The sequence below is a fragment of the Schistocerca piceifrons genome, chromosome 4 (genome assembly GCF_021461385.2).
Source record: "Schistocerca piceifrons isolate TAMUIC-IGC-003096 chromosome 4, iqSchPice1.1, whole genome shotgun sequence".
NCBI lineage: Eukaryota > Metazoa > Arthropoda > Insecta > Orthoptera > Acrididae > Schistocerca > Schistocerca piceifrons.
The window spans coordinates 600,690,275-600,762,363 of NC_060141.1; the positions used below are offsets into that span (position 1 = coordinate 600,690,275).

A 72,089-nucleotide genomic window follows, 5' to 3' on the forward strand; every position below is an offset into this window, starting at 1 on the left:
GTCCTGGGTTCGATTCCCGTCGGTGTCAGCCTCGAGATGACTAGGTGTTTGTGTTGTCCTCATCACTTCATCACCATTCCTGAAAGTGGCGAGTTTGGACTGAGCAAAGGTTGGGAATTTGTACGGGCGCTGATAACCGCGCAGTTGAGCGCCCCACAAACCAAACACATCATCGTCATCATCTATTGAGAGGAAACCACCAACGCTTCAGACTACAATGGGCTGAGTGGTTAAGTGTAGTGTTTTTGACGGGTCCCGCTGCACCTTGTCTTAAAGCGATAGCCATGTACTTCTTAGTATTTACCGAGGTGAATGCAATGGGGTAGATTACAATGTTGAACGGTAGAGAGTACAAATGTAAACTGTGGGGATTTGGGAGCCGTGGGCTATAAAATGCTATCTCAGCTGCTACAACTTGAGGGAAAATCTCAAAATCATCTTGAGAGATCTTAGAGTGCGAGCTACTGCCCGTCCTGCAGGCAACTCAATATGCCCGACCCCACGTAGCGAGGAATATGTAAACCTCCTTCGACGAACAACGCACTCACAACTATTTCCCTACCCTGCACGACCGCTTAACATATCACCCTTCGAACGTATTTGGGATGTGGTCGGTCGACAACTTATTCATTCTGGTCGTCTTGTATGCGATATTGATGCTTTGTGGACACAACCACAAGCCGCGAATCAGCACGTACCCCCCCCCCCCCTCCCCCTGAATATTAAAGTCCTTCTAAGAAACCTTTTCACGACTCCTAGGGTTCTCATTGTAGTATATGACGGCTTCTGAACTCTCTCGGTCAAATTCCATGTTCAGTTGAGTAATTGTAACAGCCTGGGTCCATAATCCTCGGAATAAATTTCATTGTGTGAAAAAAAGTTGTCTAAACTGGGCTGTACAATTATATCCCTTATTCCTTCTACAGACGCACAATTATGACACTAAGTCATTCTGTAGGAGCTGCAAGAGAATACATCAACAGGGACGGTTTGCTTTGGTAATTACAGCACCTTATTAAATATGTAATTGGACTTCTACCTTCAGTATTTTTAAATAGTGTTTTATAATGTATATTGTCAAACTACTTTGATGTTGTAACACATGTCTCATTAATCTATTTTGACCTTGTAACATTTTATGTAATCTGTTTTATATGTTAAGTTAGATTTACACTTGCTGGCATGCCAACAAAGCATTTAATACACAAAAATGTACCTTATCTTTATGTATGATTTCTAGAAATTAAAATATCTGGTATCAGCCTCAGTCTGAAAGTGGAAGTGTTATGGTTCACTCATGATAAGACGTGGTTATATGGTTCCTTGAAAACTTTTTCGTTGTTAGATTGCAATGTAGTTGGATTATTCCACGTGTGGCATCACATGTGGAATGACTTCTCGATTTCATGCCAGTTCACGCACGACAGACTGCATTGTACTTATGTACAAGTAAATAAGATCTCTTCTATATAATTCAAACAAAGTTTTTGTTATGTTTAATGGCTTTCCACGGTGTATAAGTGTTTATCATAATTAATGGCGTAAACGCACAAAGTTGAATGCACACGATACCAGGAGCAAAGAAGTCTCAGTAAACGGTTTGTAAGTAAATAGCTACAGCCAATAAGGACGTGAATAAGTATAAATGTCATTCCAGTTAGGAATGACAGATAGTTCGGTAAAAGTGCAGGTGTTTTGAGTGAACACATCATGTACATGACTGTACTCGTGGTTAAAGGCGTTCGACGTGTCGACCTTGTATCCGGATGCAGTCCTGCACAAGTTGCCGTAGTGAGTTTCGAATCCTTTCAGACACTATGGGGACGTTTTGAAATTTTGAGCAGCATTGATATGTGTCTGCTCCAATCCTTCAGCCGTGCTAACTAGAGTGGTGTCCAATATACTTTACGGTGGCCCCAAACACAGTTATTCCTGGAGTTCAGATCAACTGATCTTGGAGGCTACGGTACAAGTCCTCCTCCCCAATCCATATTTGATCCTGCCGGTGAAAAAAATGGTTCAAATGGCTCTGAGCACTATGGGACTTAACATCTGAGGTCATCAGTCCATTATAACTTAGAACTACTTAAACCTAACTAACCTATGGACATCACACACATCCATGCCCTAGGCAGGATTCGAACCTGCGACCGTAGCAGATCCTGCCGGTGAGTTAGAGATCAAAATGCACCAGCGCTCCATCATGCATGTTCCATGTCCCCTGTCGTTGCTCTAAGGAAACATCCTCAAGCAGCCCTGCAACATGATGCCGTAGAAACTGAAGCTACTTCGGTCCACTGAGTTTGTTTGGTGACTTGTACAGTCCAACAAGTCGATCACCTGATACCGCCAACTATTTAGGGAGAAATGTAGCTATGTGGAGACTCATGCACAGCGTGTGAACTGAGGTCCAGGTGTCTCCAAATGTCAAGCCTCTGTCCGTCTGTAAATAAAATCTTATTGTCAAAAGTAGTATTGTCTACAGCTTGTTGTTGTCTTCACTGACAGAAAGTTAGTCTAGGACGAAAGTATGCCTTACTGAACTTCTTGGAGGTAGTATGGGTGCATCGCATTGTGGTGCATTATTCTCCAAACGTCATTCTGGCTCATTCCAGGAATTTGTTGCGAGTCGGCTTATCGAGATTCTTTCAGAGTGTTCAACTGTTTCCAGTACCACGTCTTTAAGCACAGTTACAATTTATACAGCGCTACCTCCTCCCGCAGCATCTGCAAAGCTCCCAGTATCCCGGTGCGGTTGAAGCACTCTCAGGATGCCCATTTGCAGGGTATGTATCTTGACCTCCCACGCTTTGCCGCTATCCCGTATTTCCGCACACTTCTCATTACTGTAATGTTTCTGGTTACCACCAACACCCGTATACCGCAACTGACGCTCCGCGAACAACTGACGCGAGTGGCACCTCGACTGTGTTCTGTACTATCGTATCCCTTATGATTACGACTCCACGCTTCGAAAACATAATCAAAGACAACACCACGGACTGGCGTTGCGGTGTTTACACAGAATGACGTCAGTAGTGTCTGGCAACCATAAAGTCACTATTATCTTGCAAGCGGTCTCCTTGCGGACTTGCTTTTGCTGAGACTTTCTACTAGTATTGTGTCCTTTTACTTGCACGTGTTTACGCCATTAATCATGATAGATCCTATATGCAGGGTGTATCAAAAATAATGATACAGTTTTAAAAAATCGTAACTATTATGTTGTTTGAGGTAAGGTCTATTTTTCTTTGCCGACAACATTATTACTGGAAGCATATATGTCGATATGCTTAAGAACTTTTTTACCGTGTTTGTAAATGTTGTGACTTGGCAAGACAGCCAAGTCACTATGAGAGGAAGCCGAAAGGCACGCGCTTAAGCTCACGCAGGCTGGCGCGAGGTCTGGAACAGTTAAGGGAATTAATAGTAGCAAATAAAGTACGTAGTTGATGCAATACTTAACTTTAATCCATAAGTGGTGTACATCGGTCTGACGGTACAGGCATCACAAGTTAAATATCTATTGATAATGGCGCCTTGCTAGGTCGTAGCAAATGACGTAGCTGAAGGCTATGCTAGCTATCGTCTCGGCAAAGGAGAGCGTATTTGTCAGTGTAGCATCGCTAGCAAAGTCGGCTGTACAACTGGGACGAGTGCTAGGACGTCTCTCTAGACCTGCCGTGTGGTGGCGCTCGGTCTGCAATCACTGACAGTGGCGACACGCGGGTCCGACGTATACTAACGGACCGCGGCCGATTTAAAGGCTACCACCTAGCAAGTGTGGTGTCTGGCGGTGACAACACAGTAAATTCATTCGAAAGACTTCATTTACTAACATGATGGGGCACCGCCACACTGGCATCTGGAAGTGAGGGAGTTTTTAAATCAAAAAATTACTCAACGATAGATCGGTCGTACTGGACCAAATGATCCAGTCTTACTTTACTGGCCTTCAAGGTTACCGAACTTCCGGTGTGTGATTATTTGTTTTGGGGGTTTATAAAAGATTCTGTTTATGTGCCTCTGTTACCCTCAACAATGAATGAACTGAGACATCGCATAACAGCAGCTCCGGAAGCTGTAACTCAAGACATGCTCGCTGCAGTGTAAGAGCAATTCGAATACCGTTTTGATATATGCCGTGCATACCCATCAAAAAGGTATGAAAAACCCCTCTTGAGTTTTCCGTTCATAAATAAACAAAAAGTCACTGTATATGTTTATTAGTTTCAGATATATAGACGTGCTAAATTGGATGTTTCTTTTGATACGCCCTGTATTTAATGTAATACACTTCCATAGTGATTCATTTGTAGGTGTATGAAAATGATTTACTGCCTAAATTGGTCAATCACACAACGAATAAACGGTGAAACAGTACCTCCTGCTGCTACAGTGTAGTCCCATGTGATCTTCTTGTTGCTGCGGTTAACTTAGATTTCCGATGCAGTATTCTAACTACTATAAAAGCACAGAGAGAGATTATGTATGGAAAAGCCGAGAGGGGGGGGGGCGGGGTGGATCGTTCTGGGACAGAGGAAGAGAGAGAGAGAGAGAGAGAGAGAGAGAGAGAGAGAGAGAAATTATCATACTAAGTTTACAATTTACCCACGCATTCGGGAGGACGACGGTTCAGACCCGCTTCCTGGCGTCCTGCTTAAGATTTTCCGTAACTTCCCTAAATAATTTCAGGCAAATGCCAGGATGGTTCCTTTGAAAGGACACGGCCAAATACCCCTCCCCCCCCCCCCCCCCGACCCATCTTTCCCTAATCCAATAGGACCGATGACCTCGCTCTTTGGTCCCCTCTCCCCAATCGACCAACCGACAAACTACAATTTATGTCATGACCATTATCCCAATCCAAGGATTAGGTGTTGTATTCACCTGTTCCGGCGCATCTCTTACGAGGTCTTCCTTGTTCTCTCTTTCCAGTAGGACGATAATTCCTTATTGGTTTCGACAACCTCTTTTCTGTCACTTTTTCAACATGATCCATTTCAATCTGTTTTCTTCTATCTCGTCATTAATTCAAATGGCTCTGAGCACTATGGGACTAACATCTAAGGTCATCAGTCCCCTAGAACTTAGAACTACTCAAACCTAACTAACTTAAGGACATCACACACATCCATGCCCGAGGCAGGATTCGAACCTGCGACCGTAGCGGTCTTGCGGTTCCAGACTGAAGCGCCTAGGACCGCTCGGCCACACCAGCCGGCTCGTCACTAATTGCAAAGATTTTTAAATCTGATCTTATTATTTCATTCCTTACTTTAACCATTTTAATACAGTCTCTTACATATTTCATGAACTTCTTCTCTGCTGCTTATATACTTGATTCGGAACCACGTGCAAAAGTAGGTAGAGCCATGACTTTATAGACTTTCGTTTGTGTTTCTATCCTTGTTTTTCTTCACAAAGTTCTTTCAGGTGTTCAGCAGGTAGTTTGATATTTATTAACCTTCTTTTCAATGTCTTTGTCATAGTTAAAACTAATATCACATCCTAGATAGCGTAAGTTGGATACTCCTCTAAAATTTTCTCATTCATTATTATTTTGGATCTAACTGTATTCTTTTATTTGAAAGCCATTGTCTTATTTGCAGATATAGTAGTTGAGTTTAGACTGTATTCAAAATTTGGCTCAATCTGTATACTGGACTTGTTCCTTGAACAAGTATCTGGTCATCAGCGTGTAACAGAGTATTTAGTTGTACTCTAGATCCTGTTTTGACTCAAACCAGCTGTGTTTCATCTTTCCACTTCATAACTGGGCCGACAATATACAAATTAAGTGGCAGAAGGCACCTTCGCCGAAAGCCTTGATTTATTAAAACTTCATCTAACATTTCCGAATCTGAATTTATAACAATTTTTGTATTTACGTATAAAGTCTTTATGGTATTAACGACGTTCTTAGGAAAACATTTTATGTGCGTAATGGAAAGGTATGAGAGGTGATGTAAAAAGATGAAACAGGTTCCTTTGCCCAGTAAGAAGAGCTTTCTGTCTTGATGAAAACAAACTCCAGCACTGTTCCTAACCACAGATTGAGCACCAGCGGTGCGGAACGACAGCATAAGGAAGAGGTGGAGAACTGCAGGCCATGTAGCGGGACAGCAATAAAACAGAGCGCTACCGGGAGACCAGGCCGGCAGCCTCGCCCCCGGCCTAGCCGTCGCCCTCTGCGGGGTCGGAGGAGGCGGAGACGGGGGCGGTGGCAGCGGCAGCTTCTTAGAGAGGGCGGAGGGCCGGGCGTGCGCCGGGGGTGTGCTGATATATGTGCGGAGTTTAATTAAATCCAGGCCGGCCCCATGGCGGCCGCATCAGCAGCAGGCGTACTTACTCGCACGCAGCGCAGCGCAGCGCCGGGCCACGCGTCTCCAGGAGCTCCGGGCGACGCGACGCCACGACGGCAAAACACCGCGGCCGACGCCAGCCGGCAAGTCGCCGCCAGCCCAGCACTCCACTGCCGCCAGCACTCTGCTCCTATCTGCAGAGAACAGACGGAGCGCAGCGGCGGTAGAACAACACGTACAGGCCCCTATCTCTATTAGTGGAAGTCGTAGGGATAATATTTCTTGCCAATGTCGAACGGAATGCACAGTGTCACAAAAGGAGGCTTTTACGGTAAAATGAACCGTCCAGTAGCTGGAGGAGTAGATTATACAGAGTGTTACAATAAGGTACGCCCAAACTTTCAGGAAACATTCCTCACACACAAATAAAGAAAAGATGTTATGTGGACATGTGTCCGGAAACGCTTAATTTCCATGTTAGAGCTCATTTTAGTTTCGTCAGTATATTCTTCCACCTACGCTCAATGGAGCACGTTATCATGATTTCATACGGGATACTCTACCTGTGCTGCTAGAACATGTGCCTTTACAAGTACGACACAACATGTAGTTCATGCACGATGGAGATCCTGCACATTTCAGTCGAAGTGTTCGTACGCTTCTCAACAACAGATTCGGTGACCGATGGATTCGTAGAGGCGGACCAATTTCATGGCCTCAACGCTCTCCTGACCTCAACCCTCTTGACTTTCATTTATGGGGGCATTTGAAAGCTCTTGTCTACGCAACCCCGGTACCAAATGCAGAGACTTGGCTCTGAGCACTATGGGAAAATGTAGAGACTCTTCGTGCTCGCCTTGTGGATGGCTGTGATACAATACGCCATTCTCCAGGGCTGCATCAGCGCATCAGGGATTCCATGCGACGAAGAATGGATCCATGCATCCTCGCTAACGGTGGACATTTTGAACATTTCCTGTAACAAAGTGTTTGAAGTCACGCTAGTAAGTTCCGTTGCTGTGTGTTTCCATTCCATGATTAATGTGATTTGAAGAGAAGTAATAAAATGAGTTCTAACATGGAAAGTAAGCGTTTCCGGACACATGTCCACATAACATATTTTCTTTCTTTGTGTGTGAGGAATGTTTCCTGAAAGTTTGGCCGTATCTTTTTGTAACACCCTGTATACAGCAGGCATCCAACGTGCCTGCGGTTCTTAGTGGTTGGGAGTGGAGGGACCAACAGCTTAGGAGGCGATTTCGGGCATCGTCACTCTGCCAATTATGGCCACAGTCACCTCCATGTAACTGAGATTGCTATAGGAACCGCGGTCCAATCACAGAGTCAGTAACCACTTAAACACAGCAGGCAACAGAGCAAGATGAAATTGAGATGAATCTCGAAAGATAGGACAACTTTAAATCGAGGATGTCTTAAAAGGATTTTACATTTCAAATTTCTTAAATGCAATAATAACCAAATTTTATAACCTTTAAGAAAAAACTGCCTAAAATGCACTGATTCTCATTTCATAAAAATTTTCAAAACTGACTTCAAATGCTACCATGATTGAAAGACTAACCTTTAATCATGTGATAGTACATGATGAATGTACAAGGTGATTGTAATTAATCTGTCAAACCGCTGTAGAAATAACACCACTGGTCAGAATGACGTCAAATTGCAACGGAATATTATTGGAGCAGAGGGAAAACGTACGGGAGAAGAAAAATAAATAGTTATAAAATGTAGCAATAGATGGCTCGCTGTAAGCATCATAGTTTAATAGTGATCGACTCCAAACAAGAAAAGAATCATACAACAATGCCTAAGGTATACGTTTGACACTAAACAGACTGTACTACTCAGTATGCATGGGTATACAGCTGTAACACTTTTAGTTAAGTAAGCCTATCCATCACGGCAAGGTCAAATCACAAAAAATGGGAGAAATCGGTTTTCAATTGTCCTGAGGCCAAAAACCGCATAAAAAGCATCAATCAAAATCAAATCGGATTATTAATTTCCATGTTACTGTTCCACGGCCAATCATTGTCCACTTCTGTGAGAGCAAGAAATTCTAAAGCAATTGTCTCTCTTTCTGGCAGATCACCAGGAAGCAACAAGTGTACATGGTTAGTTTTAAATGAATAGAAAAGGAGAATGTTTCGTAGAATTTTACGCACCGTGCTCACGGATATGTCCAATGCTCGGACAATGCTCCGAGCACTACACGTTTGCACACCAACATCCGTCGTCTCCTGCATTGCTGTCGCCACTGCTTCCACTGACGTCTAATCAATTCGTTTTCTCCGACAGGTTCCACACCAAAAGCACCCGTCTTTTCGAAATTCCGAATCATTTTCTCCACACCCACGGTAGTCATCGGACCAACGCCTTTCTTAAAAGTCTTCAGTGTCCGGAACTTCTGGAGAGCGACGTGTGCAGTCATCATTCTTGTAATAGAGCTTTACAAAGAGAGCGCGATCCGGCATTGAGACAGTCATGGCGAACGTCGCAAACGCGAAAGGAAGAAAAGCCTTATACCCAGCGTGTTTATGCCAACTTCAATGGTTCGTCTTGTGTTTTCATTTACGTATTCTGACACACTCAGCACCATCTATTGACCAATATTCACATTATTTTTTCTTCTGGCACACGTTTTCCCCGTCTCCGATAATATTCCGTTGCAATCGGACGTTATTCAGACCAGTGGTGTTATTTCTATAGCGTTTTGAAAGTTTAACTTTAGTTTTGATGACCCTGTATAACTTTTCATTTTAACAGTCTTCCGCCTTAAAACAATCAAAAGCAAGTGATCTCATCATTTCGTTCAATTTGTCCTCGTTGACGAGAATCAAAATGGCTTTGTGCACTATGCGCCTTAACCTCTGAGGTCATCGGCCCCGTAGAACTTAGAACTACTTAAACGTAACTAACCTAAGGAGATCACACATCGATGGCCGAGGCAGGATTCGAACCTGCGACCGTAGCAGTCGCACGGTTCCGGACTGAAGCGCCAAGAACCGCTCGGCCACCGTGGCCAGCTGACGAGAATCAATCCACTATAAATTATACCGCCTGTGACAACTAATGAACCCTGCTCAAAAAAAAAAAAAAAAAAGTTCAAATACGTGTGAAATCTTATGGGACTTAACTGCTAAGGTCATTAGTCCCTAAGCTTACACAATACTGTACCTAAATTATCCTAACGACAAACACAGACACCCACGCCCAAGGGAGGACTCGAACCTCCGCCGGGATCAAACGCACAGTCCACGACTGCAGCGCCCTCGACCGCTCGGCTAATCGCGCGCGGCCAAACCTGCTCACCCGTCACCGCCGCACACAACACACTTCAGAGAACTACCAGTGCCCGATGCACAACCTTAATTGCACGGCGTTACGATCTGCACCCTTCAGACGCCAAAGCATCAGCAGCCCAAGCAAGTAATTTCTGGAACAGGGGAACTGAAATACATATATCCTAAAGCAGGCCAACATAAGTCCTAGTTTTCATATTTATCACATAGCCCAGATTAGTAGTAAGTATAGTAGCGTAAGGGACCATGGTAAACTACTTCTAACTTTAGAATTAGGCCCAAAACTATTTGTGATACTACTGCTTATAATTAAATGCAAGACTGACAACCAGTTAAGCAAGGCCGCGCAGACTGCATTTTATAACACAAGTCCATTTTTTTTTGTTTTTGCTGACATCGTGGTCCACTGTAAATACACTTCCTGGTACTATTCACCAGAATTCACAAAGCGTGTAATACTTTCATAGGCACTAGCGCTAATTGGGAAAACCCTCCGCTTTTACTGTGGAGAGGGGTGAGAGGGAGGGTGAGAGGGGGAAGAGAGGGGGGAGAGAGGGATGAGAGAGGGGGGAGAGAGGGGGGAGAGATGGGGGAGAGAGGGGGGGAGAGGGGGAGAGGGGGGAGATGGGGGGAGGGGGGAGAGAGGGGGAGGGGGAGAGGGGGGAGAGAGGGAGAGGGGGAGAGAGAGGGAGGGAGAGGGAGAGAGGGAGAGAGAGGGACCGGGAGGGGCGAGAGACCATGACATGTCACAGACTCAAGCAATACTCACAGAACACCTGCAATACCATATGACAGTGATGGAGCAGCCTGACGAGGACCGCCGTGTGTGCTAGCACGTCGCATCAGACTCCCTGACCTTATTCCGCACCCGTACGTGGTGGCATGATCCACCGCACAAAACCCATAGTTAATGTGTGGCGTATGATGTCAAATGTTTGCACACGCAATACCACCTCATTTCAATATAAGATTCTGTTTTCAGGTCAGTAGTTAACATTCGCCAAAACAGCGAAGCGGAGAAGCACCCAGTAACAGCACTGATGTATCAAAGTCCAACTGCATCCCCCTCACAATTTCTCGGACAAGAGCTTACCTTCACGAAACAACCACCAACAAAACCAACGATATTAACGTAAACAGAATATAGCAGGCCTATGAGATAACAAGAACTAATCAAACTCATCATAAAGGAATGGTGCACACTCAATTGCAGGCTATCTGAATTTTGCATCAACGACCACCGACACTTTGTAATACAGTTCTTTATTAACACAGGCAAGGCATGCGGAATTCACAGTTGCTAAAGCTGCAGTCCAGCGATGTGACCACGAACGCCTACGATTAACACGTTGCCCTGTTATGTACGAGTCGCGCAACGCTACTTCCGCGATCAAAACAAGAAGGTCTAACTTGAACCAAGTCACAGAGCCGACAGACAGCTCACCACCTCCGCCGTGCACAGCGTGTCCGCTATAGAGGGCGCTCACGCGTCAGCCTATAGGCTGAGTATCGGCGACCACCAAGATCGGCGCCCGCCAAGACACGCGAACTCAAACCGCCGGAAAGATGGGCTTCCGGCACATGACCTCACGGCAGTCGGATTTTGTAATTTGTTGTGTGTATAGGATTTGAAGTTCGGAACTAAAATATCAAGGTCTCAAGTAAATTCCACGCAACTCTGAAATATTCTCTAGAGAATCCACTTCGAAGTTTCCGACGCTCTTTAATATGCTAAATCAAGATCCACTTTTCTCGACAGGCAGCGTGGATCTGTAGTAGAATGGTTGCCTGCAAATTTTTAAACATTCGTGCATGCTCTATTAGTCTATCCGTGAAGAGTAACTGCTGATTCGAGTCTCGTTCCGATAATTACGGGTGTCGTTTCTTTTCCGTTCAGTTAGAATACATACGTAATTATAAATGAAATTGATCAAATATATATCTTATTTAGTATAAGATTCATCAGATACATACTAATTAACAGATATCTGTCAATTTTTTGATAAATGTACGTCTTCTTACTTCCAGTTACATACCAGGAATAAAAAAAAAGTAAAAAAATCTAGTTTTCTTTGCAGAAATAAATTCTTAACTACCAGTCTTATATAAAAGATTGATTATATTTAAAAAAAACATTAAATATTATTTTTGTTTCATCTTTAGCCAGTTAATGCTTCATGGAAATGTTCACAGAACATGCACCTTTGTTTAAAACTTCATCATGAGAAGAGAATCGAACGTGAACCACTCACGCAACGGATTGGCACTCTACCACTGACCCGCACAGCACATAGGCAAGACTACCTTTCTGTAGACTGTTAACGATGCTCAGGAAACCTCAGACTCGGATTTCTAGAGAATTGTTGAGAATCGAATCGAACAGCGTTGACCGATTGATATAGTTCCCAACTTACGAACAATAAATTAAAAAAAAACTAGAAAAATACGATTCCTTTGTGCTCTCCGCGTGATTTAGAAGGAAAATTTTAAGAAGAATAATGGTCCGCTGCTTGGTAGAAGTAATGAGCGCTTTAAAGGTCCGCGGATGCAGGAGTCATTGGGTAAGGAATGACAATGAAACATCAGGCGTGGCAAACGATGAAACCGTGTGGCTACTGCCTCTGACGTGCCTGAAATTAAATGCAACACAGAGTTGTTATAAGGACAGGGCCCCTTTATAATGAAATACGCTGTTCTCTGCATAAACTTTTCTTTGTTTATAAGATACGTCATTTATAATAAAACACTAGAGCTATCGAGACTGTCTCCGCCATCGTCATCAGAAGAATAAATCAGTGGGCGAAGATAAGGAATTCTACTACCTGGAAAGCAAAATAATTCTTCGCGGACGAAGCAAGGAGGACATAAAAAGACTAGCACAGACTGAAACACGCACTCATGGCCAAAATAAGTCTTCTGGTATCAAACAAAAGCCTTAATTTGAGGAAGAATTTTTTGAGAGTGTGCGTTTGAGCACAGCATTGTGTGATAGTGAATCATGGACTATCGGAAAATCTGGAAAGAAGCATTTCAAATGCGTGCCATAGAAAAATGTTGAAAAACCCATAGACTAAGTTAAGGAATGATGAGGCTCTCCGCAGAATTGGCGAAGAAAGAAACGTAGGGATTACACTGACAAGAAGAAGGTACAGCATGGTAGGACATGTGTTACGACTTATGCAAATAACTTCCTTGGAACTAGAGGAAGCTGTAGAGGGTACAAACTGCAGCGGAAGACAGAGTTTGGGATAAGAACAACAAATAATTGAGAAAGCAGGTTGCAAGTGGTACTCTGAGATGAAGTAGTTGGCACAGGAGACGTGCGTCAAACCCTTTGGAAGACTGATAAATCGAAATCAGAAAACAAAACATTGTAAAGACAAAATACTTGACGATTGTACGCGAACGTTGGAATTTTTAAGAAAAATAAGTGGCCTGTATACATCGTCCAGTTCAGACAACTGGCGTTTCGTCTCCAAACTTAACACTGTAATACGCTCTGTTCTTATGGCAGATATTTTACTTATTCGGGTACAGTTTTTTAACTAGACAGAGTTTGATCACTACCGTCAAAAACGATTCCCTTCACTTTGTGTATCTGAGGCATGCCTTAGATAGGAGATATAGGCAAGTTCGTAGTTATCTGCAGACGCCTCAGGGACCACTTCGAAAATTGAGGTCCGCTCATTAATACATACCCTTCACGGAATTGGAAATCAGTATAGATCTGACAAATACCGGCCCTAATTGCGTTCATTACCACATTATACTGATATTCAGAAGTTAAGTCGCACAACGGATAACACGTAAATGAATTTACATCAATGTAAGTTAGGCGAAGTCTGCCATTCAGTTAATTATTGGACTGTCCACGACCCCCTTATTTTACGCTCATGGCCTGTACTGGCCTTGCCATGTTGATAACGGCCGTTATGGCGGTATAGAATGACGGGAGTATGTACAAGATGTGGTTCGAAAATCAAAATGGATATCCCTCCACCTTCTTTCAGCACTTTAAACATTTATTTATACGGAGAAGCCATTCTTGCTGAGAAACCCGTAACTCATTTTCCGTCTACAAAAACTACTGCTCTCCTACGGATGTCATAAACTTTTGATAGTTGTTTTACCAAATCCCACTCTTGGTGGGAAACAATAGATTTACTCACTTTCTCCATTAAACAACTGATCCCTAACGCGGTGTCTTTCTACGGTAGGAAAGGGGAAACTAAACATCTGCACATAATCAATAACCAGCTCACTAACGTTTTCTGCATCCCCTAATGTTTGAAGGAGGAAGAATAGCAAAACAGGAATGTGGGCACTCGTAATATTGAAGAACACTTCCCAAATCTGGCAGTCAGTTTATACAGGCCATTACTCAAATCGTGAAAATACCACTACTTTGTCACAGTTCCTAACAGGGTAATTTCCTTCACATGCACATACCCATTTCTAGTCTCAATAAAATTAAATAACTAGTTCAGTGGCGCATTTCCCCTCAAAAATAAAAATTCGTGAGCTAGTTAATCAAGGCATACACTAACACGAGTTAAGATTACACTCTTCAACGTCGACTCACTATAATTATTGTCTACCCGTCCAGCGGTCACAAGGCTCGCCACAGACAACGATAATTCAATGTACTCACTATGTATACGTGCTTGTCCGTACAAATGATTCAACACGTGAGTAAACTCAGCTTAATTCCGCACTCCACATGCCAATAATCTCAATCCATCACCTATACAAGCAAGCCTCATCTGAATTCGGATCGAGCACGGCCTGCCCGCATTGTCTGTGCAGCCAGCGATCAAGAGGTCCACTGGAGACAATGGATTTTCAAAATACTCACCATATAGTCGTGCTTCCTAGTTCAAAACAAATTCTGATTCTATACTCCTCACGCAAATAATATCTTAAGAATAGTGCATGCAGATATTATTAGCACTTCTGGTTGGAAAGCATCACCTATGTATAACACAACGGCACCTAGTTGATTAGGTCGTTCCTACCCAGTCTTCCTAAGCAAGTAATTTACAAAGTCAACTTCTGAATTACTGGTAATATTTCCTAAATAGGAACGGATTATCACGTAATTCAACGTGAATATTTGACATATAATACTCTCACCGTCGGAAAAGTTGGCGGAGCTCATACTACAGTCAACTGCCCATCTCCAGCGTCAGTGTCCGAGTGCCTAACACAGCGACAGCAGCCACCAGTCCTGATTCCGGTAGGTGGTGGTGATGGTGGGGGGGAGAGGGTGGAGGGGGGGAGGAAGAACTTTCAACGAACCATGGCCTACCTCTCATTCTTGCTTTGCTATCCTAAAGCTGGCAACAGCTTGGGAATGACTACACAGCATCTACAAAAGCTTCCTGTATCGCCTGAGCAGACGACACACTCCAAGCCATTCAACGCCCAAGCCAAAGATCAGAAGAAAACAAAACTAAAAAACTTATCAGCAATCATTGCTCTATCGACGGTGGACGCTAGTGAAGGGGGAAAGCGGTACGCTTTCGACATAAATTTAAATTCTTGTTGAGATTTCAATACAGAATTACTGTGTGTAAATAATTGTTTCTATCTTTCAATCTGGTTCACATAATGTACTCTCCAGCTACAGTCCGGGAAAACAGCAGCACGATCATGGACAATATTATCGTAGACCGTTCTCTCTTTGCTACGTAGCGTGCGAAAGGAATTGATATGTAGTATTTAACAAAAGACTAAGAGATATGAATGCAATTATGTGAAGCCAATCTCAAAGTCGAAATATTGTAAAAAGTCTATAATGTTGCCTACTCGAATGACAAATGCGTTGATTGAAATCTTTCCAGCTTTCTTTGACAGCTTTCTCACATTAAAAAGACTACGCAGATAATGTTACTAATAAGAAACTAGTTGAGAAAAGTAATAGAGTAGTACCATAATGTGAAGGCTAATCAGAATCTGCTTGCAGAATGTTGCTATAGAGAATGATTGTGTTAGTCATTGAATGCTACCCATAATATTTAGTAATCATTTCTCGTCGATTGCCACAAAATTCATTCAAACTTTATTGTAGACGTAAACAGGCAGAACTTTTAAAACCTGATGTTTGGTGACAATTAAGCCACATGTAGCTACAGTAATTGAGCAAAAATATAAATCAGTTTCAGTGCTTTACTAGGTTCAAATGGTTCAAATGGCTCTGAGAACTATGGGACTTAACATCTATGGTCATCAGTCCCCTATAACTTAGAACTACTTAAACCTAACTAACCTAAGGACATCACACACATTCATACCCGGGGCAGGATTCGAACCTGCGACCGTAGCAGTCGCGCGGCTCCAGACTGAGCTCCTAGAACCGCTAGACCACCGCGGCCGGAGTGCTTTACTAGGCATGGTCTTATTGATCTATGAACCGATTTACCCAACCAGCAATAGCGGAACTACAGTTTAACGTGGACTCTGAACGTCGCTGTATCTCATCGTTTTTCACATAAACAGTGGCAGAAGTGGAACAGATGGTGAGTGGCAGATGAAAGTCGTAGTACTAAGATCAAACGGAGATAAAATACATGATCTCTAAATATGTTGTGTGTTACGTATCCACAAATGCATTCAGCCAATACCGTAAATGAGTTAAATCGAATGAAGTATGACAAGATTTTGCGTAGATCACTAACCGTCACTGAATTTACTGACAAATATTTTAACGAATCAGCAAGTTTTGAGGCATAAACGTCATGTTCTGGCTAAAAGGACAATGCTAAAACGTCTAATAAAAGTGGACATAGATATTAAGAGTTCTTCTGTAGGGTCTTGGCACGTGCTCAAACTCTCCGACTTCCAAATAAGATGAAGAGAAGAGAACTTGGGAATTTTCTGTGCTTCTTTTAAAGTTTTTAACGATATTAAAGACTTGATGTTTTTAATATGTTATGCTTAGGAACATTTTTAATTCTGGATTATTTCATTCCATAGAGAGCGCTGTTCAGCGCTACTGCCTCTACAGTCGCAAAGTAAAAGGAGAGAAGGTATATTTCTGGAATATTTCAAAGCTCTTTTAAAGATTTTAATAGTAATAAAGTGCTCGTCATTGTTTCATTTGTTGTATTAAGTGACTTCGTTTCTGTATTACGTTAGTCCGCAGAGGGCACTGTCGAGCGCTACAGACCTTGCACCAGCTCGGATCCTTCCAAAAATAGTCTTAAAAATGTTCTGATAACTGTTTTGTAAAGTTCTTTTAAAAGATTTTAATGCTATTATATTTCACATCAGTGATTCATGCTACACTTAGAAGCATTTCTTATAAATTTCGTGATTCCACTCTCTACAAACACAAGGTGGTATTCAGCGCTGTAGGTATTGCATCAATCGAGGTTATTAAATGTATATTTATACAGCCATAGCAGACAAGTGTATGGCTTGTTAGGACTTTCAGTGTCATTTTCGAAAGGTTACTCTGAAACTGCTACAAATGGTATGTTGCACAAATTTCTATTGTAACTAATTTCTTAAAAATCTTTATGCCATCTGAACTTAAATTATAAAGCATTTGTAATTTTAACCAGTTATAAATTAATTTTCAAACATATCTGAAGATCGGCAGCTGGTTCGAATCCGGTTGAACCAAAATAAAGGAAAGCGATCTAATGGCTGTACTTGGACTTTTCTCGCAAAAAAGGTTAGAACTGCCACAAATTTGAAAATTTATAAAACAATGGCATGCTACTGGACTGCAAAAAAATCTGTACTGAGAGATAAAGGGACCAGAATACCGTCAGTCAGTAGTAATGAGATTTTTTATATGTCAGAGATTTACTCGAGGAGAAACCACCTAAAAAATGATGAAATCCTGGTACAACTGGGATGTTATAAACTTGAGGAGATTAAAGAACGCCGGGAATAACGGTGACAGAAACTCAAGTGGATGGCTTGAAGATTTCCAGTCATTGTAAACAAGTGCAAGTCGTCATGAAGGAGACATTTGGGTCGGCTGAGAAAGAGGGGATTGTGTATGTGATGTCGGAACTGGCATATTGCCGAAGCCTTGAAATGCAGAAGCCGAAGAATAAGTTGTTGTTTCTCCGTATGAGAAAACGTATCAGTATCTTGAAAAGGATCTGTGTGACCTACTGAGAATCTCTGGTTTCTGTAGAAACAATCGCACAATAATTCCACCGAAACCAATTAGTAAAGAACCTTCCCTCTTTCTTCCTGCCAAAAATTCCTTTGTACGAAATCCAATCAGAGCTAAGGAACTGTATATACGGCTATGTTAGGACAACAGAGGCAGTCAATTTTACAGCAAAGTCATGATAAATGTGACAACGTTGTAACATTCAAGTAAAATCAAAAGTAATTGGAATGTTGTCTGCCACTTGGTTGGGGATGGAATGACAGGACAAACACAACTTGAACACCAATCGTGACGCAGATAAATTTTAAACAGAATTTGTTCAATGACCAAGTTCCTTGAAAAATATGTAAAAGTTAAGAATACAATAAAAATTGTCAACGAAATTCAAACGGAATACGTTTCGTTTCCGAAGTTACCGGCTAATCGGGACACTTCACATGCTAAACTGCTCAAAGAACAGAGACACCATCACATTCTAAAACACAGATTAAAATAATGTTAAAATGAATGTGGCAACAAATCAGATTTGCACCTAAGCTATTACCGTTAAGCACAAGGAACTCATTCCCTAAAACAGTCAAATTTAAATTGAATGTAATCAAGTCCCAGTAATTTCTAATGACTCATAGTGTTCTTACCGGCGAGCAAAACGCACGCACCTCTGGGTAATTAGCAACAAAATCAGATGTTACAAATGTACACGCATCAAGATTTGACAGAAAGGTGTCAGAGATTTAATGAAGGCACATGCGTCTTCAGCAAGAACTTAAAGCTGAGAACTTGACAAGAAATTTAAAAAAAATACTTAAGCTTGATTTTTGAACCCAAACGATTTAAATAACTGGAAGTGCACTAGCATTGGAACTAGGGAACACAGAATTACTTTAATACTCCAAAGTCAGCAACTAAATTATAAGATTACAGTCGTTCAAGCAACACCAAAACGAATAGTTTAATAAAATTCAATATAAATGCCAATACCCGTTGCACACGTACCCGCTTCGCCGTATAAACAACAGTTAAGACATGATACATCCCGAGCAAAAGGCAACTCCCGTCCAGACACCAAAATAGAGCAGAATTAACTAACAAATTACTGTTACAAATGACCCCGATCTGACAACCTATTCAAATGCAGCACAAGCGGATAGTGCATTGCAGAATAGTTTTATAAACCAAAAAATTTTAAAGAGAACAGTTCTTAGAAGCGTAATTACAAGAACCAGAAATACTAAGGGAACCTGAGGTGCACTGCACACCATTTAACTATCTAAAATATGCTCTGCCGGCCCCTGAAAATCAGATTTATACCTGCCAGTAGCACGGGGAACGGAATACGCAACATCGTCGGTTAAATCCACTGAAGAAACTGAAGCAATTGGTCGCACAGTAAACTTTGTTGCATCAGGACCACAACGCGCGACACAGAGATGTTAATCTCTAGGAAAGTTCCAAAACGTGCCCACCCTTAGTAAACACCGGCAAGCTGCTAGAAAACACAAGCTGATGTCGGTGCGGGAGCCGTCTTTCCGCCAGCGGAAGGACTTCTCTGTTAACCGCTGTTCACCGCTACATCTATAAACGACAGGCAGCTTACTCCTCGGAGCTGGTCCCAGTCTGATTCGTCCAAGTCGCCACGGCTAGCACCCCTCGCGTGAACCAGAACGGATTTCGGCGACAAGCTATGGATCCAGAATATGAGGTCTTTCGAGTCAGTGAGTGAAATTCCTACCCCACTCCCGGTTCTGTTCCTCGACCAACCTCACCGTTCCCCTTATGACGAATGATAAACACAGCTGACAGCGTGACGCTATCTACCTATTCGCGCTACACTCCAGAAATGACTTCTAGCGGAAAAGTGCTAGACCTTGCCGAAAAGTATCGCCTCCGAATCTTTTATTCTGTTCTCAATACTAGCCGAGGTATTGCATGTCATGAATATTATTCGCTCGACTTCCCCACTTCGCTGACGGAAGTTGCTGCCGCTAGATGGCTCCGAATTGTTACGCTTGACAGTCGATGTGTAACGTAATATCTCGGTGCGTGAGACACGGTCAGAATACTGAAAGCACGGATTTGAGGAGTTCTTCTCTACATGCAGCACCCTCACCTTCACCATGTCAATGCCAGTCTACAAATGGGCGCTGCAACATTTGAAACAATCCAGCGCTTTGGGTTCTCTTTCAACGATAATCCTCCATACGGTCCTATTTTGATCTGTTTCCAAAACTTAAAGAACACCTTCGAGATCTTCACTTAGATAGTGATGGAGCGGTGCAATCAGAAGTGATGTTGAACTTTCTACAGCAACGGTATGAATAAACAGGTCTATCTTTGGCAGAAAGGTGTTCGTCGCCAGGGCTAATACGTTATGAGATAAATATGTATAGATGAGGAATAAACATGCAGAATGTTAAAGACATTCGTTTTATTTAAAAATCTTGAAGAGTTTTCACATAAATAATTCGGGGGTATTACTTTTCAGCACACTCTCGTACGTTTATTTGAGCAGATGTCAGTGATGTCCGATATCTTGCACTAATTATCGGTTCATTAAAAAAATGTTTCAAATGGCTCTGAGCACTATGGGACTTAACTGCTGAGGTCATTAGTCCCCTAGAACTTAGAACTACTTAAACCTACCTAACGTAAGGACATCCCACACATCCATGCCCGAGGCAGGATTCGAACCTGCGACCGTAGCGGTCGCGCGGTTCCAGACTGTAGCGCCTAGAACCGCTCGGCCACTACGGCCGGCCTATCGGTTCTTCTCCTACTATGATTTTAATGCAAATATCACGGTTCATAACTGTCTCACAATTGTCTGGACTAGGTCCAGTTGAAAGTGAAGCCAAATAAAATACTGTACTAAATTGGCAGACACTGGTAGAGAAATGATAACTCACATATATGGTACTGTAAATACTGCTGGTTAATGAATGTGATATATTATTTGGTACGTTCACGTGGGCGTATCCATTGTTATTACGCTCGCCTGTCTTTGCTCTGAGATTCTACTACACCTCTGGACGGCCGAGAGAAGTCATGACCGGGGAAGGAGTTTTAAGTGACTCCGTCCACGAGGAGAAGAAAGTGGTCGACTGCAGTGACTATGGGCAGCTTTTCTCGTGGTCTCTGGATCGACACAACACTGATTGATAGGCCAGTGATTGCATACTAGGACTCGCGGTGGACTTGTTTAACCGCATTGCTGCTTCCGTAGCGAGTGCTGACGGATTGTAGGCGAGGGAAGATTGCATGGTGAGCAATGTGTGAACTTTATACTACTTGTGAGTCAAATATGGTTAACGAGGCTGATTTGTAATGTTCGGCATGTCAGACATCTGCAGTTACCGCACCGGAATAGCAGTTGGTTCACCTTCAATATCAAGTAGATAAGTGGCTAATGCAAAAAAGTAATACTGGAGTTCTGCTTCGTGACTGTACTGTTTCGTCGTGTGTCAAGTCAATAAGACATACGTGTACTAACTGGATACATATACTTCCCCGGAGTTCCCGTCTTAATTCTGTAGAGCTTAATAGACTATATTATAAGCCTGTATTTAAGCGTGTATTTTATCTGTTCTAGAGTTGGCCACTGTTGTCTGGCCTGTAACTGCGGTTTCCTGGGTTAAACCGATGGTGCTGGCGGCAATGCAATTCGTTGTAAATTTTAACTGTCACTAGTAGGCGGAAACAATCTACAGGGACTGTGTGGTTTGAATGTTCTTGCAGTGGAAATAAAATTAATTTTATGTAAAACATTTTACATTCAGTTCGTTGAAACTCGGCATTTCGCCTGCTTTATTTCTTATGAATAAAACATAATTTCTTATAGTTATAAGTTGGTTTCCGGGCAATTCGAGTAATCTCGCATTTCAGCGAGCCTCTCTGCAAGTGTTTTGTTTTTGAAATAGGATTCCCTGGATAAATGTAATTTAGTGACGGTGCTTGCTATTAAATTAAAAGCCCTGAGCCAATCAGTACCTGTAATCTGCTTGCGTGTTAGATAAATTGTTTTGTTACTTTGCGTGTATACTAACTAAAAAAATTTAAGTGTATTATTTTCTAAATACAGTAAATAGCCTTCTGTGCAGTCCTGCCAAATATTGATGGTATGTAAACTGCATAGGCTTCTGGCTCGTCTTTTTGAATTTTCCTCAGTAATTTTCTAAAACACTGTTATATGTCTATTGAAGGTGGAGGGGCTAGAAAGGAAAGGAAATAGAGGGGATTATTGACGACAGCTGCTTCGGAACTTTGTGCGGATTCAGCGACGATGAGTGATGATGTGCGGTGGACCGAGACTGGAACCCGGTGTCTCCTGCTTACTAGGTAGTTGCATTAACCATTGCAGCATCTGGACGCAGTGTTTATCGCAACTGCGTCAACTAAGTTACATTGGTGGGTCCTCCCTTCCACGTTTTCCTTAATTCCAGTAAGTACAACCTATCACTCCTATTTCGTGTCTGCTAAAATTAGTTACTGCAAGAAACTGAGGGAAGCTCCAGTGCTCCTTTTAATACATGCACTGATGAGCCAGAACATAACGACCACCGCCCACCGTGACACTGAATGCCGCTGGCGACGTTACGGGCACTTGATGCTGTAAAGGTAGTATATAAGAGACGAATGGGAAATAATTCCGGCGAGGATAAGGGCAATAAATGGGGAATTCCACTGATAACAGTGACTTTGATAAGGAACAGATTGTTATGGCGTAGCTCCTAGAAATGAACAATTACATAAACAGCGAAGCTGACTGGCTGTTCGCGAGCTACCACCGTGAGCGTGCTTGAGAGCTAGTGGGAGAACCGTGAAACCACGACCAAGCGACAAGGTATTTTACGTTCCTACTCATCACAGCACTTGCTTTGTTGTGTAGTACAATCGGCAATCTGTGACGTGCATACTGTGGGGCTGCACAGCAGATTGCTAGTACGTATTCCACCCATGCTGACACAACGATGTCGTCCATTACGACTGAAGTGGGGACGAGACCATCTAGATGGCACCAGGCATCAATAAAACCACATTGCCTGGTCACATCAATCATGTCTCTTGTTACACCGAATCGATAGTTGTCTCTTTCTGTGCCGTCATCGACGCGAACAGCTGTTCGATACATGCAGCACCGTGCCACGGACGCAGTATGGTGCGAGCAGTGTAAGACTATGGGGAACAGTAGCCGCGCTGTCTAACGCGCTGCTTCCCGAGCGGGAAGGCGTGCCAGTCCCCGCCACGAATCCGCCCGGCAAATTTGTGTCGAGGTCCTGTGTGCCGGCCAGCCTGTTAATGGTTTTTAATGCGGTTTTCCATCTACCTCGGCGAATACGGGCTGAATCCCCTTATTACACTTCACTTACATTATGTCGGCGATTCCTGCTCAAACACTGTCTCAACGTACGGGTACACAACCGTTACTCTATCAAGCAAACATTTATGGTTACATTCGTCTGGTATGAGAAATTACGGGGGGGGGGGGGGGGATTCTACTGGGTCGAACTGCACAACAACCCTGGGTTCTGTGTTGGGCAGCGGTGTGGTCGGTGGACCTCTGTGGTCTCTTGTGCAGTTATGAACCAGTGACGGCCATGGCAGGACCGAAGACTCTCTGTCGCTTCTAGGTCCCCCGTTTAACACACACAATACACACACACACACACACACACACACACAATACACAAACACCTGATTAAACACATATAGATTTAGCTAATTACCTCTGGTATAAGTGCTTGACGTGTTTAACTATTAAAATTCCTGTTAGAATACTTCAAAATGAGACTTTACATTTTGAAACTTATCAGCTTACTCGATTACGTCTTTATTGTAAATTGCCCAAATAAGAAAAATAGCTCAGTAAATTACCGTGTATTAATTCCGTCTTTGCAATTTCTAACAATGCAGATTTACTTCACCATAAGCGTTTCACCTCATTTCTGTGAAACACCTGAGTCACTCGGTATGAAATATATTTACCATTTAGATTTGACTCCAGACCTGAAACATTTCGTTTCATAACATATCTGTGATTGTGTAGATAGTGTGTCTAATTCCGACCTCTGCTTACACTCATAGCTAACGTCTGCATGCACATTTTTCAGGTATTCCTGCTTTAAGCACTGGTGCTTTCGGTCTCTTGGTCTATTTGAATTGAGTGACAGCACTTTTATGGGTTCAAATGGCTCTGAGCACTGTGGGACTTAACTTCTGAGGTCATCAGTCCCCTAGAACTTAGAACTACTTATATCTAACTAACCTAAGGACATCACACATATCCATGCCCGAAGCAGGATTCGAACTTGCGACCGTAGCGGTCGCGCAGTTCCCGACTGTAGCGCCTAGAACTGCTCGGCCACTTCGGCCGGCCACTTGTGTGGTGTAAATCACGACTAAATGTTGTACCAGTGCCGAGCATTAATGTTTGTTTACATTTTTCTCACTAAACGTACATCGGTATATTTTGTGTATGTACTCAATGCTTTCATCAAACTAACATGAATAAACACATGTCAACATAAACAAGTACAACACAGCACAAGAACGAGGAGAGCACAACAACAGAACGAGTTTAGATGAAGCAGACACCGAACTTGAAGATACGTTGACAACACCACACACTATAAGAATATTTGGGAGCCCAGATCCTATGTTATAATGTTTTTGTTTTATTTCTTCGATCACGGATTTCGACAGAAGTCGTCTTCGGATCTTCTGGAAATGATATTACTGTGCATAATAAAACTATAATGACACGTGATCTTGGCTGCCCAATATTCTTGTGTACCAAACATCAGATCTTTCGCAGCAACATCTGCAACTTATAAACGAGGCATACCACTTAGGAAAGTAAGGTCCGATTAGGCGCCAAATGGAAACCATTGTTGAAACACTATGGAACTTTGCACAGATACGTTGAGCAGTGTCTTTAGTGTGTCTGTCGATCACTCCACGCCGCTCTTTTCAGTTCAGAGCGCAAAATGATCACGTAGAAATGCGTAAAATAACAGTGTCTCCCGCCAAGTATGTACACTCCTGGAAATGGAAAAAAGAACAGATTGACACCGGTGTGTCAGACCCACCATACTTGCTCCGGACACTGCGAGAGGGCTGTACAAGCAATGATCACACGCACGGCACAGCGGACACACCAGGAACCGCGGTGTTGGCCGTCGAATGGCGCTAGCTGCGCAGCATTTGTGCACCGCCGCCGTCAGTGTCAGCCAGTTTGCCGTGGCATACGGAGCTCCATCGCAGTCTTTAACACTGGTAGCATGCCGCGACAGCGTGGACGTGAACCGTATGTGCAGTTGACGGACTTTGAGCGAGGGCGTATAGTGGGCATGCGGGAGGCCGGGTGGACGTACCGCCGAATTGCTCAACACGTGGGGCGTGAGGTCTCCACAGTACATCGATGTTGTCGCCAGTAGTCGGCGGAAGGTGCACGTGCCCGTCGACCTGGGACCGGACCGCAGCGACGCACGGATGCACGCCAAGACCGTAGGATCCTACGCAGAGCCGTAGGGGACCGCACCGCCACTTCCCAGCAAATTAGGGACACTGTTGCTCCTGGGGTATCGGCGAGGACCATTCGCAACCGTCTCCATGAAGCTGGGCTACGGTCCCACACACCGTTAGGCCGTCTTCCGCTCACGCCCCAACATCGTGCAGTTCGCCTCCAGTGGTGTCGCGACAGGCGTGAATGGAGGGACGAATGAAGACGTGTCGTCTTCAGCGATGAGAGTCGCTTCTGCCTTGGTGCCAATGATGGTCGTATGCGTGTTTGGCGCCGTGCAGGTGAGCGTCACAATCAGGACAGCATACGACCGAGGCACACAGGGCCAACACCCGGCATCATGGTGTGGGGAGCGATCTCCTACACTGGCCGTACACCACTGGTGATCGTCGAGGGGACACTGAATAGTGCACGGTACATCCAAACCGTCATCGAACCCATCGTTCTACCATTCCAGGACCGGCAAGGGAACTTGCTGTTCCAACAGGACAATGCACGTCCGCATGTATCCCGTGCCACCCAACGTGCTCTGGAAGGTGTAAGTCAACTACCCTGGCCAGCAAGATCTCCGGATCTGTCCCCCATTGAGCATGTTTGGGACTGGATGAAGCGTCGTCTCACGCGGTCTGCACGTCCAGCACGAACGCTGGTCCAACTGAGGCGCCAGGTGGAAATGGCATGGCAAGCCGTTCCACAGGACTACATCCAGCATCTCTACGATCGTCTCCATGGGAGAATAGCAGCCTGCATTGCTGCGAAAGGTGGATATACACTCTACTAATGTCGACATTGTGCATGCTCTGTTGCCTGTGTCTATGTGCCTGTGGTTCTGTCAGTGTGATCATGTGATGTATCTGACCCCAGGAATGTGTCAATAAAGTTTCCCCTTCCTGGGACAATGAATTCACGGTGTTCTTATTTCAATTTCCAGGAGTGTATATCTGGTGAGAGATTTCGCCTGAAGCTGTGCAGCCCACATAACATAAATGTCGCGCATTTCTTTCTTCAAGACGGTTTTCAATCGAATTCTGCAGGAGCAATGAAGACGCTCAAGCAGTGTTTTCGATGGGAAGCGTGTGATCACCCACAATACAGCCACTCTGTTGTTCGTCTCTGGTCACATGAACTGCTGGCCACGAAGACAACGTTTCAGCACAAATAAAAATAGCCACACCAACGTATAGATTTGAACGAAAGGCAGACCAACGTAGAGAATTGGGGGGAAACACAGGCGGCAGATTTATGTGACGAGGATACTGGAAAGTTTCTATAACGCCACGACACATTTCTAAGTCGCAGCAGCGGCTATTTAGAGATGTAGCCGGAAGGTGTGGCTAACTGTTGCGAATACAAAATTTTTCACTTTCGCTCTGGTTTTCATCTCGCGACCGATAGGGCCTTGCTTTCCGAACAGCCCACGTACTACACAATATTTCATAATGTAGGATTTGTTTCTTAACCCGTAATGGCCAAGCGTCTTCTACGAAAGTAACTACATCTCAATAACAGGAAGGTATACAACAATATGTTTCATCACACTGGCGTAAATAAATACATTTCAACATAAACAAGAACGACATAACACAGAAACGAGAAGAATACAGCTGGAGAGCGTTTCAGCAAGATAGCGTTTTTAGATGACATCGACTTTAGGACATACGCCTACGTTGACAACATTCATACACGTGTATGATGAAACAAATGCGCATTTTTCGCAGCGTAGGTGGAGTTCATGTATCTTAACTAACTACACTGGAGCTATGAACACCGTGGCCCCACAAATAAAGTAAGACATAAGTGACCAACAACACACCATCATAAAAAAGTGAAAAAATCAAATAAATGAAGACATAAGTGACCGACAACACACCATCATAGAAAAGTGAAAAACAAAGAGAACACTACTAGCATCAACTTACTTTAACTGTTGGTTACGTTCGTATTATTGATATGCAGTACATCCCGTAGGGCATGCGTAGACATTATAGGCTAAGAAACAGAGCGTATTTTATGAAACAGTTACGGAAGAACCGGGCCCTACGCGCGACAGCTCTTTGGCGAACCTGCAGACATCTTCCTGCGTTATAAATAAAACTATCTCGGTTACACGTGAGTGCCCTGGAATAAATGATCCTTTACCCCCGTCGGATGCCGCGTGCTTACTCTTCGCTAGCTTATCGTATCATGAAATACGTATGTGGCAACAGCGGCGCTGGGACTCCCACCACCATATGTTCACACTGCGGAGGGAGGTGGGATCCCCCGCCGAAAGAAGGATGGTGTTTACCGCAGCGGGCGCTCAGGGAGGCCTGGCAGCCAATCAGGCAGAAGTCAGTCCCCCTCTCACCCCTACCCTCCTCCAGCCCCCAAAGCTCCCATGGGGAGCGCGGCGGTCAAGGGTCCGTCTCCGGCGGTCAGTGAGCGACGCCTGCGTTCGCGGTCGCCGGGCCCTGGATTAAGCGCCGCCACTGTAGGCCACCCTCCTGCCTCCGCTGTGCGGCGGTCAGCAGCATCAGTAGGCTAAACATTACGGTAGGAGGGGAGCGCGACCCTCGCGACATATCATCCGACCGCGACACCAGGTGGACGACCCTCCAATGGCCTGTCCAATTAGAATCGCTAGTTCCGGCAGACCCACCAGCGCCAGCGTCCACGCTTTGCAGATTAATTTAAATTTGTGGCGGCTGCTTGGCTGGTACGAGATAAAAGGGCCCGCGTGGCGTACTGTAGTTTACACCGTCTCATGGGAACGTTGTAGCCTTAGGCAAACAGGATGTTCCATCATGAATGAAATAAGATATCTGTCTAAGAGGTATGCCTGATAATGTATTGTGAGTTTTCTGTTACCCTTCGGGCGCTCACTATTCGCGGAGTATTCTGTTTTGTCAACTAATTGGCCGGGTCGAGTTATCGGTCAAGGAAGGCACACACGAATATGGGGCCTGTATAATTATCGCTCATATTTTACTAGCTCACGATAGTAATCCAGCCTTGAACTGATAACATGTCTGATTCCTCATAAACTGCCGAGGGCGAATTGAATGCTACGCATCGCGTCTAAAATCACGACTTCCTAAAAGCAACTCACTTGCACAGAATAAATAAACTAACTTTTAAAAATATACCGCCAGTCGTCTATTCTAAACCAACTCTAATCAGTCCAATCTTCCAAGTCAGTCATATAAAAACACACTATCATTCAGCATAGTAAACCTTCCAAAGTAAAGCTACGAAGATCATTTCAAGCAGAAATTAGGTTCCACGCCATAGTATTTTTCCGTAATAAACAAAGTCCGGCGACACTTAACATCAGTAACAATCGTTAACGATCAATCATTACATATAAAAATCACAACCAATAATGCTTGGCGCGTTACATATATTTACCAATTCACATGCAGATACCAACTGAACTGCAATTTTTCTTAATATCTTTTAAACTTTTTCTGCGCCGGCGGATTCTTTAGCGGTGGCGTTATGCTCGCACAGTTGGCTGCCCGCTGCTATTGACCAGCTCTAGGCTTTCCACAACAATTATCAGTTCAGATTAACAACATGAATAATCCCCCTTGTCCGCGGAGTGATCGTTCCTCTGAGCTGAGGTGCTTATCCCGTTCGATCCCTGAGTTCAATAACTTACGACGGCCGAAATAAGTGGATCCTCACACACCTCAGAGCTTAGACGAAATGTCATCGCGTTGACAACTGAGTCGATACTACTACCACCTGCAAGGCTCAATGATGATGACTGACAACCGATATAAGCGGACTGCCACACGCCTTGGGGCTTAGACCGAATGTCACCTCGGTGACAGCTGAATCTGTACCACCACCATCCGTAGGGGTATTGGCTTTTTCATCACAGCATTCATTAGTAAAATTCAAAATAATAAATACTAAATAGTTGTTTTCTTTTATCATATGGAACGATTACTGGTTAGTATTAACACATCATAACAGACAACCATTAATATGACTTAATCCCAGTGCAATTCTGGGATAATCCTTCGTTTACACTCTTAAGTCCACAATTCGAACATAACTACGGAGTACTCTTTCGCTTCCCTGTGTAGATCTAGTAATTCATCCAGCGTAAATAACCTAATCCCGTATCTTACAAGCCATAAAGTACCTTTTCTATATTTCATAATCTCTTACTATAGCTCACTATGTTATTATATCAGTATATTTGATTTACTGCCCAAAAGTTAATTAGTTGGGTATATTTATCCATTTTCTCCTTTGTTTTTCCTTCACGAACGATAAACGACATAATGCACATAGCTTCAGCTAATTATGCTATCACATCTAAATACTCAATATCGCTATCTACCTTACGCACTTTTGACACAGTATAAAGCCGCCAGGAGTAGCGGCGCGGTCTAGGCGCCTAGTTACGGTTCGCACGTAGGCGGTTACAGTCCTCCCTCCGCCATGGGTGTGTGTGTTTCCATTAGCAGAAGTTGGTTTAAGTTAGAGAAAGTAGTGTGTTAGCCCAGGGACCGATGACCTCAGCAGTTTGGTCCCATAGGAACTTATCACAAATTTCCCAATTTTCCACAGTACAAAATTTTAACTTCGCTCTTAACACCATATGAACCACCATCAGCTACATGTACCTAGCAACAAAAAAGTCATTACCGCAAACAACTTCTTCGAAGTCTCTGAACAGTTATAATTATTTGTTTAATCAACTTATAGACAGTATTGGTTCAAATGGTTCAAATGGTTCTGAGCACTATGGGACTTAACAGCTGTGGTCATCAGTCCCCTAGAACTTAGAACTACTTAAACCTAACTAACCTAAGGACATCACACACATCCATGCCCGAGGCAGGATTCGAACCTGCGACCGTAGCAGTCGCGCGGTTCCGGACTGCGCGCCTAGAACCGCGAGACCACCGCGGCCGGCTACACACAGTATTACAAGGCCATTATTCTAGATTCTTTCTAATCATAGTGAATGTCTAACACCATTCTGATCGATTACGACAGGCTATTTCGTTTTAACGAGTTAATTCATACCAGTCTAAGTGGTTTCGAACTCCTGGCTTATAAGCTATAACTCAATCTTGACTGACTATGTAGATGTTATCTGAAATAATTGCCAACTTCATACAACTTGACCATGACCGAGGGGTGCTTGGCTGAAAGCCTGTGTAATTTTAATCATCTGATGCGGCTGCAAACCCGAGAACTTACTATTTAATTGCCAACGTAGTTTTCAAGCCAGTATGGGTGCTCATTTGCGAATAAAACTGGTAAATATATATGATGCAACCCATATTAATGACTTTACAACATTATTAACGTTTTTTCCTCCAGATAAACACTGAAAGACTTTGCCTGACGCTTAGTTATTACATAAACCCATTTAAATGTATATGTCATTCATCATTCACTCATTAATCAGATGAAATAAAGTGATTCCTACGTGCGAGAAAGTGTTTTAAACAGACAAATTCCTGTCAGGCCAACGTTTGTATTATCATTAACGAACTTTTGCCACGGTAGGTACGACTTCTAACCCTCTGTAATATCTTGTAATTTATGTAAATTGTATTTCCACATAACAATAAAGAAATAAATGAGTACCTAAGGTCACTGTTTTTCCAGTGAAACAAATAAATCAACATCATTATTATATTCTTCATTAACATTGTTTAGTTTAATATAAAACATCGTCCATTTATAGTTAGTAATCCTCTGAATCCGTGTAGGGTAGAGTACATCACTGGGAGCTGGTTTCTCAGGATGGGGCAGGACGATGTTACGATTGTAGATGGGGCCGTAATCAGTTACTCTCGGTTGCACAAGAAATACGTAAACCTTATTTAAAACAATTAAAATTTTAAAACAATCTCTTAAAAAGACACAGTTGACTGTATGACGGCTGAAGGCCTTAGCACCGGAACATTCCACAATTTTAGCGCCGAAGGCCACCAACAATAACCTCAAACAACAAACGGCTGAAGGCCTGAATTCGAAGTCAGAAGAACAATTCCAGATAGCACATATTAAGACAAATACTTCGTTTTAAAACAAACTGTAACACGGCTGAAGGCCTTATTATAAAAGAAGTGAAGTTATCACTCGCTTGAAGGCCACGAACAATTTCAAATAACAAACAGCTGAAGGCCTGAATTAGAAGTCAGTAAAAAATTCCAAATAGCACACATCTCAACAAATACCTTGTTTTTAAAACAAGTTTGCTTTAAAAAAATCTTATTGTAACATGGCTGAAGGCCTTATCACCAAAGAAGTGAAATTATTGCTCGGCTGAAGGCCACACCAACAATAATTAGACAATTACAAATAACACAAACATCACAATCTAAGGAATCAGGACAAGCAGTTCTCAGAAAGGGTTCCAAGGGTCGGCCTGGGAAGGTAACTCAACATAAGGTAAGGTGAGACAGGCAGCCAAGAGTTGTACTCATGTAACAGGATGGCAACTCAAACTAGGAGTAGCTTAAGCGCCGACCGACCGACTAACCAATCCACCTAACGTCCAATCACCGGTACAGCGATGGAATATCTTTAGGCAAGGGCGAAGAGACAGGCAGCACTACGTCTTCAGAAAACCCCCTAGGCCGAAGGGAACATTAGAACCAAGGTAGAGCTCCCAAAAAAAAATATTCACAATACGATACAAGAGGCTGTCAAACTACTCGCCATGTCGGACAGCATCAACCTGACGAGGAAAGGTACACTGCCGGAAAAATACGCTAACCTCCAGGGCAGGTAACTGGGGCATTAGTGGCCACAAGGCAGAAAATACCCCTGGTTGCACATTACCAATAAGGATAAATCAATGATGAATAACAAACTGAGAAAGACGGATGCAAAATTTCACTTCCTCGAAACACTTCACTCGTTGCCACCAGGCTCAGCAGCTCTGGGAGCAACAACCCGCCGACCAAAGGCGAGATCTCAGAATAGTCGAGGTTGCATTAGCAGTTAACTTAAAAGGTGCACTGTGCAATGAAGTCGTTGCACTCGCAGCTACCCCTCCGGCAGTGGCAACACGCCGCCAGGGCCCTGGTTTGCCCTCGCGCTGCACGGACCTGCTCGCTGCTGCGCCCCAACCGTCCTGATGTTCGTTCGCAACCCTCCACTCCACACAACGCGATCCGGAAATACTAGCGGTCGCTCCAAAGATAGTACCACAGTTATCGTATCGATAAGCACTGCTGCTGCAACTCACGGGCAGGCAAACCAGCAACTTAGTGACGCCAGTAAATCGAATAAGAGACGAGATGCCACAACCGCGATCATAAAGCGGTTACGGCATCGATTATTTCAGCCGTAAATAGAAATATTAAAAAAGGTAGGAAGATTTTTCTGTTTAGCAAAAGTGACAAAAAGCAGATTACAGAGTACCTGACGGCTCAACACAAAAGTTTTGTCTCAAGTACAGATAGTGTTGAGGATCAGTGGACGAAGTTCAAAACCATCGTATAATATGCGTTAGATGAGTATGTGCCAAGCAAGATCGTAAGAGATGGAAAATAGCCACCGTGGTACAACAACCGAGTTAGAAAACTACTGCGGAAGCAAAGGGAACTTCACAGCAAACATAAACATAGCCAAAGCCTTGCAGACAAACAAAAATTACGCGAAGCGAAATGTAGTGTGAGGAGGGCTATGCGAGAGGCGTTCAATGAATTCGAAAGTAAAGTTCTATGTACTGACTTGGCAGAAAATCCTAAGAAATTTTGGTCTTATGTCAAAGCAGTAGGTGGATCAAAACAAAGTGTCCAGACACTCTGTGACCAAAATGGTACTGAAACAGAGGATGACAGACTAAAGGTCGAAATACTAAATGTATTTTTCCAAATCTGTTTCACAGAGGAAGCCTGCACTGTAGTTCCTTCTCTAGATTGTCGTACAGATGACAAAATGGTAGATATAGAAATAGACGACAGAGGGATAGAGAAACAATTAAAATCGCTCAAAAGAGGAAAGGCCGCTGGACCTGATGGGATACCAGTTCGATTTTACACAGAGTACGCGAAGGAACTTGCACCCCTTCTTGCAGCGGTGTGCCGTAGGTCTCTAGAAGAGCGTAGCGTTCCAAAGGATTGGAAAAGGGTACAGGTCATCCCCGTTTTCAAGAAGGGACGTCGAACAGATGTGCAGAACTATAGACCTATATCTCTAACGTCGATCAGTTGTAGAATTTTGGAAAACGTATTATGTTCGAGTATAATGACTTCTCTGGAGACTAGAAATCTACTCTGTAGGAATCAGCATGGGTTTCGAAAAAGACGGTCGTGTGAAACCCAGCTTGCGCTATTCGTCCACGAGACTCAGAGGGCCATAGACACGGGTTCACAGGTAGATGCCGTGTTTCTTGACTTCGCAAAGCGTTCGATACAGTTCCCCACAGTCGTTTAATGAACAAAGTAAGAGCATATGGACTATCAGACCAATTGTGTGATTGGATTGAAGAGTTCCTAGATAACAGAACGCAGCATGTCATTCTCAGTGGGGAGAAGTCTTCCGAAGTGAGAGTGATTTCAGGTGTGCCGCAGGGGAGTGTCATAGGACCGTTGCTATTCACAATATACATAAATGACCTTGTGGATGGCATCGGAGGTTCACTGAGGCTTTTTGAAGATGATGCTGTGGTGTATCGAGAGGTTGTAACAATGGAAAATTATACTGAAATACAGGAGGATCTGCAGCGAATTGACGCATGGTGCTGGGAATGGCAATTGAATCTCAATGTAGACAAGTGTAATGTGCTGCGAATACATAGAGAGATAGATCCCTTATCATTTAGCTACAAAATAGCAGGTCAGCAACTGGAAGCAGTTAATTTCATAAATTATCTGGGAGTACGCATTAGGAGTGATTTAAAATGGAATGATCATATAAAGTTGATCGTCGGTAAAGCAGATGCCAGACTGAGATTCATTGGAAGAATCCTAAGGAAATGCAATCCGAAAACAAAGGAAGTAGGTTACAGTACGCTTGTTCGCCCACTGCTTGAATACTGCTCAGCAGTGTGGGATCCGTACCAGATAGGGTTGATAGAAGAGATAGAGAAGTTCCAACGGAAAGCAGAGCGCTTCGTTACAGGATCATTTAGTAATCGCGAAAGCGTTACTGAGATGATAGATAAACTCCTGTGGAAGACTCTGCAGGAGAGACGCTCAGTAGCTCAGTACGGGCTTTTGTTAAAGTTTCGAGAACATACCTTCACCGAAGTGTCAAGCAGTATATTGCTCCCTCCTACGTATATCTCGCGAAGAGACCATGAGGATAAAATCAGAGAGATTAGAGCCCACACAGAAGCATACCGACAATCCTTCTTTCCACGAACAATACGAGACTGGAATAGAAGGGAGAACCGATAGAGGTACTCAGGGTACCCTCCGCCACACACCGTCAGGTAGCTTGCGGAGTATGGATGTAGACGTAGAGCCGGCCGAAGTGGCCGTGCGGTTAAAGGCGCTGCAGTCTGGAACCGCAAGACCGCTACGGTCGCAGGTTCGAATCCTGCCTCGGGCATGGATGTTTGTGATGTCCTTAGGTTGCTTAGGTTTAAATAGTTCTAAGTTCTAGGGGACTAATGACCTCAGCAGTTGAGTCCCATAGTGCTCAGAGCCATTTGAACCATAGAGCCATGTAGACGTAGATGTAGATGTAGAACCGCAATGAGAAGATGGCAAGCGATAAATGGCGTGAACACGAGCAGCGCACGGCTCAATCACATCACCAAAAACTAGTTTTCAAGATTAGTATATTTGTTCAGTACACACTGAGGTGACAAAACTATTGGGATACCTCCTAATATCGTGTCGGACCTCCTTTTGCCCGACGTAGTACAGCAACTCGATGTGGCCTGGGCTCAACAAGCTGTTGGAAGTCCCCTGCAGAAATATTGAGCCATGCTGCCTCTTTAGTCGTCCATAATTGCGACACTGGTGACGGTGCAGTATTTTGTGCACGAACTGACATCTCGATTACGTCCCACAAATTTTGGATGGAATTCATCTGACTCGAATTGTCTAGAATGCTCTTCACATCAAGCGCAAAGAGTGGTGAACCGGTGACATGGATGATAGTCACCCACAAAAATCTTATCGTTGCTTGGCAACGAGAAATCTATGGACGGTTTTATATGGTCTCAAAGTAGCCGAGAAAACCATTTCTAGTCAATTATCGTTTTAATTGGACCAGAGGCACCCAGTCCATTCCATGTAAACACAGCCCACACCGTTGAACAGACATAAAGCCTTGATGGAGGTTGGCAGCCATAATCACAATCAGTATAAATACTACTCTAAAAATGGTGGTAGCCTGATGAAATGGACCCAGATGGTGGTATACCCTTTATTGTGCTGACGCTCTTCGGGCAAAGCCAATCATCAGAGTGCCTATTAAAAACACAAAAAGAGTACAAATAGTAGCACATACAGCGACATAACATTTCAACTTGATGAAAACGAGAAGAGAACGTAAACAAAAGTAAATAACACCACTTTTTACAAAAGAAGTTAAAATGGACCCATAATGACGTCCATACAAAACTGACAAACAACGTTTGTTGTCAAAGACAGTAAGTGACGTAGACCAGTCGAAACCAAAAAATGAAGTGAGACAGTGTCACTATGGAGCCATAATGAAAGCACAAAGTGCATAATCTGAGAGCTCTCTACATCGTGTTATGCGTCATAAGTCAGTAAAAATAATTTTTATGTTTTGTCATCTTTCATTAAAATTATTAAAGTGTCAACTTGTAAAAAAGAGCCACCTGAAACTTTCTGCTTTTTCTTGGAACAAATACACCAAAGTTGTCAGAGGAAAACTTCGATACTCCCATTAAATAGCCCCGCGACTGACTATACCTTTAAATGGAGAAAGTCTGAAGATAACTTGTACGGAATTTCACAATATTTCGATTTTAGTCTGAAAACAAAGCAATATATTACAATGCAGTTGAAGATTACCTTAAGGTTAAAGAAGTCCTTTTTTATCCACTATTACATTGTTGAAGAAATCAAAAAATCATTTTAGACAGCATGCTATATTCTCATTTATCTAAAGTTTCAAATCCTCCTGATAGCTTACCTAAATTTCGGTTGCTCCATACTACCTAGGATGGTTACTTTATTACCATACTACAGGATAGACGAGTCATCGTTAATACTTCTTAAGCAATACTTGAATTCTTTTAGATGGTCACTTAATGCACTAAAATTACTAGCATATCCATGCGAAACATTACGTTGGACACATTGGGAGGGATTTTCAGGTCGGTATCGTGAGCGTTGGCAGAAATGCCCCAGCACAATAAAGTTCTAACTACCGTCTGGATCTCCTTCATTTCATCAGCCTATCAGTATGTATAGTGTCATATTGATACACCCACACCTTAATGGAGCCACCACCAGCTTCCAGTGTGCGTTATTGATAACTTGAGTCCATGGTTTCGGGGGGTCTGTGCCAGACTCGCACCCTACCAACAGCACTTACCAACTGAAACTGGGACTCATCTGACCAGGCCACAGTCTCCAGTCGTCTAGGGTCCAACAGGTATGATCACGAGCCCATGAGAGACGCTGTACTGGATGCCTTGCAGTTAACAAATGTACTCGCGATGGTCGTCTACTGCCACAGTTCAATAATGTCAAATTGAGCCGCCCTGTCCGAAGAGGTACGTTCGTCGTATGTCCCATATTGATTCGTTTATTTAGAGCAGCGTTGCTTGTCTATTAGCACTGACGACTCGTCACGAATGCCGCTATTCTCTGTCGTTAAGTGAAGGTCGTGGTGAGAAGTAATGCCTGAAATTTGCTATTCTCGACACACTCTTGATACTGTTAACCTCGGAATATTGAATTTCCTAACGATTTCCGAAATGGAGAGCCTCATGTGTCTATTTCCAATTACCACACCGCGCTCAAAGTCTGTTAATTCCCGTCGTGCGGATATAATCAAATTGGACACCTATCCACATAAATCACCTGACTACAAATGACAGCTCTACTAATGCAAAAAAAAAGGTTCAAATGGCTCTGGGCACTATGGGACTTAACTTCTAAGGTCATCAGTCCCCTAGAACTTAGAACAACTTAAACCTAACTAACCTAAGGACATCACACACATCCATGCCCGAGGCAGGTTTCGAACCTGCGACCGTAGGGGTCGCGCGGCTCCAGACTGTAGCGCCTAGAACCGCTCGGCCACTCCGGCCGGCACACACATCCCTGCCTGAGGCAGGATTCGAACCTGCGACCGTAGCAGTAGCGCGGTTCCAGACTGTAGGGCCTAGAACCGCTCGGCCACCTCGGCCGGCCCTACTAATGCACTGGACTTTTACACCTTATGTACGCTGTATTAACACCATCTATCCCATGACGTTGGTCACCTCAGTGTAAGCGGACCATAACGATGTACTACGAAGGAAAAACAGTTAAACTGGTGGGAGAATAATGGACAAGCTGCTACATGAAGTGCATCTACGTGTACGTAATATTTTGCAGTTGACCTTCATTGGGAGAAAACTGTTTGCCTTTATCCACATTCACACTTTTATTTTATCTCCTGTCTATGGGTTTCGGTGTCAAGAGCCATATTCAGCCATCCTCTGACATCTTGGGATGTCTGCTTAAGGACTGGGCTTCCACTGAGGTCACATTGCTGGTCTAATTCTACATCTACTTCATTTTCATTCAATGTTGCTCGACTTTGTCCACAGAAGGAAGGAGTGCCATGAGTTTACTTCTTCCGGAGTTGCTCCTTCGCACACCAGCGAGTGGAGCTCTAATTTTACGTAATTCGTATCTGAACACATTCTTAAGGTGTTTCATTTCAGATCATAGGTGACAATGCTCTAAAATTGTCTGGGCTCTTTGAAATAAAATGGACAGGACAGATTGCTTCTGCGCTGGATGGTGCAAACTGCGTTCATATAAATAAAGATCTTTATATGCCGGCTTCTGTCCACGGAATAAACCTCATCCAGTCGGCTGTCTGTGTATTGTCACAGTATGCTAACTGAAGGTTAAAGAGTGGGAGAAAGTATACCTGAGACGATGGCCTTTGTAAGAGAACACTTTCATTGTCCCGTTGACTTCCTACATCCATGATTAACTTTTACTTCAGGAATTTGTAAGAGAAAAAGCAATCGAGGGAATGACAGTATAGATTTTGCGAGTTAATGCATAAGCGAGTTTTAAAATTATCTCTTGTGCTACAAATCATTTCAAATCACAGTTATCACTGCTTCTACTAACACATTAGTGTCTAACTACACAAACGCCACATCCAATTACTGAGACGCAATTCTTCAGTGATATTTTGATTATTTGTCCCAAGTTAAATCTGCGTGAAGCGTCAGAACTCAAATCAGGATCTCTGCGTTTCCCTGGCAAACCCCTCTTGGTAAAAAATTATTTTTCCACAGTATCAGATTGCAGCTGTTGATACAGTGTATCACTGATAAGACCGCAGACATTGTTTGCAAGTTTTAGGGCCCGCTACAAAAACTTTACATCACCTAAATTTTGTCCTTGACTTCCCACAAAATCATTAAAACGTCTGTTGTGCGGTCATGCGACATAGCGGGATTCATTAGGGATTGAAAAGCTGTAAGATTCTTCTTACTGTAGTTCAGTGGCCCGGTGGCCTACAGAACGCGCTACCAGGCAGGCGCCCGCTTCTCATGGTCGTGCGGTAGCGTTCTCGCTTCCCACGCCCGGGTTCCCGTGTTCGATTCCCGGCGGGGTCAGGGATTTTCTCTGCCTCGTGATGGCTGGGTGTTGTGTGATGTCCTTAGGTTAGTTAGGTTTAAGTAGTTCTAAGTTCTAGGGGACTGATGACCTAAGATGTTAAGTCCCATAGTGCTCAGAGCCATTTGAGCCATACCAGGCAGGCATGTTATTCCACCTGTCGTCTCTGCTCTCTCTTAGAGACTGCAAGCTTTGTTAAGTGCTTGAACGCTTGCAAATAGTTTAAGACACACACCGTTCTATGAATGAATAAATTATTGACCATACAAATATGGTTCAAATGGCTCTGAGCACTATGGGACTTCACATCTGAGGTCATCAGTCCCCTAGAACTTAGAACTACTTAAAACTAATTAACCTGAGGACACCACACACATCCATGCCGGAGGCAGAATTCGAACCTGCGACCGTAGTGGTCGCGCCATTCCAGACTGAAGTGCCTACAACCGCTCGGCCACACCGGCTAGCATTGACCGTACAGCAATCGAGATGAAGTTTCACGTAATCTTTCAGAATAACAACTGTAAATTATGATAACTTATCACGTTTTCTAGAACTTTACTACACGTTCAAACTCTGCCTGAAGGTTAGTAGGTACTCAGAGAGCACGCAGGATAAGGTTACGATTGTGGGTGGGCCCGTAAAAAATTATTTTGATTTGAACAATCAAACACACAACTTTATTTCTCTAAGAACCATTTATTTACACATTCCCTTAAAAGATCACAATTAGACAATACAGCTGAAGGCCTTGTTAAAGAAAACTTGAGATGCTTTCTGGGTTAAAGGCCCAAAACCACACCAAAAACAAAAACGGCTGAAGGTGTGGCATACAAATCAAAAGCAATTAGAAATAGAAGGTAAAATTAAAAAAACAAACAAAAAACATGCCATTGAAAACAATTATCGGCTGAAGGCCTACACTAGACGTCTGAAGGACAATTATAATTAAAACACATTAATAAACAATTTTACCAATTTTACCAATTTTAAACTTATAACAGAATGGCTGAAACCCTAATTATGGAAATATTAACTTATTGCATGGCTGAAGGCCAGAAACAAATTTGAAAAACGGCTGAAGGCCTGAACAACAAGTCAGTAAACAATTTAAAATAAACCTCTTCCTTCTTATAAAACATTTTTCTTTAAAGAATACACACAGCTGTAGGCCTTATTAAAAGGGGTTCACGTATATCTTCGGCTGAAGGCCTCACATAACATATAGAACAACTAACGGCTTAGGGCCTTGATTACAAAATGTTTCAGATAGGACCAAATTCAAGGAAATTTTTTTTTAAAATAAAATCAATCTTTAAAATTTTAATTTAAGATGACTGAAGACCTTTATGTTAAATTTAAAAGAGCTGAATTAATACACGGCTGAAGGCATTGCACAATGCTTCAAACTAAAATGGAAATGATAATCTAAAACAAACAGAACAAGTGGTGCTCAGAAGTGTTCCAAGGGTTGGCCTGAGAAGGTAAGGTGAAGTGAGGCAGGCAGCCAAGATCTGAAGTTAAATAATCGGACGGAAACCCAAACTTGGGACGGCCCAAGGACCGACCAACAATTTAACCAATTCCCTTCCGTCTGACCAATGGCACAACGATGGAAATTATCGGTCGAGGACAAGGATACGAACAGCACTGCATCCTCAGAAATTGGAGTTTAAAAGCAACCAAGGGAACGATAACCACTCTAAGCAAATATGAACCAAACAATTTAAAAGACTGTCGACTACGTGCCGGGCCGGACAGCATCAGCACGACGAGGAAAGGCACACTGCTGGAAAAGTACGCTAACAACCAGGGAAGGTAACTGGGACGTTAACGGCCAAAGGGCAGAAAATACCGCTGGTGCACTTCACTGGTAAGTAACAGTCAATTTAACAATTAATCACAATATAGGAAGACGGCTGCAAGATTTCGCCGACCGGAACACATCATACATTTCTGCTAGCCCGAATGGCCCATGGAGCAACAACCCGCAAATGAATGGAGACATGTCACAATAGTTGAGGTTTCATAACAGGTTATCTGATCACTCAACTTCAGCATCCTGGATCGGTGGGCAACGAACATTGTCCCTCTAGCGTCTAGCACCACGCAGTCCAACAGCACGTGCACGCCGCCAGCTGTCCCGGCCTGGCCTAGCACCACGGAGACTTCGTCATTTCTCCATCCCAACCGACTGACTACCGCAATCCAGCATGCAGGCAGCATTAAAATGACTGCTCAGTCAAAACCACACAAGCTACACACAGTTCCGTGGAAACGCTTCCACAAACAACTAGAACAATACTAAAACCAGTCACTATGTAAAAAATAGGAGGAATCACAAGTCGATACACACAGAGAACCCGGAAGCGGCCAGCGACCAAACACACGTCGTCCGATAAGACGACCGGTCAAACGACCAACCAGGGTCGTCCCCATTGAAGTTATGGCAATGGTTGGGCGAGTCATGGCTGTCCGGACCTCACCGCTGCTCCATCCTCGCTAACTCCCGACACACGACGATGACCCGGAAATACTAGTGGTCGCTCCAAAGATAGTATGACAGTGCTCTTATCGATAAGCGCTGCTGCTTCCACTCACGGGAAGGCAAGCCAGCAACTTAGTGACGCCAGTGAATCGAATAAGAAACGAGACGGCAGTACCGCCAAAACAAGATGTCAAGCAATAACGCACGAGCGGCCCACGGCTTAGTTTTATATTATAATGAAATCTGACTTGTAAAACTTAGTTAACAGCGTGGTAGGACGTCCGCTATCGCGTTGTGGTCTTTTTCCACGAAGCACTGATAACTAGCACAGATACAATACTATGCACAATGTCTGCCGAAACAAAGGTCTTTGTGTAATGAATGTTGCCTTATGGGTACGGCTTGAGCATTGGGAAACATGCTTGCCATTCGTTACACACAGCCCTTCGAAATAACTCAACAGTGAACTGCCGTGGACCTGAACATTATTATTAAACTGGTGCCCAAAGTTCTTCTCAGTTTCTGCATCACGCCGTCCTTAACTGACTGCTGCAATGTCTGAAGAAAGTTATGTGGTAAGCGCATTCCAAAGTGAGTAGATTCTTTGGTTTCAAAACAAAATTCATAGGAAAACGCTGTTGGCTCCCAAGAAGCCACCCTGAGTCCATGCGAATGACGGGAGAACAAAGGAAAATTGTATACTTCAATAAATATGCGTACGATTATCTGAGAACTAGAATGCCGTAGTGCTTGTAGGTAAATATTACAGAAATGGTAATCCCACGTGGATGGTATATATCACCAATATAACTGATTCACAGGCTCACAGATCACTTAATCAGCTAACTATATCGACAAGGAAAGTCGACAATGAAAGCTACAGAATTTTTCCAGTATATAATGCCACTCTCGCAAGTGTATATATATATATATATATATATATATATATATATATATATATATATATATATACTTGATTATATTTGCGAGAGTGGCATTATATACATATACTGGAAAAATTCTGTAGCTTTCATTGTCGACTTTCATTGTCGATATAGTTAGCTGATTAAGTGATCTGTGAGCCTGTGAATCAGTTATATTGGTGATATATACCATCCACGTGGGATTACCATTTCTGTAATATTTACCTACAAGCACTACGGCATTCTTGTTCTTAGATAATCGTACGAATATACACTCCTGGAAATGGAAAAAAGAACACATTGACACCGGTGTGTCAGACCCACCATACTTGCTCCGTACACTGCGAGAGAGCTGTACAAGCAATGATCACACGCACGGCACAGCGGACACACCAGGAACCGCGGTGTTGGCCGTCGAATGGTGCTAGCTGCGCAGCATTTGTGCACCGCCGCCGTCAGTGTCAGCCAGTTTGCCGTGGCATACGGAGCTCCATCGCAGTCTTTAACACTGGTAGCATGCCGAGACAGCGTGGACGTGAACCGTATGTGCAGTTGACGGACTTTGAGCGAGGGCATATAGTGGGCATGCGGGAGGCCGGGTGGACGTACAGCCGAATTGCTCAACACGTGGGGCGTGAGGTCTCCACAGTACATCGATGTTGTCGCCAGTGGTCGGCGGAAGGTGCACGTGCCCGTCGACCTGGGACCGGACCGCAGCGACGCACGGATGCACGCCAAGACCGTAGGATCCTACGCAGTGCCGTAGGGGACCGCACCGCCACTTCCCAGCAAGTTAGGGACACTGTTGCTCCTGGGATATCGGCGAGGACCATTCGCAACCGTCTCCATGAAGCTGGGCTACGGTCCCGCACACCGTTAGGCCGTCTTCTGCTCACGCCCCAACTTCGTGCAGCCCGCCTCCAGTGGTGTCGCGACAGGCGTGAATGGAGGGACGAATGGAGACGTGTCGTCTTCAGCGATGAGAGTCGCTTCTGCCTTGGTGCCAATGATGGTCGTATGCGTGTTTGCCGCCGTGCAGGTGAGCGCCACAATCAGGACTGCATACGACCGAGGCACACAGGGCCAACACCCGGCATCATGGTGTGGGGAGTGATCTCCTACACTGGCCGTACACAACTGGTGATCGTCGAGGGGACACTGAATAGTGCACGGTACATCCAAACCGTCATCGAACCCATCGTTCTACCATTCCTAGACCGGCAAGGGAACTTGCTGTTCCAACAGGACAATGCACGTACGCATGTATCCCGTGCCACCCAACGTGCTCTAGAAGGTGTAAGTCAACTACCCTGGCCAGCAAGATCTCCGGATCTGTCCCCCATTGAGCATGTTTGGTACTGGCTGAAGCGTCGTCTCACGCGGTCTGCACGTCCAGCACGAACGCTGGTCCAACTGAGGCGCCAGGTGGAAATGGCATGGCAAGCCGTTCCACAGGACTACATCCAGCATCTCTACGATCGTCTCCATGGGAGAATAGCAGCCTGCATTGCTGCGAAAGGTGGATATACACTGTACTAGTGCCGACATTGTGCATGCTCTGTTGCCTGTGTCTATGTGCCTGTGGTTCTGTCAGTGTGATCATGTGATGTATCTGACCCCAGGAATGTGTCAATAAAGTTTCCCCTTCCTGGGACAATGAATTCACGGTGTTCTGATTTCAATTTCCAGGAGTGTGTGTGTCTATATATATATATATATATATATATATATATATATATATATATATATATCAAAAGTATCTGGACACCTGGCTGAAAATGACTTAAAGGTTCCTGGCACACTCCATTGGTAATGCTGGAATTCAGTATGTTGTTGGCCCACCCTTAGCCTTGATGACAGCTTCCACTCTTGCAGGCATATGTTCAATCAGGTGCTGGAAGGTTTCTTGGAGAGTGGCAGCCCGTTCTTCACGGAGTGCTGCACTGAAGAGAGGTATCGATGTCGATCGGTGAGGCCTGGCACGAAGTCAGCATTCCAAAACATCCCAAAGATGTTCTACAGGATTCAGGTCAGGACTCTGTGAAAGCCAGTCCATTACGGGGATATTACGGTCGTGTAACCACTCCGCCACAGAACGTACAATATGAACAGATGCTCGTTCGTGTTGAAAGATGCAATCACAATCCCCGAATTGCTCTTTAACAGTGGGAAGCAAGGTCTTAAAACATCAATGAAGGCCTGTGCTGTGATGGTGCCACGCAAAACAACAAGGGGTGTAAGCCCCCTCCATGAAAACACGACCACGCCATAACATCACCGCCTCCGAATTTTATTGTTGGAACTGCAGACGCAGGCAGATGACGTTCACCGGGCATTCGCCACACTCACACCCTACCATCGGATCGCCGCATTGTGTACCATGATTCGTCTGTCCACTGTCCAATCGTCCAGTGTTTACGCTCCTTACACTAACAGAGACGTCGTTTGGCATTTACCGGTGTGATATGTGGCTTATGAGCAGCCGCTCGACCTTGAAATCCAAGTTTTTTCACCTCCTGCCTAACTATCATAGTACTTGGAGTGGATTCTGAAGCAGTTCAGAATTCCTATGTGGTGGTCTGTCTATCACACATTATGACCCTCTTCAAGTGTCGGCGGTCTCTGTCAGTCAACAGACGAGGTTGGCCTGTACGCTTTTGTGCTGTACGTGTCCCTTCAGGTTTCTAGTTCACTATCACATCGGAAACAGTGGACCTAGGGGTGTTTAGGAGTGTGGAAATCTAGTGCACAGATGTATGACACAACTGGCACCCAATCACCTGACCACGTTCCAATTCCGTGAGTTCCGCGGGCCCCCCATTCTGCTCTCTCACGACGTCTAATGACTACTGAGGTCGCTGATATGGAGTACCCGGCAGTAGGTGGCAGCACAATGCACCTAATATGAAAGACTATGATTTTGGGGGGTATCCGGATACTTCTGATCACGAAATGTATATACATATTGAAAAATTTTGTAGGTATCTATCTCTCCCCCCCCCCCCTCTCTCTCTCTCTCTCTCTCTCTCTCAGTGAGATTACTTGAATTAGTATTATCAGGAGCCAGCCGGAGTGGCCGTGCGGTTCTAGGCGCTATAGTCTGGAACCGCGTGACCACTACGGTCGCAAGGTTCGAATCCTGCCTCGGGCATGGATGTGTGTGATGTCCTTAGGTTACTTAGGTTTAAGTAGTTCTAAGTTCTAGAGGACTGATGACCACAGCAGTTAAGTCCCATAGCGCTCAGAGCCATTTGAACCATTTTTTGAACCATTTTTATTATCTGGAATGTGTATACCAAACACAATAACCGTGAAGAGATCACGAATGAATGTGACGGTTACCGCCAGCAGGAGGCGGCAATCTTCCCCGCTTTTACCAAACAGCGGGCTAAAGCACAGAAACACTACCATCTTCCAAGTGCCGGGAGCAAGTATTTAACTTCTTCCTTTCGGACCATGTCAGTATAGCTAAATTTGACAATATTTCACTTGCTAGCACCAGGTAAAGTACCTGAGCTAAGATACGAGACGCTAAGCTGAGAGATATTTGGCGCTTGTCAGTCCACTCGTAAAATATTTTAAGCTCTGCAGACAAGTAACCCGCTCCGCGCATGCTTAAGTGTAGTATATGCAGTGCATGGTGCCGATGTGTTTCAGCTGCAGTACGAGTTCCAGTTTTATATTTGAAATATCATTGGAGATACTAAAAATTACCTTAAAACTCAATTTTGTAACTTCTTATTAGAAGCTACATGCTGTCTCATTAACATTCTTTTGGAAATACATTGGACGATGGTAATGTTCTCGGGTCGCTGCCGGATCATGCTATTAACATGATTCGATAATTCGGCGATCTGCATGTTCCCCATCTGCAGGAGAGACGTAGCTACTGCTGGGTCCTGCAGAAAACTTATGCCATAAATGGCAATCGTCGTTTTAGGCCCACGTACGGCACATGGCGTATGTGCCCCCCACTGCGGATACTGCCCCCCAAATCAGAGATGGTGCCGCAGCCCGGATAAGAACACCGGAGTCAATGATGTATCCTCAGAACTATTCTCAGAACCTCAGGCTGCCACATGAAGGAACGAGTGTTGTTGCGATTTAGTACTGGATTCACCGTTCTATTAACAGGAAAACCCTTCTCTGTACTGATCAAATTATTTCACATCTGTTAATCGAATTGATTAATCTGTTAATCAAACTGATGAATAAAGACAATTGTTTCCCTCTCATCAAGACGTGTAATCCTGTACTACCGAGCATCAGAACACGTCCTTTAGTACGGTCGGCACGAGTGCTTGATGACAATCTTGGACTGCGATACATCATTTGAGCCAGTGTTCTACTACGGGCAGTGACACATGTACACTCTTATGGGGTTTCCAGCGAGACTCACCAGCAGCAGTATGTCTCCTGAAGGTGGAGGACAGTTGGCTACCAAAATATCGAGTCAAATTGACTTTAGAAACCGATAGCAAACCCGAAGGGAGTACCAAGAATCGTTACGCTGGGTGAGTATACGCAGTCACATCAAAGAATGTTTTAAATTAAATAATACGTCACTAAATAATTAACTAAACGCAGCGTTGTCGGTAAGAATAAAATTACACAATGTTTAATTTTTCCAACAGTAAATTAACTACGATTTTAGCAAAGCGTTTATTTCTCGTCTGAAGACTAGTGAAGATGGGTTTATTTCAGTTCCTTTGCTTTTCAGAAATTACTAAGATTAGAAAATGATTAACTCTGTGGTGCAGTTGTCTACTGTAGTGGATGGCTGTTAATGTCGCTTCTTTGAAGTTTTTAATCAGTCTTGAGGCTAAAAACGCGCGCAATCCACTCCAGTGGACACTCCATATTGGTGTTGTACATTGGAAGCCACAGGGCTGATTAAAAACGCAGTGGACGACTGCACCACAAAGTTAAAATACATTAGGAAATCAGGTTTGGTCAAGGAGGGAAATTACAGTGCTGTTTGCGAAAACCTATGAAGCTGATTGGCTACACTATGTTCGACCATATCAGAATGAAAGAGGATCGCATATTCTGAAACGGAGAGACATTTACCAAATATTCTCTCGTTCCGGGAGCTGCTCCACCTGCGCTGTTCAACGTGATCGCACTTTGCCTTGGATAAAAATAAAGTCAGGACCGAACGCGCTCATGAAAAGACGCACATGGTGAAGGAATGCATTATTACCATAATGTTGAGTAGTGTGTGCACTGATCTGGTGATCAGTAGGCTCATGGAACATTCAGCTTCTCGGCGCAATAACAAATGGATCACCAAAACGATCATTCGGCAAATGAACTTGCCTACCCGTTCTCCCTGCTTAAATAGCATCAAGCACGTGTGAGCTTCGTTGCGGAGACTATTGTAGTATATCAACATGCGCCAACGACCATGCATCGGTTGTCAGTCACGTTGATGAAGGAATGGAGTGTCCCACCACAACAACTCGTTACAAACCTTGTGACCAGCGTGGAACGACGTTGCACCGCAGGGACAGCCGTGCGCGACTATCACATTAAGGACGAACCAAGCCCCGACTTCTATAATGCCTAGAGGATTCTCGTGGATCCCGGTGACTGCTGTGTAGTTATTGTCTATCATTGGAATGTCATTACTGTTTGTCTCTTTGCCTATTTCTTTCAGCTACCATCTACTCTACTCCGCCGCAGTTCTTTCTATGTATATTCTACGTTCCATGGAGGTGCGTTACCTGGCAGTGGACTTTCCTACATAAGTCTTGAATAACAGTGTATGGTTCACCGAGAGCAAATGCACATATATTACATCGTGGAATATTTTTGTAGGAGAAAGTTAATCATCATCAATTTGTACCACGATGGCTGTATGTAGAAATCGTGAATGTTTGAAACAATTCTGTTCTGCCACCATTGTAATCGGTCTCTATTTAATGGAGAACAAAGCTACGTGTTTGTAGCACGTTTTCTTGATCCTTTGTCGTGTTCACAGAGTAAATATGATTAAAAGGTATTCTAAGGGTTCTGTCTGCACAAAAACATTTACTAAGCCGAGTTGCATAAAAACGGCATTTTCTCTCTGGAATGTTATTAAATGTATTCACGATCAACGTTTCAGCATACCTTGCAATTCTCAAATAACAGGTCACTAGGAAGAGCGTCAATGCGTTATCGCTCTTTGATGCTGAAAGTGTGGTTGTGAGTATATACCTTTAACAACACTCCAAAGGAAAAATGCCGTCATCACTAAAATATAGGGAGATGTGGACGAAATAAAGCGGAAGCAATCGTTTTGTGAAAGTGTATGGTACTTTTGGATATGTCAGATTACCGTTGTGTTCTGTATTAAACATACCCATTAGCAATTTTTGAGCGAGGACGCGAGATGTGTGTTAAATGGTACAGGTAGAATACAATTTCTTTAGAAAAACGAACAAATTTTTTTTATTTTTTTTTTATTTTATTTATTTATTTATTTATTTATTTATTTATTTTTTTTTGAGTGTTCAGTCTTCTGACTGGTTTGATACGTCTCACCGTGAATTCCTCTTCTGTGTCAACCTCTCCATCTCGGAGTAGCACTTGCAACCTACGTCCTCAATTATTTGCTGGATGTATTCCAGTGTCAGTCTTCCTCTACAGTCTTTTGCCCTCTACAGCTCACTCTAGTACCATGGAAATCATTCCCTCATGTCTGATGTCCTATCGTCCTGTTTCTACTCCTTGTCAGCGTTTTGCACATATTCCTTTCCTCTCAAAATTCTGCGCAGAACCTCCTCATCCCTTACCTTATCAGTTCACCTAATTTTCAACATTCGTCTGTAGCACCACATCTCAAATGCTTCGATTCTTCTCTGTCCGGTTTTCACTACCATATGCTCTGCTCCAAACGTACATTCAGAGAAGTTTCTTCCTCAAATTAAGGCTTATGTTTGATACTAGTTCTCTTGGCCAGAAATGCCTTTTTTGCCTGTGCTAGTCTGCTTTTGATGTCCTCCTTGCTCCATCCGTCTTTCGTTATTTTGTTGCCTAGGTACTAGCAATCCTTAACTTCATCTGCTTCGTGGCCAACAATCGTGGTGTTAAGTTTCTTGCTGTTCTCGCTTCTCCTACCGCTCATTACTTTTGTCTTTCTTCGATTTACTCACAGTCTATATTCTGTGCTCATTAGACTGTGAATTCCACTCAGGAGATCATGTAATTCTTCTTGACGTTCACGCTGGATAGCAATGTCATCAGCGAATCGTATCATTGATATCCTTTCACAATGAATTTTAGTTTCACTCCTGAACCTTTCTTTTATTTCCGCCATTGATTCTTCGATGTACAGCTTGAACAGTAGAAGCGGAAGACCTACATCTCTGTCTTACACCATTTTTAATCCGAGCAGTTCGTTCCTGGTCGTTCACTCTTATTATTCCCTCTTGGCTGTTGTACATAATGTATATTACCCGTCTCTCCCAATAACTTACCCGTATTTTTCCCAGAATTTCGAACATCTTGAACCATTTTACATTATCGGACACTTTTTCCAGGTCGGCAAATCCTGTGAATCTTCCTTGATTTTTCTTTAGACTTTCTTCCAATATCAACCGCAACATCAGAATTGCCTCCCTGGTGTCTTTTCCTTCCCTAAAGCCAAACTGATCATCATCTAACTTATCCTCAATTTTCTTTTCCATTCTTCTTTCTAATATTATATATCAACAGCTCGGATGCATGACCACTTAGGCTGATTGTGCGATAATTTTAGCACTTGTAAGCTCTTGAAGTTTTCTGAACTACGTGGTGACATTTTTCCGAAGGACATATGGCGTGTCGCCAGACTCATACATTCTACGCTACAACGCGAGTATTCGTTTTGTTGTTGCCACTTCCCCCAATGATTTTAGAAATTCCGATGAAATGTTATCTATCCCTTCTGCCTTATTTGATCGTAACTCCTCTAAAGATCTCTTAAATTCTGATTCTAATACTGTCTGTCTGTTCCATACGCACTCTTGTTTCTTCTCGTATCACAATGGATAGATCCTCTCCCTCATACAGGCCTTCAAAGTGCTTTTTCCACTTATCCGCTCTCTTAATGTTACTATCGTTGCTTTTAATGTCACCGATGGTTGTTTTGACTTTCCTATGCGCTGAATCAGTCCTTCTGACTATCATTTCTTTTTCGATTTCTTCACATTTTTCATGCTGCCACTCCATCTCTATTTCCTTCTTCACCGACTTGTACTTCAGTATTCCTGAATTTCCCTGAGTAATTTTTACTCGACCAACTGAAGTATTTCTTCTGTTATCCATAGTTTCTTCGCAGTTACCTTCTTTGTACCTACGTTTTTCTTTCCAACTTCTGTGATTGCTCTTCTGTGATTTCTCTTTTTGGAAATGTCCATTCCTCTTCAACTGCACTGCCTACTCAGTGATTCCTTGTTGGTGTACGTACAGTCGTAGAGAGCTCCAAGCGTATCTCGTCGTTCCTTAGTACTTCCGTAACCCATTTCTTTGCGTATTGATTCTTCCCGTCTAAGCTCTTAAACATCAGCCTGCTCTTCATCACTACTACTTTGTGATCTGGGTCTATATCTGTTGCTGGGTAGGCGTCCAGTATCTGATTTCGGAATCTCTGTCTGACAATGATGTAATCTAACTGCCGGCCGGTGTGACGAGCGGTTCTAGACGCTTCAGTCTGGAACCGCGCGATCGCTACGGTCGCAGGTTCGAATACTGCGGGCTTGGATGTGAGTGATGTCCTCAGGTTAGTTAGGTTTAAGAAGTTCTAAGTTCTAGGGGACTGATGACCTATTGCTCAGAGCCATTTAAACGATTTGTAATGTATCTGAAGTCTTCCCGTCTCACCTGGTCTTTTTCAAGTATGCCTCCTCCTCTTGTGATCCTTGAACAGAGTATTTGCAGTCTTTCTCTTCTGACATTTCTTTTCCCAAGCCCCTATTCTACTATCACCTTTACTTCTACTCCTTCCTCTGCAATTGCGGTTCAGACCACCTTGACTATTACATTTTCATTTCTCTTTACGTACTGTATTACCGTTTCAATATCCTCATACACTTCCTCTATTTCTTTATCTGTCGCTTGCGACGTCGGCATAGAAGTTTTGTTGTTGGTGATAGTTTGCTGTCGATTCTGATAAGAAATGTTCACAGAACACACTCTCTGCAATACAGTGCTATTCATAACGAATCCTAATCCCGTAACAGCATTTTCTGCTGCTGTTGATATTATCCTACGATCATCTGACCAGAAATCCTTGTCTTCTTTCCATTTCACTTAACTGACCCGTACCATATCTACACTCCTGGATATTGAAATAAGAACACCGTGAATTCATTGTCCCAGGAAGGGGAAACTTTATTGACACATTCCTGGGGTCAGATACATCACATGATCACACTGACAGAACCACAGGCACATAGACACAGGCAACAGAGCATGCACAATGTCGGCACTAGTACAGTGTATATCCACCTTTCGCAGCAATGCAGGCTGCTATTCTCCCATGGAGACGATCGTAGAGATGCTGGATGTAGTCCTGTGGAACGGCTTGCCATGCCATTTCCACCTGGCGCCTCAGCTGGACCAGCGTTCGTGCTCGACGTGCAGACCGCGTGAGACGACGCTTCATCCAGTCCCAAACATGCTCAATGGGGGACAGATCCGGAGATCTTGCTGGCCAGGGTAGTTGACTTACACCTTCTAGAGCACGTTGGGTGGCACGGGATACATGCGGACGTGCATTGTCCTGTTGGAACAGCAAGTTCCCTTGCGGGTCTAGGAATGGTAGAACGATGGGTTCGATGACGGTTTGGATGTACCGTGCACTATTCAGTGTCCCCTCGACGATCACCGGTGGTGTACGGCCAGTGTAGGAGATCGCTCCTCACACCATGATGCCGGGTGTTGGCCCTGTGTGCCTCGGTCGTATGCAGTCCTGATTGTGGCGCTCACCTGCACGGCGCCAAACACGCATACGACCATCATTGGCACCAAGGCAGAAGCGACTCTCATCGCTGAAGACGACATGTCTCCATTCGTCCCTCCATTCACGCCTGTCGCGACACCACTGGAGGCGGGCTGCACGATGTTGGGGCTTGAGCGGAAGACGGAAGACGGCCTAACGGTGTGCGGGACCGTAGTCCAGCTTCATGGAGACGGTTGCGAATGGTCCTCGCCGATACCCCAGGAGCAACAGTGTCCCTAATTTGCTGGGAAGTGGCGGTGCGGTCCCCTACGGCACTGCGTAGGATCCTACGGTCTTGGCGTGCATCCGTGCGTCGACGGGCACGTGCACCTTCCGCCGACCACTGGCGACAACATCGATGTACTGTGGAGACCTCACGCCCCACGTGTTGAGCAATCCGGCGGTACGTCCACCCGGCCTCCCGCATGCCCACTATACGCCCTCGCTCAAAGTCCGTCAACTGCACATACGGTTCACGTCCACGCTGTCGCGGCATGCTACCAGTGTTAAAGACTGCGATGGAGCTCCGTATGCCACGGCAAACTGGCTGACACTGAGGGCGGCGGTGCACAAATGCTGCGCAGCTAGCGCCATTCGACGGCCAACACCGCGGTTCCTGGTGTGTCCGCTGTGCCGTGCGTGTGATCATTGCTTGTACAGCCCTCTCGCAGTGTCCGCAGCAAGTATGATGGGTCTGACACACCGGTGTCAATGTGTTCTTTTTTCCATTTCCAGGAGTGTATTTAAATTCAAGTAAATGACTGGTAAAAAATTACGTTCTGAAAAACCTTATAATTGAAAACATTTCTGCAAACCATTACATAAAAAGTTGAACATTACAAGTCTGACTTAATTAGTGCTGACAAATCACTAAAATACTGAAACAAATTCATATTAACATCTCAGACAACAAATTTAAGCACGCGAATGGCGATGAATAATAATAAAGTTTACCTCACACTACATGGCAATGAACTGCGCTGCACCAGCGGCGACTGCTAGTGCTCTTACATGGCTAGCAACTGTACTGGAGCGGTGAGCTACTACAACTTCTGCTCTGTAGGAGTCAGCGATTACAACTGCTGCCGACACTGCTCTGACCTGCGATTCTACTGCAACAGAGATGTTTCATGTCGCAGGCAGCGAGTGAGCAATACACCGAGATTACATTTGCTCCAGTAGGGTAGTGAACAGTAAACTTCTTACATAATGAACCCCTTACAGACTTTCTTTCGAACGGAGTTGGTAACCTAATAAAGGAGCTGCTGTTGAGAATATGGTATCACATATCGATGTCACCTTACTGTCGTATCACAGCTGGCTACGGAGTTGCAAGTTCCCGTCCAACGCCGACAGCGGTTGCGCGAGATCTGGCCGATCCAGTCGTGTACATCGGTCGAGCCGTGCCTCCAGCAGCTCCGTACCATGAGGGTCCTCTGCCGCCGCGATATAGGACGGCCGGCGGCAGCTGCTCAGCCCACTCGCGTTTGGAGACCCATCGCACTGACACCATAGTTTTTTTATATATTTTTTTGAAATACTTTATTGACACAACACAACATATTAATACAATTGAAAACAAGTATTATGATACAAGTGATTCATGAACATCAACATTATATTATACACACTAACCTACCACCTTATTTAATTAGTGGGTCCTATTATTATACGTAACAATCAGCTTATACTAATTGGTTAATGACACTTGCTACGGACAGGGTTAATCTAACTATTTGACTACACTGGGTTATTCTAAGACTATCTACCCTGCAGCGTTACAGGTGTGCCACATGATATACAAACCTACTATTAAGGCCTGCTCACTGAGCTAATCCCAGTGAGCGTGCCCCTGGCACTGGGGTGGCCATCCACTTTAAAATCGCTGCAGTCCCTACCTGTGTTAGTATTGTTAGTGTTCTAATTTTACATTATTCTAGCGTAACTACTTTCTGAAGAAACTAGCGCAAAATGTCAAGTCCGGGAATGATACACCTGCCCTCCTGATCCTACAGCGCGGCAGATTCCGGTCGTGGAGCGGCCGGCCAGTACCGCGCTCGGCGGCAATTGCAGGCGTACCTGTGTCTTGATCGGTTTATTTTTGGTCTCTAACCATGTTGGTTTCTAATAAAATCCCTTGTAATCTTTTGGGATATTTCGTATGCCAAACTGTTTAGGACATTAAAGGTTTCGGCACGTCGTAGTAGTGTATATTTATCTCTGTTCGATAATTGGTTCCTGAGTTCGAGCGCCACATCGTCATATAACATGCAGTCATAGACGACATGTTCGGGTGTTCCGTCCGGAGCACCACAGTCGCACGCTGGTGTTGCCCGTTTTCCAAATCGACATAGATATGTTGGATATGGCCCATGTCCTGTAAGAAAGTGCAGCAGACCCCTCCTCGGCTCAAAGTAGCTCATCTGAAGCCTTTCCCTAATGTTTGGCAATAGTTGGAAAACCCTTATTCCTGTTTCCTCATTTTCCCATTACTGTTGCCATAGCTCTTCACCGCTTCTCTTAATTGCATATTTATCCCCAACTTGTACCCTCATGATTTCCCTAGTCTTGTCGATTTTCCCCTTGGAGACCCAATACCATGCTCCCTGTTCTCGAATTTTTATGTCCAACGGACATAACCCAAGTATTATCAGTAAGGCCCCCACAGGGGTTGTTAGGTATAGTTTTATCAAGTTGGGAGGTAGGTGGAATCTTCTATGGCTTATGTTGATGAGGTTGTTCAGAACTTCTAGTACTTGCTGCTTTATGTGTCAACTCCAGTTCAATTTTTCGTCTATTGTGACTCCTAGGTATCTACCCTCGCGACGCCGAAGAACTGGAGTTCCTTCGATTCTAACAGTCGGATTTCTGACTAGACTGCCCTTCATTAACAGATATGTGGATTTGTGTGGTGCTATTTTCATTTTTGCCTCTTGGCACCATTCCTGAAGCACTGTCATCGCTTGCTCTACTTTGGGCTCAAGTACCTCCTGGCTACGGCCGCCTACCAGCAGGAGTTTGTGGCCAGTGCAGTTACCGTCATCCTTCTTGACACTGTGATAATTGGATTCTACTTCTTTCGGGACTCTACTTCTTACTTCTTCGCGCGTTTGGAGAAACACAAATTAAGTAAATCTTCTGTTTACTTTGTTAACTTGTTCGCTAAGCATTTCTGCTCCTGTGTAGCTTTCTAAGACGAGAGTTGCCTCACTACTCTATAGCCCAATTCTCCTTGCCGTTGTGTAAGAAGTAGCACACGACAGAGAGAACCAATCTTCACGTAATGACATAGCATAAACTGAGATACAATAGCAAATGTATGAAGCTGTTCTCTGACATGGTACGAGGGAATGTCACGGTACTATAATTACCGCTGCAGTTACCAGCGACTACTGTACACACGGAGGGAAAGGCCGCAGGGAGAAAGGAGGGAGGTAGGAAAAGGCGAAACGCAGTACGGTGCCGAACACGGTTGTTTCGCTGCGACCACCGTAGATTCAGAGGAGCTCTGGGATTCATATCGTCGACTACGGGCCACTCTAATAACAGAAAACAGCCCGGCGCGGCACGACGAGGCCCTTGTGGGAGTAAGTTTCGTTATAAGGGGGAGGAAATGCAGAACGAACTCCTGCAAACAAATGGGTAAAATAATCCTGGCGGCGCCGCCCTCCGACACGGCCGTTAGGCGCGCCCCTCGCGGCCGGCGCCGGCAACTATATTCGCGACGCGTCCGCGACGCCGGCAGCTGCCGCAGAGCGATGCGCCACACGTGTATCGGGCGCCGAATTAGCGGATATCGCCGCGGTGGGGCGGGGCAGCGGCGCCCGCTAAACAGCGCGGCCCGCTCCTGTTTACCGTTGTGAATATAAATGACGCCCTAAAGGGCAGCGGGGGCCCGGGGCCAGGGCGGAGCGGATGAACCCTCGCGGTCTCGCTGGGAGCGTCTTCCCTCTCGCGACTGTAACGAGAGCCCGCTGCCCGCAGAGCGACGGAAACACTGCGCTCTTAGGGCGCCGCTCCACGCTGGGTCGCCGTAACGAAGCTAATAACGCGAGCCCCCCTCTTCCTCTGCTTTCAGCCGCAGACTCATTTCTGTAATACTGCACTGACAGTACCTCCGTGGTTAGAAAAATCATAGTCCCTCTGCATACTGTCCCTAATAACGATCATTGGACATTGACTGTTAATTGGAGACAGAGGCATATCATCAGGACTGCCCCAAGGAAATGTGGTAAACGATATGACTGATAGGAAGAGCTTCAACATTCGATTATTTCTTGATGACACTGAAGTGTGCGAGAAAGTGGCTCCGTTCTGTGACTGCAGCAGGACACAGGAGAAACACTTCAGTTGATCGATGAGAGCCAGCCGGAGTGGCCGTGCGGTTGTAGGCGCTACAGTCTGGAACCGAGTGACCGCCACGGTCGCGGGTTCGAATCCTGCCTCGGGCATGAATGTGTGTGATGTCCTTAGGCTAGTTAGGCTCAATTAGTTCTACGTTCTAGGCGACTGATGACCTCACAAGTTAAGTCGCATAGTGCTCAGAACCATCTGAACCAGTTTGATCAATGGGAGAAGGAAGTAAAAAAATGTTCACGGAATTTCAGGAATACAAAAATAGAAGTCATTTAGGAATGAAATAAATAGGAACTACAGGGAAGCTAAGGCGAAATGGCTTCAATGAAAAATCTGAAGAAATTGAAAAAGAAATAGCTACCAGGAGGGGCGACTCATCGTATAGAAAAGTCAAAATAACCTTGAGTGAAATTAAAAGTAAGGACGGTAATATTAACACTGCAATGGCAAATCCCCTCTTAAATGCAGAGGAGACAGCAGATATGTGGAAAGAGTACAGTGAAGGCCTCTATGATGTGATAGAAGAAGTAACAGCAGACAATGGTCACAATATAGGGAATTCCATATTAGAATCAGAATGTAATAGATTTTGGATACTTACGAGCAAATAAGGCAGAAGCGATACATAACATTCCAATGGGGGATGTGGCAGTAAAACGACGATTCACATTCGTGTGTAGAATTTATATAGCGATGTGCCATCAGGCTTTCGGGAAAAAACATCATCCACACAACTCCGAAGATGACGGGAGCCGACAAGTGCGAAAATTATCGCACAGCCAGCTTAACAGCTTAGGCAATCAAGTTGCTGGCAATAATAAAATACTGAACAATAAAAAGGAAATTTAGCATCAGTTAGGTGACGATCGGTTTGGCTTTAGAAAAGGTAACGGCACAGAGAGGCAATTATCTCGTTGTGGTTGATAATGAAAGCAAGACTGAAGAAAAACCAAGACACGTTCTACAAGGAGAAAAGCGTTTGGCAATGTAAAACGGGTCCAGATGTTCGAAATTCTTAGAAAAATAGAGGTACTGCACAATAAGAGAGGAGAGTAAGACTGGATGACCTAGAACGAAGTGCTTGGATTAGAAAGGTTTTAGTACAGGAATCTAGTCCTCCGGCTCTACTGTTCAGTCTATACATAGAAGAAGCAGTGACCGATAGAAAACAATGTTCAGGAGAGGGATAAAAATCAAATGGAAAAGACTATAATGATAATATTCGTTGATGACAATATTATCCTCAGAAAAGGTGAAGAAGAATTACAGGACACGTTGAATGGAATGGACCATCTAAAGAATACCGAATACGGACTGAAAGTAAACCGGAGAAAGTAATGAAAAGTGTCAGAAACGATACACGTATCAGAAGTGAGGATCACATAATGGACGAAGTTAAGCAATTCTGCTACCTAGGCAACAAACTAACCCACGATGGACGGAGCACACCAGAAATGGTAGAAAAGAGCAGACAAGGGAAATGCAACCGTTGTGTTGGACACGGAGGATTATAACAAACGAATGGAGGAACTTCTGAGTGAACCCATTTTTAAGAAACTTAAGGAAGATCCGACGACCAAGATAATCAAATCGACGCAAGCACTGCTAAAGCAAACTAGAATGAATTTCGACACGGCCAGAAGACTCATCCCACATGTTTCACAGGCACCAAGAATACATATGTCTGGAACGCGCGACAGCTACCCTCGCAGGTTCGAATCCTGCCTCGGGCATGGATGTGTGTGATGTCCTTAGGTTAGTTAGGTTTAAGTAGTTCTAAGTTCTAGGGGACTGATGACGTCAGACGTTAAGTTCCATAGAGCTCAGAGCCATTTGAGCCAAGAATATATGGCGTACTGAAGGTCCATGAAGAGACCTTTTCTTAAAGAGGCCTTTCCTTTACGACCGATTGTGAGAATCATTAATTCACCGACGTACAATCTAGCAAAGGAACTGGCTCCAACGCGCCGACATCTTGTGGACCACACAAATTCGTACGTTAAGGACTCCACCGATTTTGTGGAACTTCAAAAAAAAGGTGTATCTCGGCCACAGACATGATGGTTAGCTTCGACGTGTAGTCTTTAGTCACGAATTTACCGGTACAAGACACCATGAACATCTTAGAGGAACGCATGGCACCCGATATCTGCGATCTAGTGCGCCACTGTTTAACGACCACCTATTTCTGCTGGAAAGGGGAATTTTATGAACAGACTGATGGTGTATCTATGGGCTCCCCTCTCTCAACTATTGCAGCAGACATTATAACACTACCGTCTGCTACTGCTGTTCCATAACCTTAAAGTTGTAGGCAGGTCGTGAAACAAAACGATCTTGTTAAAGCAATTATGGTACAAAGCAACAGAGCAGTGTTATCCTCTGAGAGGAATTTTGTTATGTTGACAATGTTGTACCTAATGGAGGTGGCTTATCGGAAAATGAAACTCAGAATTACGTAAATATTCGAACAGTAACAAACAAGATTTTTGCCTATCTACACTGTTTAAAGAAAAAGGAAAACGGTCGCCAGCCTAATTAGGCAAGAGAAAGATTAACGTTCTCGTTTAAGAAAGTAGGTATGTGTAATTTTTGTTGTGACTTGGCAAGACAGCCAAGCCACTATGAGGTGAAGCCGAAAGGCACGCGTTTAAGCTCACGCAGGCTGGCGTGATGTCTGGAACAGTTAAAGGAGTTGAGACTAGTAAAATAAGTACGTAGCTTCTGGGATACTTAACTTTAATTCATAGTTGGTGAACATCGGTCTGACGGTACATGCATCACGAGATTAATAGCAAATGATAATGGCGCCTTGCTAGGTCGTAGCAAATGACGTAGCTGAAGGCTATGCTAACTATCGTCTCGGCAAATGAGAGCGTAATTTGTCAGTGAACCATCGCTAGCAAAGTCGGCTGTACAACTGGGACGAGTGCTAGGAAGTGTCTCTAGACCTGCCGTGTGGCGGCGCTCGGTCTGCAATCACTGATAGTGGCGACACGCGGGTCCGACGTATACTAACGGACCGCGGCCGATTTAAAGGCTACCACCTAGCAAGTGTGGTGTCTGGCGGTGACACCACAATTTTAACGGACAAACACAACCTAGACTTGGCCACACGCGAGTGCAATGAACTCTGACACCTGCATACGTTAACGTTAAGGTTGGGACGAACAGCTAGAGCAGCACAAACTATTTGCATAAATATAACAAATAATGAAACACACAATTACTTTCAGTGCTTATTCATACTGAATGGTCTTTATAACGTTATTATTACCATTCACTGCAGAATCATTAATTGAACATAGGTTAAGTCTCTCTCAGTTAAATACTTTACTATTTAAAATGAAAGTTAATTGGAATCCACTGAAAGGTTGCTTCTCACTATCATTTGAGGAAAGAAATTATGATTTTCATAATTAATGGTCTTTCCGTTACTTGTTACCGACCATTAACACAATAGACAAACTGTGGATCCAGTTATACTATTAATATGCACTTCCAGTACACAAGAGAGACAAACACTTAGCAATCATGAACATATAATTTCCTACTATTGCAGTTTTCCACTTTTACTACAGCGAAACACAATGTTGACAAAATTGCAAGAAACTGACTCACCTTTTAGAATTTACTACAGATAGCAAGGTGATCATTTGCTAAGCAAAACTTTATAAGCCTCAGTCTTATGAACTTTTAATTTTGCAGTTGGCAACAGCACTTTAATAAGCAGTTTTAATAGGAAAATTATTTTCAGCAAACAACATTTACTTTAACTCACTCTCTTGCCACATTAACTTTAACTTTATTTTTACTAAGTTCAAGAGGCACTACCTTTTACATACAGAATAACTAAGAACCCTAAGTGAGGATCAGCAGTTTACATAACAGAGAACAAACATTTTAAATAAAACAGAACATTTGCACATGTTGACATTTCTACAAAAAATTATTCACACAGAAATTACAATTATATACAGTAAGTTTTGTTCCCTCCAAATGGGACAAAGAATTTAAATGACAGATACACTACTTTGCATAGGATCAAATCATGACATCAAAGTTTTAACAAAGAAAGGAGTATACAGTTTTGTATTATCGTTCAATCAAACAATATTTACAGAAGCTTAACGATGTAATATTAAGTGAAACAAAAGCAAAATAAATCAGTAAAGCATTAGAGCTATTGTGTTACAACATCTTCGTGAAAGCTTTTGAAGAAATAGCTCTCTAGTTTGAAACACGTATGTAACGTAGCAGCGATGGTGAGGCACGTTAAAATCTTTGACCAGAGAGCCTATTATCGTAGTCAGTCTGCGCTTGACCGCGCGAGTGTTGCGAGCAGTTCGCTAGTAGTCTTCATGTAGAGCAGTACGCTAGTAGTCGTCATGCAGAGCAGTCGGTCAGTAGTAGCAGCCCAGTGCGGTTGTGTGATGTAGTCTGTTAGCAACACTGGTCAAGATGCTGAATGAGGTATATTGTTAATTAAGGTAATCGTCAGATAATGTAAAGTTTATTTATTGTAATTAATTTTGAACAAGTGCCCCAATAATAATTTTTATTTCAAAGCAATTTTACAAAAAAAAAAATTTATTTAATTGAACTAACGATTTCATTCCACTTCCCTTAAAGAAAAGTTTCAGTTAAATTTCAAAAAAAAAAAAAGGAATATTATTATTTGCAATGCAGTTCCTCCAAGCCGTGCGCAAGAATAAGAGCAGAAATTTGACTAGCAGTTACAATGAGGTAAGAATTTAATTCTGATTTTTGCAAAGGGCCAAAGACCGATATTTCGGTTTAATTGAATTTTCATTGTCACTGAAGTTTCATTAGCACTGAATTGTTTTTCATTATTTTTGTGGGAGCTTACACCAGAGTCAGATTGCGAATTTCACATTTTTGTTGCCTTTGTCAGTACATTTCATTGCAGGGAGGTTATTCTTGGGTCCCATTTATTATTATATTTTTATTTAAATATTTCTGTGGGGACGATATTGCTTCTTGGCTCCTATTCATTTATTATTTCTGTCTTCAAAATTTCAGTGGGGAGGTTACACTTGGCGACCCTGCCAGGATCGTATTTCGTTGAGAGTCTTTTGAACAACAGTCAGATATCTGCTCTTATTTGCTTAAATATAATTAGGATTTGGCGCAACGCTTTTATTAACTTGTGACTTTCTTTCTACAGGTCAACGGCAATTCGTTGCTCTGTTGTATTTGTGTGTTGTTTTTGCATTGTGCTTATTTATTTTGTGAAAAATTTTGACTATTGTAAAAATGCCGCGAAAGACTGTGAATAGTGTATCGCGAGGTATTATGAATGAAATTACCGACTCAAACAACTTTACCGATAGGACATGTGACACGCAGTGTAATGATGACAATCCTGCGTTCACTAACAATCAGTGCATTCCAACCACTAATGATGACTTTTATCTTAGTGATGAACAAACGAACTCAATTGTCTCCTCTATTAATTTGACGACAATTGATGACGCGGGACGGTCTATTGTAGTGAGCGCTGCCGAGCTTAACACACCCGATTGGGAAAATTCAAATAACGTTCAGACAAATTCTTCTAATGAAAGTGATCAGGATATTCAAAGTGGACGAATTCATTTAATTCCGAAATAGTGACCGACAGTGTACATACGACTGATAAACCTTTTTGTAAATTACAGAATGACCAAATGGTCACACAAAACGCGACAATTGTAGAAACACCATTAAAACAGTACTGAGAATAGAGTAGGTAATGTCACCTTGGAGCAATTTATGGCAATATTGATAGAACACAATGAAAAGCAAAGTGAGAAAACAGACAACAATTTCAGACAACTTAGGGAAGATAACAAACACTTAAATGAAAAACTTGACAATACTGACAAAAAACAAGACAAACTTAGTGAACAGGTCAAACAAGATAACGAAAAACTCAAACAATACTTAAATGAAAAATTAGACGACAATTCCAGACAGTTAAATGAAAAATTAGACGACAATTCCAGACAGCTTAGTGAACAAATTAGAGCCGTTGCCGCGCAGTGTCATGACACTAAGGAACAGTTGCGCGTGGAAATTGAGGCTTGTTCACGAAAAAATAGCGAAGAAATTAAGTCTGTTGCGCAAGAATTAAGGGAAATGCAAACAGCCGCAACAGAAACACTCAGAGACGAAATTAGCGGAGTCGCTAAACAATGCTCTGAAAAAGCTACACAATTACGGGATGAGTTTAAAGCAATGACGGTAGAACTTTCGCGCACTATGGACGCAAAGATAGACGCGAAATTCGAACAGCAGAACACTCAGATTGACGAGCGCTTTAATCTTCACATACAAAACAGTGATACGCGTTTCCGCAAATTTATTCAGGATCAAAATAAAGTCAAACGTCAGGTCATGGAAACAATCACTGCACAAAGACAAGAAGACAAACGTAAAATGTTCGCGAAAGCGAAGACGTATGTAGACAATAATATTACTACAGTGTCCGACAAAATTAATACCATAGAACAGTTGAACGCGGAATTACGGGATGAAATTTCTGATCTTAAATCAAAAACAGATACACACACAGTAAATATTCAAACAGTGACAGACAGATTCGAACAATTAGAACTAGCACATGATTCAGATGTCGTCAAAACTGACGTTAAACAACTGAATGAAACTACGCGTAAATTGCAAAAACAGATTAATGCCACTGACACTAAAACCGATGATCAGGCAAAATTACTGACTGAAAAATATGATGAATTGGCCAGTCGTATTGATGCTATCGAAAGTGCTAATGACAATAAATCAGACGATACTTCACCGGTTTCATTTAATCAAACACCTGAATTTCAAAATTTACAGCAGACAATTAATGAGATCGATTCGTCTAATAACACGTTGCGTAGGAAGTTGTCGAGTTTACAACAAGAAGTAACAGAAATGAAAAGTATTTCAGTTAATAACACATCACAGCAGACGCCACTTCGCGAACATCTGTCAGACTCGCGCAACGCGTATAATTTGGGTAATCTACAGAGAGTACGGGACTTAGATGCCGAACAACCACAGTTCAATAGATTCTCTTACAATCCTGAACCTGTTCCATCACACAGAGATGATAATTTTGATTACAAACATTTTCTGTCAGTGAGAAAGTTTAAAGTTTTTAAAAACGATAGAACGCAGATTCACCCACTGGATTGGATACAACAGTTTAGCTTTGCTTTTCCACCGACTTGGCCTGTAACACTTAAACTTGAATTTATTTGCAGTTTTTTGGAAGGCGAACCGGCAACTCGTATGAGACCGATCGCGAGGCAATGCTACTCAGTAGAGGAATTTCAGAATGCTTTTCTATCTGCGTACTGGTCGAAGACGACACAGCGTGGAATTAAAGATCAGTTAATTAGTTTGCCGAATTACGAGAACTAAAATTTTCGGAGTGTGACGCAATTTTTTGAGCATATGGTCCAACAAAACCAGTACCTAAGTGAACCGTACAGTGAATCTGCACTTATACAATTATGCATTTCCAAATTACCACGGTCATTACGAGTGTCACTTCTAACGGGGCAGCAAAAGGAAAACATTTCAGCATTCAGAGATCTTTTACAGCTCTTGGAAGTACAACAATCTGATTATTCTTTTGTAAACAAAAATTTTTCTTATAATAACCAAGGTCAACAAAAGTACAGCAATTATGATCAGACACGTAATTTCAATAGGAAAGATAACAGACGCTTTAGGAACGACAACTACCAAAACTCTAATAACAGCCAAAATCCTAATTATCAATATCGTCAAAATTTTCAGCAACACGAACCACACTTTAGTAACAATAGAGGTATTTCACAACAACAACATCAAAACCAGCCGGTTAGCATACCTAACCAACAATGGAATGCACAAGGTCAACCAGGCTTTAATGTTTCACCGCGTGCACGTATAGTCCCTGATACAAGAAATAGTAACGTACGGCAGCAAGGAAACAACTACGTACAAAGAAGGCAGTATTTCAATTCCTATCGCAATACACCGTATAGGAATGACTATTACGACAGACGTAAAAATAATGAGGACAATTTTCAGCGTACATCTAACAACAGTCGGTCATACCAACAGCAAAATTATGCACGAGAACCTATTCTCATGAACGAACCCGACAGTAGGTATCATCCAGAGCGTAATACGTCTGGAAGAAGTAATAGGACAGTTCAAATAGTCGAAATGCCACAGAATCCTCCTAATAATAATAACACGTCAGATAGAATCTGACTAGATACTGTACAGGACGCATCTTCCAATAATACAAGCACTACCTTTGACACGCAAAATGTTGTTCGTGAAAATGAAATTACTTTTGACGACATACGAGACACTCTTTTACAGGAAAGACCAGTTGTTCAGAAAACTATTTCACATCCTGTTATCGAAATTAAAATTGGTTCATCAACATTTTCAGCAGTAATTGATTCCGGATCACCTATATCAGTAATAAATGAGGAGACTTTCAACGAGTGCAACAAAGAGAATACCTATCCGACATTACCTTTAGGCAAAACAAAAGTGAAAGGAGCAGTACCGAGTAAAGGAGTAGACGTTAAATTACAGACGCATTTATCATTTTGTATTGGAGGTCATACTTTCCACTCAAATTTTTGGATTGTTCCTTTATTGACGACAGACGTTATTTTGGGTACGAATTTTCTGGTGCAACACGACGCAGTGATTGATTTTCAGAATTCTTATTTAATGTTAAAGGATGAAAATGTACAATTGGCTTTAGAATTTCAGCACTCTTTATCTGCGGAAGAACAAACAATTAACCGCACAGAGGTCATTTCCGCAACACGTAACATAGACTGTAATCCCACATTGTTCACGGATACGTACGTACACAACTGTAATACTCCAGACGAATCTGACTACGACGTAATGCAATTGATTTCTGATAAGGTTAAAGAGAGCAGTGCAACTACAGACGACGAACGAACGCAATTACACGAAATTCTCTTACAGCAAGCTCCAGTTTTCGACAACATTCCTGGTACTATGTCCGGATTTATGTATGAGTTTCAAGTTAAACAGCACGATACATTTAAAGCTAAGCATTATCCCATTCCGTATATTCATAGAGGACAAGTTAAAAAAGAATTGCAGGATATGCTCGACCAAGGAATTATAGAACCAGCAGTTAGTCCGTACATAAACCCGCTACATATTGTTAAGAAAAAAGATGGCTCACTTCGCCTTGTACTTGATTCACGTCACATTAATGACATTATTATTAATGAAACAGATCGACCACAGACATTAGAGGAACTTTTACAGAAATTTCACGGTACTGCTATTTATTCCACATTAGATTTGAAATCGGGATTTTAGCAAATTCAACTTCATCCGAACTGCAGAAAATACACCGCTTTTCTCTGTTTTGGCGACTGTTATCAATTTCGCAAATTACCGTTCGGCTTAACTATTTCTTCTGCAGCTTTTATTGGCGGTTTGAACACAATACTTCCGACAGAACTTAAGGACAGAATCACGACGTATGTAGACGACATTCTTATCGCAGAAGCTAACTGGTCTGAACACAATCTGATTCTTGAACAACTGTTACAAACTTTTCATGCACAAGGACTTACAGTTAATCTTAGTAAATCGCACTTTGGCAAAACTTCCATAAAATTTCTTGGACACGTAATTTCAGCAGAAGGCATTGCGCCTGATCCGGAAAAACTTCAAGCTCTACGTGACATTACTGTTCCTACGACGAAGAAGCAATTACGCAGCTTTTTGGGCTTAATTAACTTTTTTCGTAAATTTATTCATCACTCTGCTTTAGACACACCCAGATTATGTCAATTAACAGGTAAAAACAGTATTTGGTTATGGAATAAGCAAGCACATTCTGAATTCGTGAACCTGAAACATGCTTTGTTGAATGCTTCACTTTTATCGCACCCAGATCTTACCAGAAATTTTTCCATTGCCACTGACAGTTCCAACACCGCTTTAGGCGTGCATATTTTCCAGGAAATTGAAGAAGATGGTTCAATAGTAATTAAAAACATCGCATTTGCAAGTCGCATTTTGTCACCTGCTGAACGAAATTATTCTGTTACAGAACTGGAAACATTATGTGTTGTATGGGCTTTTACGAGATTTAGGCACTTTCTTTATGGCAGACATACCACCGTTTACACAGACCACAGAGCGATACAATTTTTACTTTCGGCTAAATTCACTCACGACAGGTTAAGCAGATGGAACTTTATTTACAGGAATTTAATTTTACAATAGTTCACATTCCCGGCACACAAAATGTTATAGCAGACGCACTATCGCGTTCTCTCGGCAACAATCAGCAAGACGTAGCAACCAACTTCTGCAAAACAAATTTCAGTGTCATGTACATTCAGCAAGTTGCATTTGAAAACTTTATTTCATCGTCATTACAGGACATAGCAAAGGAGCAAAATAAAGACAACGTGTGGAAAGAAATTAAACACTTTTGGCAAGATAGGAATAATGTTACGATTAGAAACCATTACACTGTACGCAATGACATTCTGTTTCGCCGCTCTCATCCTGACAGCAACAATTGGTTATTATGCATTCCTGACGAACTGGTTAACAAATTAATCTGGTACACTCATTTAAGTTACGCACATTACGGAGCACGAAAATGTTTTCTTATACTGAGACAGAACTGTTATTTTACCAACATGGAGAAACGTATACGACGAGTTTTAGCGTCTTGTAAAATTTGCCAGAAAGCTAAATCAGACACCACTTCACATATTCCTCCTTTATATCCCATTGTACCCGTTAAATTAAGACACATGGCCGCTGTAGATATTTTTGGTCCGATTCCCAGAACTAACAGAGGTTTTTGCTACATCTTTGTCGCTGTTGAGCTCACTTCAAAATTTGTTACTTTCACTCCGTTACGCAAAGCTACCGCTAACACTGTTTCGAAAGCGTTTGTTAAACATTTTCTATTTCATGTAGGGCATGTGATGAGAGTAATTTCTGACAATGGATCTCAATTTCGTAGTAGCGTATGGACACGCATGTTACGAGCCAGAAACATTTCTCCGATTTATATATCCAAGTACCATGCGTCTTCGAACCCCTGTGAAAGATTCATGAAAGAAATTGGTAAGCTGTGCCGAATATACTGCCACAAAAGACATATTTATTGGGATACACACATACTCTCATTCCAAGATGTAATTAATTCCATTCCAAATGAATCCACTATGCTATCTCCGTCTGTTATATTGAAAAACGTTGAACCACCAAACAAAATTAAAGAATTAGTAAACTTCCCCAAATGTCGTCGACTAAGACACCACGAAATAATTGACATTGCGCTGAACAACATCAAACGTGCCGCAGAGCGCCGGAGAAGACAGCAAAAACAGGTTTGTAGACGCCGAGACTTTCACGTTGGACAGAATATATTAGTACGTACACACTATTTATCCAGTAAATTAAAAGGTAAGTGCAGTAAATTTGAACTTCTATACGCAGGCCCATATCGGATTCGCAGCATCCCTCACCCCAATGTTGTACACGTCGAAACTTTGAGAACCAGAAAATCGAAAGGCAACCACCATATCTCAAACATTAAACCGTTTATTGAATGAAGACACTTTATGATTCAACACACTATGATGTCATTTACTAATGCAATTATTTCACCTGACTAATTACTGATGATTATCGTATTTTTTCTTGGCAAGTGCCCGGCAAGGTAAGGTTAGCAGGTCGCTCTTCTTGTCGTTACACATCAGACAGTGCATATTTTTCCAGACGAACTTACGTATTTTATGAATAATTATGCAATTCTATGTAATGACGTAGTAATTTTATCAAATTCTCTCTCCATTAAAGTCTTTAATTCTCGCCTCTATTAACTACACTACATACAAGCTGAACACAGCGAACGTCACATTTTGTCTTTTTATGTATGATTGTATTCCAGTTCTGTTTGTATGCATTGTGAAATAGTTAAGGTATAACACATCAGTTGACTTTGACATTTTTGTTGCCATATGACATCTCAAGATCGTGACTGTTTTTACGTTTTTTTGCTCTTGCATTGTATTATTCTGTGTACATTTTTGCATCTGAACACTGTCAATGTCTTTGACATATCACGTTTTCTGTCATGTTATGCTGTATGCTTAATTGTGTCACCATAAACCAGTCATTATTTAGTGGGTATATGATTTAAATGCAAGACATTAATCTTTGTTCATCAATTTCAGAAAGAAATGATGCGTGTAAGAGATAAATTCAACAGATATGGGAATTTCACTTACGGAATAAACGAAAGAAGATGCAATAACTTTATGAGGAAGAGTAAATGGATCAGGATTAACAAGCATTAACAAGAATATACTATACTCATCGTAGAATAGCAGTCTTAACTAATTTTTTCTTTCAGAATACAAGGTGATTGATGCAGGCTGTCAGACAGAACTACACATCTTAGTTTTAGTGATGAAATATGCTAGAGATAAGGAATAGTTATGTAATGAGTAATGAAGTGATTTTTTTGCAGATGATAATGAATGCTGATGAATAGTGATGAAGAATATGCTGTTATGAATAATGAAGTTTTTCTTTACAGGTGATGATAATAATGAAGTTATGATAATATGGATAATGAAGTGATTGACAATGAAGTTTTCTCTTTACAGATGAGGATAATGTTGAAGTTATATATTTAGGCTATGTAGTTATTTAAGTATTTGTTGCAGTTTGTTTTGACAGCAGGTGTTATATTGCATAGTAGGATGACGGAAAGTTTTGGAAAGGACAGCTATGGAACACATTTTTATACACATTTCACTACTTGTTAATTTGAAGTTCACTACTTTTCAGCATAGTGTGCGTTTCTTCTTTCAGATCAATAATCCATTTTGTATTTTTTCCAGGAGAAGCTTTTCATGATACTTACTAAACCTGTTACTTATTATACCTGTTCTAGTACTTGCATTTCTATTTTCTACCCATTTGTGTTTATCATTTATAAATGTGATCACATATACTCCCTTGTTACATAAGCTTGCTACAGCTGACTCATGACGAATGACGTTACCTATCCTCATTTGCAGCAATAGGTCAAAAGCAAATAGTGTTATGCCTCACCAATTAATTATCGATCCCAACGCAATGCATTGCTAAAAGAGGTATTACCAGTTCCACATATTGTCACTAGTTTATGATAATTCTGAATAATACTAATTAGCTCTGAATAGTATGTCACTTCAGTAATGACTCCTTAATGATACAAAAAAAAATATATATATATATATAAAATAATGCTTTGTAACTGGCTAATAACTGCCACTGTTTATTGTAATGAGACTACTTATAATGCCTGTGATTATTAATGCTATGACTGTAATTAACTGATTTTTAATAATGACTTTGTAATGATCGGAATAATACTGAATGATGAACAATGTTTTATTCTATTCAATACTTGCTGGCCACTGAGTGCCAATAATTAATGTCACTCAATGAATTGTTATTAATTATGCCATTAATTAGCTCTTGTTTTCAATGTTGATGTTTTGTAACTGGAAAAGAATGTGACTGTTTAATAATGCTTTGTAATTAGGAAAAAGCTAATGATTCTTACTATATTGGAATGACAAATGATTAATTAACTATGCTATACTTTGTAAATGGAAAAGAATGTGATTGTTTCATAATGCTTTGTAATTAGGAGAAGGCTAATGATTCTTAATTATGCTTTGTAACTGGAAGAGAATGCGACTGTTTAATAATGCTTTGTAATTAGGAGAAAGCTAATGATTCTTACTATATTGGAATGACAAATGATGAATTAACTATGCTATACTTTGTAACTGGAAAAGAATGTGATTGTGTAATAATGCTTTGTAATTAGGAAAAGGCTAATGAGTATTACTATTGGAATGACAAATGATTAATTAACTATGCCATATTTTGTAACTGGAAAAGAATGCGATTGTTTCATAATGCTTTGTAATTAGGAGAAGGTTAATGATTAATACTATATTGGAATGACAAATAATTAATTAACTATGCCATACTTTGTAACTGGAAAGAATGCGATTGTTTCATAATGCTTTGTAATTAGGAGAAGGCTAATGATTATTACTATATTGGAATGACAAATGATTAATTAACCATGCTATACTTTGTAACCAGGAAAAGAAGGCTACTGATTCTATGTAAAACAATTAATGAACATTTTTCTGTAATACCACATACTTGGCACAGAAATTTTCAATAACTGGGCTATGAATGCCGCAAACTACTAATGAAGACTGTAATTGTCAATATTATGTGACTTAATGTCCTTCACCTCATGAGCTAACTACCCTGAATTACTGCAATGTCCATTTGTCCTGTTTATCCTAGTGATCATGGAGCACTATATTTGGTTTTGCACTAATTCTACGTTGGTGTGCCTTGTAAGAGCGTGGTGTTGACACGACATGCTGTCCACCACCGTGAGCGATGAAGTCGTTATTATGGTCCCACTGTTTGGTGTATCTAGTGTACTGCCAAAATGAAAACATGGAATATTACTATGACAGTTCAGTGTCTTGGCTACACTCATAAATTCTGATGGGAAAAGAACTTCAAATTGTGTCACTTGGTGTTGTACTTCTGTGGAAACATATGGACTTTCAGAACAGCTGCGTGCAATCTAAAGTGCTACAACCATGATGCAATCCTTCCCTTTCCTATCCTGATTCTTGTCACATAGGGAAAATCATTTTTTGGTTAACATCATTTATGTTCATGGGTTATACATTTTTTTTTTCGATTTGCTGGACTCCAGTGCGAGTACACTTATGTCACTTGTCGATATGATTTTTTTGCCATTATGTTTATTTGTTGCGAAAATGCTAAAGACATTTTTTCGATTTGTTCTGAGGTACAGTATATGTACACTCTTGTCTTTTATATTGTATATACATTTTTTTTAATGATATGTTCTGAACTACAGTGCATGTGCACTTATGTTAGGTGTTAATATGTTTTCTACTGAACTTCAGTGCCTGTGCATTTTTTCTCATTTTTCAATATGATTTGTACTCATTCTGTATATTCAATACTTGAGTGCGTATGCACTTATGTCATTTGTTACTCATTGTATATACATTTCATCATTTACTGATATGTTCTCAACTGCAGTGCATGTGCACTCATGTCACTTGTCAACATGATTTTTTTTTGCCAGTCTGTTTATTTGTTCTGAATATGCTAAAGAATTTCTTCAGTGCCTGTGCACTTTGTTATCTGTCAAATAATTTTTA

General features: G+C 42.6%; 1 protein-coding gene across 1 annotated transcript; it reads left to right on the top strand.

Annotated features, from left to right (window-relative positions):
• The first annotated feature begins 6,320 nt into the window (after nt 1–6,320).
• On the top strand, nt 6,321–27,805 carry LOC124796045 (CASP-like protein 4A2). The gene is made up of 2 exons (XM_047260130.1): nt 6,321–6,540; nt 27,489–27,805. Exons 1-2 carry the CDS (start codon nt 6,321–6,323, stop codon nt 27,803–27,805), a joined length of 537 nt encoding a protein of 178 aa, XP_047116086.1.
• The last annotated feature ends 44,284 nt before the right edge of the window (nt 27,806–72,089 follow it).

What these genes read in the sequence shown, in the direction of transcription:
- LOC124796045 (XM_047260130.1), top strand. Translation starts at nt 6,321, where the DNA reads ATGGCGGCCGCATCAGCAGCAGGCGTACTTACTCGCACGCAGCGCAGC. An exon ending in CAGCGGCGGTAGAACAACAC is followed by an intron (nt 6,541 to 27,488) that starts GTACAGGCCCCT and finishes ATGTGGCAACAG; the next exon opens with CGGCGCTGGGACTCCCACCA.